The 65000-nt window shown below is 44.6% G+C and overlaps 3 protein-coding genes across 3 annotated transcripts in view; 2 read left to right on the forward strand and 1 right to left on the reverse strand.

The window, feature by feature from the left end:
- The window catches only part of ddx24 (DEAD (Asp-Glu-Ala-Asp) box helicase 24), a 49674-nt gene extending 36938 nt beyond the window's left edge, over positions 1-12736 (forward strand). The window contains exons 8-9 of the mRNA XM_079833847.1: positions 3065-3194; positions 10570-12736. Coding sequence (XP_079689973.1) covers positions 3065-3194; positions 10570-10781 — 342 coding nt within the window. The 3' untranslated portion in view covers positions 10782-12736. The remainder of the gene's footprint in view (positions 1-3064; positions 3195-10569) is intronic.
- A 12389-nt stretch (positions 12737-25125) lies between these two features.
- Positions 25126-54838, reverse strand: ccdc197 (coiled-coil domain containing 197; the record flags this gene model as incomplete). Its single annotated transcript, XM_079832793.1, has 9 exons — positions 25126-25401; positions 25473-25589; positions 26969-27079; positions 29381-29550; positions 30958-31040; positions 31138-31295; positions 39000-39176; positions 54360-54405; positions 54570-54838. The coding sequence occupies 9 exons, from the start codon at positions 54836-54838 to the stop codon at positions 25258-25260; spliced, it is 1275 nt and encodes a 424-aa protein (XP_079688919.1). The 3' UTR covers positions 25126-25257.
- A 4219-nt stretch (positions 54839-59057) lies between these two features.
- Positions 59058-65000, forward strand: part of asb2b (ankyrin repeat and SOCS box containing 2b) — a 14701-nt gene continuing 8758 nt past the window's right edge. Inside the window, exons 1-4 of the mRNA XM_079832822.1 lie at positions 59058-59277; positions 60307-60506; positions 60604-60759; positions 64731-64976. Coding sequence (XP_079688948.1) covers positions 59159-59277; positions 60307-60506; positions 60604-60759; positions 64731-64976 — 721 coding nt within the window. The 5' untranslated portion in view covers positions 59058-59158. The remainder of the gene's footprint in view (positions 59278-60306; positions 60507-60603; positions 60760-64730; positions 64977-65000) is intronic.

Here is a 65000-nt window from a genome sequence, read left to right on the forward strand (position 1 = left end):
GCTCGAGTAACTTCAGCTCGCACAACTTCAGCTCGCTCAACTTCAGCTCGCGTAACTTCAGCTCGCGTAACTTCAGCTCTCTCAACTTCAGCTCTCTCAACTTCAGCTTCAGCTCGCGCAACTTCAGATCGCGCAACTTCAGATCGCGTAACTTCAGCTCGCGCAACTTCAGCTCGCGTAACTTCAGCTCGCGCAACTTCAGCTCGCGTAACTTCAGCTCGCTCAACTTCAGCTCTCTCAACTTCAGCTCTCTCAACTTCAGCTTCAGCTCGCGCAACTTCAGATTGCGTAACTTCAGCTCGCGCAACTTCAGCCTGTCAACTTCAGCTCGCGCAACTTCAGCTCGCGCAACTTCAGCTCGCTCAACTTCAGCTCGCGCAACTTCAGCTCGCGTAACTTCAGCTCGAGTAACTTCAGCTCGCGCAACTTCAGCTCGTGCAACTTCAGCTCGCTCAACTTCAGCTCGCGTAACTTCAGCTCGAGTAACTTCAGCTCGCCCGAACTTCAGCTCGCATAACTTCAGCTCGCGCAACTTCAGCTCGCGCAACTTCAGCTCGCGTAACTTCAGCTCGAGTAACTTCAGCTCGCCCGAACTTCAGCTCGCGCAACTTCAGCTCGCGTAACTTCAGCTCGCCCGACTTCAGCTCCCGCAACTTCAGCTCTCTCAACTTCAGCTCGAGTAACTTCAGCTCGCCCGACTTCAGCTCCCGCAACTTCAGCTCCCGCAACTTCAGCTCGCGTAACTTCAGCTCGAGTAACTTCAGCTCGCGCAACTTCAGCTCGCGCAACTTCAGCTCGCGCAACTTCAGCTCGCGCAACTTCAGCTCGCGCAACTTCAGCTCGCGCAACTTCAGCTCGCGTAACTTCAGCTCGAGTAACTTCAGCTCGCCCGAACTTCAGCTCGCATAACTTCAGCTCGCGCAACTTCAGCTCCCGCAACTTCAGCTCGCGTAACTTCAGCTCGCCCGACTTCAGCTCCCGCAACTTCAGCTCGCGTAACTTCAGCTCGAGTAACTTCAGCTCGCGCAACTTCAGCTCCCGCAACTTCAGCTCCCGCAACTTCAGCTCGCGTAACTTCAGCTCGAGTAACTTCAGCTCGCCCGACTTCAGCTCGCTCGACTTCAGCTCGCGTAACTTCAGCTCGCGCAACTTCAGCTCGCTCAACTTCAGCTCGCGTAACTTCAGCTTGCGCAACTTCAGCTCGCGTAACTTCAGCTCGAGTAACTTCAGCTCGCGCAAATTCAGCTCGCGTAACTTCAGCTCGCGCAACTTCAGCTCGCTCAACTTCAGCTCGCCCGACTTCAGCTCGCTCGACTTCAGCTCGCCCGACTTCAGCTCGCTCAACTTCAGCTCGCGTAACTTCAGCTCGCGTAACTTCAGCTCGCGCAACTTCAGCTCGCGCAACTTCAGCTCGCGTAACTTCAGCTCGAGTAACTTCAGCTCGCGCAACTTCAGCTCGAGTAACTTCAGCTCGCGCAACTTCAGCTCGCTCAACTTCAGCTCGCTCAACTTCAGCTCGCTCAACTTCAGCTCGCTCAACACTTCCGCTCGCGCAACTTCAGCTCGCTCAACTTCAGTTCGCTCAACTTCAGCTCGCTCAACTTAAGCTCGCTCAACTTCAGCTAGCGTAACTTCAGCTCGCTCAACTTCAGCTCGCTCAACACTTCAGCTCGCTCAACTTCAGCTCGCTCAACTTCAGCTCGCTCAACTTCAGCTCGCTCAACTTCAGCTCGCGCATCTTCAGCTCGCTCAACTTCAGCTCGCGCATCTTCAGCTCGCTCAACTTCAGCTCGCTCAACTTCAGCTCGCTCAACTTCAGCTCGCTCAACTTCAGCTCGCGCATCTTCAGCTCGCTCAACTTCAGCTCGCGCATCTTCAGCTCGCTCAACTTCAGCTCGCTCAACTTCAGCTCGCTCAACTTCAGCTCGCTCAACTTCAGCTCGCGCAACTTCAGCTCGCTCAACTTCAGCTCGCGCAACTTCAGCTCGCTCAACTTCAGCTCGCTCAACTTCAGCTCGCTCAACTTCAGCTCGCTCAACTTCAGCTAGCGTAACTTCAGCTCGCTCAACTTCAGCTCACGCAACTTCAGCTCGCTCAACTTCAGCTCGCTCAACTTCAGCTCGCTCAACTTCAGCTAGCGTAACTTCAGCTCGCTCAACTTCAGCTCGCTCAACTTCAGCTAGCGTAACTTCAGCTCGCTCAACTTCAGCTCGCTCAACACTTCAGCTCGCTCAACTTCAGCTCGCTCAACTTCAGCTCGCTCAACTTCAGCTCGCTCAACTTCAGCTCGCTCAACTTCAGCTCGCTCAACTTCAGCTCGCTCAACTTCAGCTCGCGCATCTTCAGCTCGCTCAACTTCAGCTCGCGCATCTTCAGCTCGCTCAACTTCAGCTCGCGCAACTTCAGCTCGCTCAACTTCAGCTCGCGCAACTTCAGCTCGCTCAACTTCAGCTCGCGTAACTTCAGCTCACGCAGGAAAGCGACTCTTCATTCCTCGTCTCTTCCCTCAGTTCTCCAGTTTACATTTGTAACACACAAGTGACATGTTCGCGAATGATTGCAATATAGGCGTATGTGCGCGCGGGCGCACTTCCGGATAATCGGCAGAAAAATACAAAGAAAAAAGTTTTTGGCCGGTCAACCGGTGCATCCCTACCTTTAAGTGTGTGTTTTATAGTTGTTCTCTAGTTTTTCTTTGGGATTAAGCCATCTGAAGAACATGGGATGATGCGAATGATCCCGGCCCACACACACTTCCTGCCTCCACCACTGCACAAACCTCATCATGTGCCCGTTTGCCCACACACACACACACACACACACACACACACACACACACACACACGTCCATGACACAGCTCTACTGAAGAGGAGAACGTGTGGGCACTACAGAGGAAGTCCAGCTAGTGTCTCCTCCTCTAGTGTGCTGTATATCGAGTGAATTGCTTCACAAACAAGAACAAATGTAGCGCTTCATGAGCTGGTGTTTCTCCACAGGAGCGAGCGAGTGTGTGTGTGTGTGTGTTGTTGTGTGTTGCTTCATGAGCTGGTGTTTCTCCCACAGGAGCGAGTGACTCTGGCATGGAAGATAGAGAAGCTGGAGTTCTTCCACAGCCGGGAGAGGCAGCACAACTCCTGGGTCAGACAGGCCTCAGAGGCCATGGACATCGATGTGGACGACGACCTGCTGATGGGTATGAGCTAATGCTAATGCTAATGGGTATGAGCTAATGCTGATGGGTATGAGCTAATGCTGATGGGTATGAGCTAATCAGGGATTAAAGTTCTCCGTCGCTACGACGGATTTCCGTTAATTGCAGCGAGTCTATGACGGATTTCCGTCAATTACAGGGTTCCCGTCTGTCCTTAATGTCTTAAAATCACTTTTCATAATTTTAAGGTCGTAAATAGGCTTTCATTTCTCAAATAGTGTAATAAATGTCTTAATTTTAGTTTGAATAGGTCTTAAATTAAGGAAAGACGAGGTGTATTCATCCTGCTGAGGGGGATGTGATCAAAGCCTGGAGTGGAGCGAAAGCACGTTCCTCTCTCCACTCTAAGCATTCTGTAATCACTTCGCTCATGATCCACTCCGGGTTTTCAATTCCCGCTCACGGAAAAACTGCTCCATGTTCACTCAATTAATCTTAGTTTTGGAAAGTGCATGTCAGGTACAACTGAGCGCTGAGGTAACGTTATAATTATATGTCAGTTACCATGGACACACTTGTAATGCAGGAAGGCTCCGATGTGTCGGAGATTGATAAAAGTGTAAAAAATAAATGGAGATGGGCTTGGCTTAGCGAAATGGGGGAGAATGGCAAGCCTTTTAGTTCGTGGGCTAAAAAAATCAAACAGCCAGGTACGTGTCTTTGCACGGTGTGTCACAGGAGACTTCAGTATGGCAATAATGGCAAAAAAGTCCTAGCTCGCCATCAATCTGAAGCTAGTCACAATGCTGCCGTTCGTGCTCTTCAATACACAAGCTCCCTGCCTGGTGCACCAAGTACCACAACGGAGGTTCATGCATCTATGACCGACCGCGTGTGCGATCTAAAAGTGCGCATATGTTCTTTCATAGCGGAGCATGACCTGTCGTTCAAAGTCTCACAGCCGCTAGTTGATTTAATGCAATCGGCTGTCAAAGACAAGAGTGCACTTTCAAGATTGTCTGTATCTAATGTACACGCCTCCTACTTGTGCACACATGGCATTGCTGTTCATTGGAAAAACGAATTATCATCGAAGCTGAAAACGAAGATGTTTTCTTTAAATGTAGATGAGTCAACAGATGGAAACATGGACAGGATTCTGAATGTTCTTGTTCGATACTTTGATGAGGATATGGGTAAAGTGGCAACCCAGCATCTGGCCTCAAGGAAAATGAATATTGCAGATGCCTTAACAATCACACACACATTGACAGATATTCTCCAGTCATATAGCCTGAACTGGAACCAGGTTGTTGCTATACTGTTGGATAACTGCAATGTAATGAGAGGGAAAAAGTCTGGAGTAGAGACACTAGTCAGGAGAGAAAATCCATCACTCCTGGACATCAGCGGAGACACTGTCCATATGGTCTCAAATGCAGCCAAGGCCCTTTTAAATCCTTTCCAGGGATTTGTGGAACAATTTTGCTCCGATGTATACTATGACATTGAAAAATCACCTAAACAGAAAGAAGTTTTTTCTGAGTTTCAGTCCTTACTTCATTTGGCGAATAAGAGCCTAATACGTCCCATCAGCAGCAGGTTCCTGCAAATGCTAGATGTGTGCAACAGAATACGGGAGCTTATGGATCCATTGATTGTGCACTTCTACAGCGTCCTGTCTCCTCATGATCAACACAAACACAGGTACATGGCAATAGCATTCTCTTTTTTTTATTATTTAATTTCTGTAAGTAGGCCCAGTTTGCAATATCTCCTTAGCCTTTCAGTGTTAATAAAGAAAAAAAGCAATGGATTTTTTTTCTTTCTTTGGGACGATAATCAAACAAACAATATATATATAGAATATCGTGCAAAAGTTTGTGTATTTTAGTAATTCAAATTAAAATGTGAAACTAATATATTTAGTATATATAACTATATACATATGCATGATTATACTTTGGGGGCCGACATATTTAAAGTCCCTTTTTTTTATCGATTTCATGTAATATTCTAATTTTCTGAGATTTTGAATTTGTGGTTTTCATAAGCTGTAAAATTATAACTTGCACGATATTCTCATTTTTCAAGATTCACGTGTGTGTGTGTGTGTATATATATATATATATATATATATATATATATATATATATATATATATAAACATTTTAAATTATATTTAAAGGTGCAGACATTTAGTGGAATTTTTTAACATAAATCTAACCGAGTGGTGGAGATGGCTCAATGATCAATCAGGTTATATCAAGTTATAGATATACAGTAGTGACTCAAAGGGTTAAATATGTTAGAACAAATATCGAAGCTCAGCTTCATTACAGATGCAATCAAATTATTAAATAACCTTCATACAAGGGATGGAAAGTGCCTTGACCTCTAAACACAAAAATGATATCATGACAAATGAAGTATTGGCAATTAGAAATAGCAATGTCTGTTTTCTCTCCTTAATCCTTGTCTATATGTTTTTTTTTTGTGATGCAGATGGCTCCTAAACCAGCTTCTTGATAAGCATGCAGTTACATCTGATGAGAAGGCCAGGATAATTTTTCTGCAACAGCAAATGGCAAAATCTGCGAAGATCGGAAGTGATGTCAACAAAAATCGGAAGATGCGCATCTGTATGCTTTTTTCAGAGTTTCACAAGCTCACAGCCATGATTGATTTATACCGAGGTATGTTCACTTTTTATTCACTTCATTTGGTAAGAAAAGTACAGAGATTTCTTATGTATTGAAATCCCTTTATTGGTATATTTATTATATGCTTATTTTTCCTCGAATCCTGGAATGAAATCTAAGTTAACCATAAATGCAGTTTTTAGATCACTGTTAATCAGATCACTTTGGTTAATACTACTACTAATAAACTTTGTTTAAACAGCACATTTCAAAACAAAGTAAAATAATACAGATGAAAATAAACAACAAAGCTAAAAAATTATATAAAGGGTTGTAATATTCCAGGAAGAGTATGTTACATTACTATGAATGTAATAATGAATAAATGGATAAAATATTCAGACACATTTCTAATCAGGTTCTATTCTGATTTTCAGGTGTACTTCCAACTTTCCAGGTGTTCCTGAAGAAGTTGCAGCATGAAAAGCCCATGATCCATGTGCTGCATGCTGAAATGCTGCTACTGGTTAGGGAACTTCTCTCCAAATTTATGAAGCCTGAAACTATCCCCTTGAGTGCAAAGGGCTTGTTGAAGCTTAATGTTCACAATAGTGACCTGCAGTACACTGACAAAAGGTTGTCTGTGGGGAAGTTCAGCTTCTTTGCCTTAAACAAGGCTAGAGTGGAAAAGAAGCCCTGGGTGCAGAAGGTCTACAGCTCTCTCAGAGAAGGCTACATAAAGGCAGCAACATTCCTCCTGAAAAACCTTCCCCTCAACAACAAAATCATCACCTCTTTATCTGTGCTGACGCCATCATTGATTCTCCACGAATCAGTTCAAGGTGCATTCAACACCTTGGCCAAGGCCTTGCCAAATGCTGTGAAGTCTGAGGAGTTGGGTCAACTGGATGAAGAGGTGCGAGCCTACCAGATTGATACAGATCTAGGAGCACTGGCCAAATGTTTTGAGGAGAACATTGCACGAATCGATGTTGACTGGTGGAGTAAGATCTTTGCCATGAAGATGCCAGGAGGAGGAATGAGATTCCCCATCTTAGGGAAGTTGGTAAAGGCTCTTCTGTCATTGTTCACTGGCCCTCTTGTCGAAGGATCGTTTAACATCATGGATGACATAATTGAGAAAGACAGGGTTAGGCTGAACATTGAGACTTATGAAGGCTTAGCCATTATCAAGTCCCACATGAAGGTAATTGGCAAAACTGCCTCCAAAATGCAAATTACCCCTGCATTGAGGAGATCGTGCCTGTCTTCTTATGGGACATACCAAAATCATTTGAAGAAAAAGAAGGACGACCTTGACAAGCAAAAGGAAAGGAAACTGAGGGAAGCTGTGAAGGTCCTCTCAGCAGTTAGGGTTAAAAAAGTAAAGAAAGGTTCCAACTCTTCTGTTTGTGCTACAGCCTCCACCTCCTCCATCCCTGGACTTAAACGCACTGCTGCTACAGCCTCCACCTCCTCCACCCCTGGACTTAAACGCACTGCTGCTACAGCCTCCACCCCCTCCACCCCTGGACTTAAACGCACTGCTGCTACAGCCTCCACCCCCTCCACCCCTGGACTTAAACGCACTGCTGCTACAGCCTCCACCTCCTCCATCCCTGGACTTAAACGCACTGCTGCTACAGCCTCCACCTCCTCCACCCCTGGACTTAAACGCACTGCTGCTACAGCCTCCACCCCCTCCATCCCTGGACTTAAACGCACTGCTGCTACAGCCTCCACCCCCTCCATCCCTGGACTTAAACGCACTGCTGCTACAGCCTCCACCTCCTCCACCCCTGGACTTAAACGCACTGCTGCTACAGCCTCCACCCCCTCCACCCCTGGACTTAAACGCACTGCTGCTACAGCCTCCACCTCCTCCATCCCTGGACTTAAACGCACTGCTGCTACAGCCTCCACCTCCTCCATCCCTGGACTTAAACGCACTGCTGCTACAGCCTCCACCTCCTCCATCCCTGGACTTAAACGCACTGCTGCTACAGCCTCCACCCCCTCCATCCCTGGACTTAAACGCACTGCTGCTACAGCCTCCACCTCCTCCACCCCTGGACTTAAACGCACTGCTGCTACAGCCTCCACCCCCTCCACCCCTGGACTTAAACGCACTGCTGCTACAGCCTCCACCTCCTCCATCCCTGGACTTAAACGCACTGCTGCTACAGCCTCCACCTCCTCCACCCCTGGACTTAAACGCACTGCTGCTACAGCCTCCACCTCCTCCATCCCTGGACTTAAACGCACTGCTGCTACAGCCTCCACCCCCTCCACCCCTGGACTTAAACGCACTGCTGCTACAGCCTCCACCTCCTCCATCCCTGGACTTAAACGCACTGCTGCTACAGCCTCCACCCCCTCCACCCCTGGACTTAAACGCACTGCTGCTACAGCCTCCACCTCCTCCATCCCTGGACTTAAACGCACTGCTGCTACAGCCTCCACCCCCTCCACCCCTGGACTTAAACGCACTGCTGCTACAGCCTCCACCCCCTCCACCCCTGGACTTAAACGCACTGCTGCTACAGCCTCCACCCCCTCCACCCCTGGACTTAAACGCACTGCTGCTACAGCCTCCACCTCCTCCATCCCTGGACTTAAACGCACTGCTGCTACAGCCTCCACCCCCTCCACCCCTGGACTTAAACGCACTGCTGCTACAGCCTCCACCCCCTCCACCCCTGGACTTAAACGCACTGCTGCTACAGCCTCCACCCCCTCCACCCCTGGACTTAAACGCACTGCTGCTACAGCCTCCACCCCCTCCACCCCTGGACTTAAACGCACTGCTGCTACAGCCTCCACCTCCTCCACCCCTGGACTTAAACGCACTGCTGCTACAGCCTCCACCTCCTCCACCCCTGGACTTAAACGCACTGCTGCTACAGCCTCCACCTCCTCCACCCCTGGACTTAAACGCACTGCTGCTACAGCCTCCACCTCCTCCACCCCTGGACTTAAACGCACTGCTGCTACAGCCTCCACCTCCTCCACCCCTGGACTTAAACGCACTGCTGCTACAGCCTCCACCTCCTCCACCCCTGGACTTAAACGCACTGCTGCTACAGCCTCCACCCCCTCCACCCCTGGACTTAAACGCACTGCTGCTACAGCCTCCACCTCCTCCACCCCTGGACTTAAACGCACTGCTGCTACAGCCTCCACCTCCTCCATCCCTGGAGTTAAAGGCAAAACTGCTGCTACAGCCTCCACCTCCTCCACCCCTGGACTTAAACGCACTGCTGCTACAGCCTCCACCTCCTCCATCCCTGGAGTTAAAGGCAAAACTGCTGCTGCTACAGCCTCCACCCCCTCCACCCCTGGACTTAAACGCACTGCTGCTACAGCCTCCACCTCCTCCACCCCTGGACTTAAACGCACTGCTGCTACAGCCTCCACCTCCTCCATCCCTGGAGTTAAAGGCAAAACTGCTGCTACAGCCTCCACCTCCTCCACCCCTGGACTTAAACGCACTGCTGCTACAGCCTCCACCTCCTCCATCCCTGGAGTTAAAGGCAAAACTGCTGCTGCTACAGCCTCCACCTCCTCCACCCCTGGACTTAAACGCACTGCTGCTACAGCCTCCACCTCCTCCACCCCTGGACTTAAAAGCACTGCTGCTACAGCCTCCACCTCCTCCATCCCTGGACTTAAACGCACTGCTGCTACAGCCTCCACCCCCTCCATCCCTGGAGTTAAAGGCAAAACTGCTGCTGCTACAGCCTCCACCTCCTCCACCCCTGGAGTTAAAGGCAAAACTGCTGCTACAGCCTCCACCTCTCCTGGAGCAACTCCTGCACATGTAGCTAGTCAAACACTGAAACGGGTGTCAGGTGTAGCCAAGCTTCAGGAATATGGTTTCACAGCCAAAAGGCAGAAAAAGTGAAAAGCACTCTAGAGACTTTTGCACAAGAATAGCACTTTAATGGTGGTGCTGTTACTTTTTTCTTTTTTTTCTGTTAATTAAGAGTTTTACAAAACATTGTTTGGTCTTATAAGATAAATAAAAACATGCACTGCAAAGTTATGTAGATGGTTGATTATTTGTCAAGCTAAGTATATTTTTTCATAGATTAAAATAGCTTTTAAAATACGCAAACTGGCAATATTAAAGCGGTTTAAAACATCTCCCCTTAAAACGCTATTGGTCTCGACTATTTAAGTAAAGTTAAAATAATATGACTTGGCCTGAAAAAAAATTTCAGTCAGAAGATTTTTTTTCACTTTAATCCCTGGCTAATGCTAATGGGTGTGAGCTAATGCTAATGGGTATGAGCTAATGCTGATGGGTATGAGCTAATGCTGATGGGTGTGAGCTAATGCTAATGGATATGAGCTAATGCTAATGGGTATGAGCTAATGCTGATGGGTATGAGCTAATGCTAATGCTAATGGGTATGAGCTAATGCTGATGGGTATGTGCTAATGCTAATGGGTATGAGCTAATGCTAATGGGTATGAGCTAATGCTGATGGGTATGAGCTAATGCTGATGGGTGTGAGCTAATGCTAATGGATATGAGCTAATGCTAATGGGTATGAGCTAATGCTGATGGGTATGAGCTAATGCTAATGCTAATGGGTATGAGCTAATGCTGATGGGTATGTGCTAATGCTAATGGGTATGAGCTAATGCTAATGGGTATGAGCTAATGCTGATGGGTATGAGCTAATGCTAATGCTGATGGGTATGAGCTTCTGCTGAGCAGAGTTCACAGTGTGACCTTTGACCTGTGACCTTTGCCCTGTGTGTTACAGGCGGCAGTAAAGGCGAGGATGAGGAGCGGGAGCATCAGAGGCTGGTGAAGGTGATGAAGAAGCAGCTCAAGCAGATGATCTCTCAGCCGGTCTTCAGACACCAGATGAAGACCAAGTACCCCACGCAGATGGGCAAGCTGACCCTGCCCCAGATGCCCCAGATGCCCCTCTCCACAGCGGGCACTGCCCTCGCCAGCCTGAGCCGCCGGTGACACGCTGAGGCTCTCTAGAGGAGTGTGTGTGTGTGTGTGTGTGTGTGTGTGTGTGTGTGTGTGTGTGTGTGTGTGTGTGTGTGTGTGTGTGTGTGTGTGTGTGTGTGTGTGTGTGTGTGTGTGTGTGTGAGAGCCGCTCTTAATGTCCATTAAACATGTGTTATTATGACCACACCTGACTGTGTTTGAATAAAGACCCAGAGATCCTGAACACTAGTTGTAAACAGAGAGTGTGTTTATATCATCAGATGGAGTGTGTGGATGCTCTGGGGGAAGATGTTCATTTAATTCTTTTGTTTTATTAAATCACATGTTCTCCATTTGGCCGTTCGGACTTTAATGCTAATAGAGGAAGTGTTTCACCCTAACCCTGATGATGTCATCATGATGTCACTCAGAACCGTGTGCTTCATGCAGTCAGAGCGCTTACACTGCTGGGGTTCTGCTCTCAAACAGGCTCTAACCGTCGCCATTTTGGTCTGTTTACACTGAAATGCAGCTCGAGTTCTCAAACTGAAGCCGAGCACACACTGAGACTGACCCTACAACACTCGCCTGATTCTGATCTATCCGCTGCAGATCTCCGTGTCAGATGATGGGCAGGCTGTGGCGTCTCCTGCGACCACACACTCAAACTGGCCAGAACGAGCACTAGAGATTTCTCTGCAGTCGCCTCAATCCCGTGTGTATCGCAGCTCACGGTCCCCGGACGGGTCATCGATTGATGATATAAAACTGGACGAGTTCTCTTGTGTGTGTCCGTTTATCACGTGCCTCGACTATCGTACAGTCTGACATTAATGACACAGGTCTTCCAGTGTGTCCTGTCTTACAGCGAGATCATGTGTCTGATCAGGACCGGTATAGCACTGTTATAAATCAGTGTGTGCGTCTGGCTTTATGAACGGCTCAGTTTTGGAGCTTCAGAAGTGGCGGCGTGTGTGAGCCGTGTTTCCATTACAGATTTGTGCAAAACATTTGCGATTCTTTTCTAAAAGCCGCTAAAAAAATTGCAAAATGATGGCGTTTCCATTAACTGATGTTATGCGACTAAAACTATTTTTTCCTCTCATAATAAATCATTCCAAAAAATTGAATATAGACGTGTGTGTGTGTGTGTGTGTGTGTGTGTGAGAGAGAGATCCAAGCACTGATGGCAAGGAAAGCACCGTATACTTGAGCAGCACACATGAGGTGTTCTGATAAATTGTGGCATTTTCTACTCTATTGTGTTTTATGAGTTTAATAAAGAGCTCTCTCGTCTTCTGTCCACACACACCATCATCTGTAGAGAATGATCCACTATTGTGTTCATCAGGTTATGGTGACGCTTCGCCACAGAGACGAGCAAAACGTTTGAATTTGAATGTGGGAACTCAAAGGTTTTACCACTTCGTTATTTTGGTTTAGAATTTTGTTTGTTGGAAATATGAACTGAATTTAGAAATGCTTTTGAAATGAAAAAATTTGTGTTTAATAAAAAATATATATTTCTGAAATGAAGGCAGCGTTTGGAGTGGAGTGCAGAATAATAACTGAGTCACGGCCTTTGCTGTTATTGAGTTTACACAAATTAAAGTAGAGTTTATATTATAGTGTATAATGATGTCTGATCTCTATGGCTAGTACTGAGAGTAATTTCCGCTGGAATAAGGAAAATATCCATCAGAAGCGCCGACGCCTTCATCAGACAGAGTTAAAGAAAACTCAGCATATTTAGTTTCTTGTTAGGCTGTGTCTAAATATTATAATCTTTTAATTTCATATGTTGATTATGAAAAGTGAGCAGCATGAGTAAACTTCAGATGCGCATTTATCTGGGGACGTGGATTTGACCACTTCATTGAATTTTGTCTTTCTTTAAAATTAATTTTGTTTTGTATAAATGATATTTTAATTTTGATCAATGTTTAATCCACTATTTGGCTGTATATTTAATAAATAATAAGCAAACTGAAATGGTGGGGAATGGATTGACGTGTGTAGCTGTTTCCTCCGTCTCTGAGTACGGCTGAAACTATAGAGTCTTTCTGTTTTAACATGTCTTGAGTATATGTCTGAATTACAGGAGGCTTATAGATGGTTATGATATGTGTGTCTGCACTGGGGTCAGTCATTACTGGGCTAAACTTACACCACTTATTAGGAGAAAATATATGTCGTTTTAACAACATAAGATCCAGTGCTTTAAGTGGGCCGGTATGCGCCGATACTCAGTACCGCCACTTCCAGATATAGCTCTTGAGCACCGCCACCTCTCCGCGCGCCCAGAACGTGCTTTTAGCGAGCAGAGACTACATTACCCATACACCCTTGAGTTTTACAAGTGAAAAGCGCATGCGTCGCTTTTGCCGCTGTCAGTGTCAACAACTCAAAGTGGTCCGGAGAGGGTGTGTGAAACGCCACGTGAGACTGGGTTGGAAACGCCCAACCAAAGCTGCTCGTTTACAATCTTTGGTTAAAATACAAAGCACTTCTACCGATGACAACAGCCGCATGTTAAAGCTGGGTCGTTCCTGTTATACAGTGACTTTTCTGTCTTTATGATTTACTTACTCATATTTTCTATAAAATGAGTCACATAAGAAATGGCTTAAATTATAAATGTAGGTCTTCTTTGTCACTTAAACAGATATAATAGGTATTAAAAATACTATTTTGTATTTTGCACACCTTTTTATTGATATATGCATTCAATTTTATCATGTCCTCAGTGCAAAGTAATCAACTTCCACAAGAACTATAAACCATGAAATGATGAAAATCTCAAAATATTTTTAGATTATGTTATAGAATAGGCTAAACTACCTCTGGTTATACATATAAATCATGTGAAACTATAGTTATTATTTTACAATTGTCTTCATTTACTGTGTCCCTGAAGTCATCTTCCACCCTGTGTATGTATTTCTCGACTTCCAAAAAAGACCACAGTTTCATTGAGACAATTTTCAGGAAATTACATCATTAGTTTTTCCTGCTGGAATTCAACCGTACAAAATTAGGTAAGCTTCAACTCTCACCTCTACCTTTTTTTTTAGTTTTTGAAATGTTATCCTGCTTGTCCCACTCTTAAAGTTCCTCCTGTTAGGCTCTGTTATGAAGAATGTTTGTCCGGTCAAAAAAATGTTAAAACATATCTGACATAGTTATAAAAGTTCTGTTTATCTGTAAAAGGTTAGCTAGCTAAACGTTGATCCCTCAAAGAGCTACGGCTAACTTATCTTAAAATTTTCCACCCTGTTGATTCCGCCCTGTTAGATCTATAAACCTAACAGGGTGGAAATTCTAATAGAATAAATCGTATTTTGTGTATATTGCAAATTCTATAAACACATATATGCATATATAAATATTATATATTAAACCATGTTATAGGTGCAGTGCCACACATTACTGATGGCAAATCCTGCAGGACAGTGAGGGAAAACTCCTCCACTGTTCTGGTCTTCCACCTGTTAGGCCAGTCATTTTTAAACAATAATTTGACAGCAACGTTAAATGTTTTGCATACTTATGTTTCATTTTGGGAGGTGAGGATCATTAAAAGCATATACAATATATGTTTTTAAACACATTTTTTTATGATTTACCATCCTGTTGGCAAAAATGGGTACAAAAAGTACCTGTTCTTAATAATCAAGAAATTCTATTCATCAATAATAGTTTTGTTATTGTTTCAAGAAATAAAAAATACCATAATGGCATAAGGGACATATACTATCCAAGAAAAACTTGTTATTGTTTAACATGTACATTATTAACATTTTGTGATAAATATGCATTTGTCCCTAACAGGGTGGAACACCTTCACGGCCTGTGTCTGAACAATCAATCTACCGATTATTATTATTTTTTGAGTCCCTGAGCTTGACCAATATGTATTCCGACTAGTTAAACATGTCACCATTTTGGTAGAACACTAAAAACATGAAAATCATGTACTTTTTTTCCCAACATTTATGAAGCCAAAATGTTCCCGCAGACCAGGAATGACCCAGCTATAGTTTCTAACTGTGTTGCTATTTGATTAGAAAAGAGACAGAAGTGAACATTGGCCTGCATGAGCCTCATGAGGAGCCGTCAATGGTCCTGCTTTGTAAATAAACCCTTATTGTAACAAATGATATATTTACACAATTACAAGAACTATATGTAAGTTCTAAGGCTGAGAACAAGTTAGAAAGAGCTTTAAAATACGGACCTTCTTGAATTATTGACTAAGCAATCCCCCATAACCACGCCCACAACAAAGCCCCGCCCCCTCTGGTGAGTACCGGCACTTGATTTTTTCCACTTAAAGCACTGATAAGATCTCGTTATTAGACACACTTGAGTGGCAAAAAAAATATGTGTCAGCAATGCATGACCGTATCAATGCGGAAAAACTTTCCTTTTTTTTGGCGAAAATTTCCTTTTTTGATTTGCCTGAAACATGCCTACCTCCATGAGAGAGTAAACACTTTTTTGAGATATATGGGAGTTTTTGCGAAATTGACGCGTAATTGGGCGTATTTTCAATTCGCAATTTCACTTTGCGCACTTTAAAGGGTAATGGAGACGCGGCGACTGACGGCTGTAACCGTAGGGTTTAAAACTAAAGCCCTCAGATTCTGATGTCCTCAGATGATTACAGTACATCTCCACTTCATCATCATCTCTAATGCACAGTTTGAGTCTCCAGCAAACGATGAGTTTCAGAAGATTGAGGCGTTTCACACAGATTCTGTCAGGCTCGTGTTTCTGCCTCCGAACGAAATCATTTAAAGTCGAGTCTAAAGCCGTTTCCTGCTTTCTGCATGATTGACTCCGTTACAGAGACGATTCTCATCATAAACCAGTGTGACGGAGAGTATATACACCACTGATCTATATAATGAGTGATGGAGTATATACACCACTGATCTATATAATGAGTGATGGAGTATATACACCACTGATCTATATAATGAGTGATGGAGTATATACACCACTGATCTATATAATGAGTGATGGAGTATATACACCACTGATCTATATAATGAGTGATGGAGTATATACACCACTGATCTATATAATGAGTGATGGAGTATATACACCACTGATCTATATAATGAGTGATGGAGTATATACACCACTGATCTATATAATGAGTGACGGAGAGTATATACACCACTGATCTATATAATGAGTGATGGAGTATATACACCACTGATCTATATAATGAGTGACGGAGAGTATATACACCACTGATCTATATAATGAGTGATGGAGTATATACACCACTGATCTATATAATGAGTGATGGAGTATATACACCACTGATCTATATAATGAGTGATGGAGTATATACACCACTGATCTATATAATGAGTGACGGAGAGTATATACACCACTGATCTATATAATGAGTGATGGAGTATATACACCACTGATCTATATAATGAGTGATGGAGTATATACACCACTGATCTATATAATGAGTGATGGAGTATATACACCACTGATCTATATAATGAGTGACGGAGTATATACACCACTGATCTATATAATGAGTGATGGAGTATATACACCACTGATCTATATAATGAGTGATGGAGTATATACACCACTGATCTATATAATGAGTGATGGAGTATATACACCACTGATCTATATAATGAGTGACGGAGTATATACACCACTGATCTATATAATGAGTGATGGAGTATATACACCACTGATCTATATAATGAGTGACGGAGTATATACACCACTGATCTATATAATGAGTGACGGAGTATATACACCACTGATCTATATAATGAGTGACGGAGTATATACACCACTGATCTATATAATGAGTGATGGAGTATATACACCACTGATCTATATAATGAGTGATGGAGTATATACACCACTGATCTATATAATGAGTGACGGAGAGTATATACACCACTGATCTATATAATGAGTGACGGAGAGTATATACACCACTGATCTATATAATGAGTGACGGAGAGTATATACACCACTGATCTATATAATGAGTGACGGAGTATATACACCACTGATCTATATAATGAGTGACGGAGAGTATATACACCACTGATCTATATAATGAGTGATGGAGTATATACACCACTGATCTATATAATGAGTGATGGAGTATATACACCACTGATCTATATAATGAGTGACGGAGAGTATATACACCACTGATCTATATAATGAGTGATGGAGAGTATATACACCACTGATCTATATAATGAGTGACGGAGAGTATATTCACCACTGATCTATATAATGAGTGATGGAGTATATACACCACTGATCTATATAATGAGTGATGGAGTATATACACCACTGATCTATATAATGAGTGATGGAGTATATACACCACTGATCTATATAATGAGTGATGGAGAGTATATACACCACTGATCTATATAATGAGTGATGGAGTATATACACCACTGATCTATATAATGAGTGATGGAGTATATACACCACTGATCTATATAATGAGTGATGGAGTATATACACCACTGATCTATATAATGAGTGATGGAGTATATACACCACTGATCTATATAATGAGTGATGGAGTATATACACCACTGATCTATATAATGAGTGATGGAGTATATACACCACTGATCTATATAATGAGTGATGGAGTATATACACCACTGATCTATATAATGAGTGATGGAGTATATACACCACTGATCTATATAATGAGTGATGGAGTATATACACCACTGATCTATATAATGAGTGACGGAGAGTATATACACCACTGATCTATATAATGAGTGATGGAGTATATACACCACTGATCTATATAATGAGTGACGGAGTATATACACCACTGATCTATATAATGAGTGATGGAGTATATACACCACTGATCTATATAATGAGTGATGGAGTATATACACCACTGATCTATATAATGAGTGATGGAGTATATACACCACTGATCTATATAATGAGTGACGGAGTATATACACCACTGATCTATATGGAGTATATACACCACTGATCTATATAATGAGTGACGGAGTATATACACCACTGATCTATATAATGAGTGATGGAGTATATACACCACTGATCTATATAATGAGTGATGGAGTATATACACCACTGATCTATATAATGAGTGATGGAGTATATACACCACTGATCTATATAATGAGTGATGGAGTATATACACCACTGATCTATATAATGAGTGATGGAGTATATACACCACTGATCTATATAATGAGTGATGGAGTATATACACCACTGATCTATATAATGAGTGATGGAGTATATACACCACTGATCTATATAATGAGTGACGGAGAGTATATACACCACTGATCTATATAATGAGTGATGGAGTATATACACCACTGATCTATATAATGAGTGATGGAGTATATACACCACTGATCTATATAATGAGTGATGGAGAGTATATACACCACTGATCTATATAATGAGTGATGGAGTATATACACCACTGATCTATATAATGAGTGATGGAGTATATACACCACTGATCTATATAATGAGTGATGGAGTATATACACCACTGATCTATATAATGAGTGATGGAGTATATACACCACTGATCTATATAATGAGTGATGGAGTATATACACCACTGATCTATATAATGAGTGATGGAGTATATACACCACTGATCTATATAATGAGTGACGGAGTATATACACCACTGATCTATATAATGAGTGATGGAGTATATACACCACTGATCTATATAATGAGTGATGGAGAGTATATACACCACTGATCTATATAATGAGTGATGGAGAGTATATACACCACTGATCTATATAATGAGTGATGGAGAGTATATACACCACTGATCTATATAATGAGTGATGGAGAGTATATACACCACTGATCTATATAATGAGTGATGGAGAGTATATACACCACTGATCTATATAATGAGTGATGGAGTATATACACCACTGATCTATATAATGAGTGATGGAGTATATACACCACTGATCTATATAATGAGTGATGGAGTATATACACCACTGATCTATATAATGAGTGATGGAGTATATACACCACTGATCTATATAATGAGTGATGGAGTATATACACCACTGATCTATATAATGAGTGATGGAGTATATACACCACTGATCTATATAATGAGTGATGGAGAGTATATACACCACTGATCTATATAATGAGTGATGGAGTATATACACCACTGATCTATATAATGAGTGATGGAGTATATACACCACTGATCTATATAATGAGTGATGGAGTATATACACCACTGATCTATATAATGAGTGACGGAGTATATACACCACTGATCTATATAATGAGTGACGGAGTATATACACCACTGATCTATATAATGAGTGATGGAGTATATACACCACTGATCTATATAATGAGTGACGGAGAGTATATACACCACTGATCTATATAATGAGTGATGGAGTATATACACCACTGATCTATATAATGAGTGATGGAGTATATACACCACTGATCTATATAATGAGTGATGGAGTATATACACCACTGATCTATATAATGAGTGATGGAGAGTATATACACCACTGATCTATATAATGAGTGATGGAGTATATACACCACTGATCTATATAATGAGTGATGGAGTATATACACCACTGATCTATATAATGAGTGATGGAGTATATACACCACTGATCTATATAATGAGTGACGGAGTATATACACCACTGATCTATATAATGAGTGATGGAGTATATACACCACTGATCTATATAATGAGTGATGGAGTATATACACCACTGATCTATATAATGAGTGACGGAGTATATACACCACTGATCTATATAATGAGTGATGGAGTATATACACCACTGATCTATATAATGAGTGATGGAGTATATACACCACTGATCTATATAATGAGTGATGGAGTATATACACCACTGATCTATATAATGAGTGACGGAGAGTATATACACCACTGATCTATATAATGAGTGATGGAGTATATACACCACTGATCTATATAATGAGTGATGGAGTATATACACCACTGATCTATATAATGAGTGATGGAGTATATACACCACTGATCTATATAATGAGTGATGGAGTATATACACCACTGATCTATATAATGAGTGATGGAGTATATACACCACTGATCTATATAATGAGTGACGGAGAGTATATACACCACTGATCTATATAATGAGTGATGGAGTATATACACCACTGATCTATATAATGAGTGATGGAGTATATACACCACTGATCTATATAATGAGTGATGGAGTATATACACCACTGATCTATATAATGAGTGACGGAGTATATACACCACTGATCTATATAATGAGTGACGGAGTATATACACCACTGATCTATATAATGAGTGACGGAGTATATACACCACTGATCTATATAATGAGTGATGGAGTATATACACCACTGATCTATATAATGAGTGATGGAGTATATACACCACTGATCTATATAATGAGTGATGGAGTATATACACCACTGATCTATATAATGAGTGATGGAGTATATACACCACTGATCTATATAATGAGTGATGGAGTATATACACCACTGATCTATATAATGAGTGATGGAGTATATACACCACTGATCTATATAATGAGTGATGGAGTATATACACCACTGATCTATATAATGAGTGACGGAGTATATACACCACTGATCTATATAATGAGTGATGGAGTATATACACCACTGATCTATATGGAGTATATACACCACTGATCTATATAATGAGTGATGGAGTATATACACCACTTATCTATATAATGAGTGACGGAGTATATACACCACTGATCTATATAATGAGTGATGGAGTATATACACCACTGATCTATATAATGAGTGATGGAGTATATACACCACTGATCTATATAATGAGTGATGGAGTATATACACCACTGATCTATATGGAGTATATACACCACTGATCTATATAATGAGTGATGGAGTATATACACCACTGATCTATATAATGAGTGACGGAGTATATACACCACTGATCTATATAATGAGTGACGGAGTATATACACCACTGATCTATATAATGAGTGACGGAGAGTATATACACCACTGATCTATATAATGAGTGATGGAGTATATACACCACTGATCTATATAATGAGTGATGGAGAGTATATACACCACTGATCTATATAATGAGTGATGGAGAGTATATACACCACTGATCTATATAATGAGTGACGGAGTATATACACCACTGATCTATATAATGAGTGATGGAGTATATACACCACTGATCTATATAATGAGTGATGGAGTATATACACCACTGATCTATATAATGAGTGACGGAGTATATACACCACTGATCTATATAATGAGTGACGGAGTATATACACCACTGATCTATATAATGAGTGACGGAGAGTATATACACCACTGATCTATATAATGAGTGATGGAGTATATACACCACTGATCTATATAATGAGTGATGGAGAGTATATACACCACTGATCTATATAATGAGTGACGGAGTATATACACCACTGATCTATATAATGAGTGATGGAGTATATACACCACTGATCTATATAATGAGTGATGGAGTATATACACCACTGATCTATATAATGAGTGATGGAGTATATACACCACTGATCTATATAATGAGTGATGGAGTATATACACCACTGATCTATATAATGAGTGATGGAGTATATACACCACTGATCTATATAATGAGTGATGGAGTATATACACCACTGATCTATATAATGAGTGACGGAGTATATACACCACTGATCTATATAATGAGTGATGGAGTATATACACCACTGATCTATATGGAGTATATACACCACTGATCTATATAATGAGTGATGGAGTATATACACCACTTATCTATATAATGAGTGACGGAGTATATACACCACTGATCTATATAATGAGTGATGGAGTATATACACCACTGATCTATATAATGAGTGATGGAGTATATACACCACTGATCTATATAATGAGTGACGGAGTATATACACCACTGATCTATATGGAGTATATACACCACTGATCTATATAATGAGTGATGGAGTATATACACCACTGATCTATATAATGAGTGACGGAGTATATACACCACTGATCTATATAATGAGTGATGGAGTATATACACCACTGATCTATATAATGAGTGATGGAGTATATACACCACTGATCTATATGGAGTATATACACCACTGATCTATATAATGAGTGATGGAGTATATACACCACTTATCTATATAATGAGTGACGGAGTATATACACCACTGATCTATATAATGAGTGATGGAGTATATACACCACTGATCTATATAATGAGTGATGGAGTATATACACCACTGATCTATATAATGAGTGACGGAGTATATACACCACTGATCTATATGGAGTATATACACCACTGATCTATATAATGAGTGATGGAGTATATACACCACTGATCTATATAATGAGTGACGGAGTATATACACCACTGATCTATATAATGAGTGATGGAGTATATACACCACTGATCTATATAATGAGTGACGGAGTATATACACCACTGATCTATATGGAGTATATACACCACTGATCTATATAATGAGTGTTCTAAACTGCATCAGGCGGTGAAGCCACAGGAAGTGCTGGAGCGGCCATCTTGCTCTCCTCTACCAGCAGAGGGCATCACTAACACAGCCACAACACTGAGCTAAAGTCACACAATCTGCAGTCTCAGTCTCACAGGATCAGCTTTACCATATGTGTGTACATCAATAGTTACTTCAGATGATATCTGTAATGTTTATGGTGTTTTCGGAGAGTTTGAGTCATATTGAGATGGTTAATGTGTGTGTGTGTGTGTGTGTGTGTACAGGTAACACAACTCAACTTACACTAACATATTTCTTCATGTATGCAATAGTGGAGGAAATATTCATTTTTAACGTATATCTGTGTTTAACTGCAGAAATTGATTTGAATAGCTTATACAATATTAATACAAGCCTCTATATCGTACTATATTGTGTTACAATTCAAAGTTTGCCATCATCTCGGAAATAAAGCGGTCAGAGTTATGATGTGTGTATTCTATATCCTGACTGAGCAACGTCTATTTCAGACTCTTAAAGACCGTTTACAGTTTCCATATGAGTTTCCATATATTCCAAGTGTTATATGAGTATAAGTTTTTCATATTAGTGTTGTGTATGCCATGTTGTTGAATTACATATTTTTTAATCATCATTTAAATCATTAACTGCTTCAAAATGCATGTGGTTAACGAAATCATTGTTGGAACATTTGCCTACTGTATGAATAACAACAATACTACAGCACAACATAAATACATAAACTCAACAGAAGGTGATTTCAGGTGAATTCACAGTGTGCGGCGTCTCCTCCGCTCGAGCTGATGTTCTACTGTAATGAATATGAACATAACTCTTTAATCAGCTGGAGAAATTCCTGACTCTAAGCGAATAACCTTTCCCTGCTCAGGAGAATGCACAGAGACTTCAGATATAGAAACGCCGTCTCCTGAGGAAATGTTTTCTCAGTCCTTTAAAGCTACACTATGTAACTTTTCCGTCCACTAGAGGTCGCCTGTTCAAAGCAAAGGCGTAGTTTGATGACGCCACGTTTGAGCGCAGAATCTCGGGACATGTGGTCTTCACCTCACAGCCGGTGGGAAACAGTCAGGATAGGACTCGGGCAGAAATCATGTTCATGGATGCGATTATTAACATTACTGTAGTGAAGCAGAGCAGGAGCGAGTGTTGTGGAGCTGAGCAAGGCCGCAGGAGCGATTGAAGAGCGGGACTGTTATTATGGCATAATCGCTGGTGGGACTTTTATTATGACACAGTTGCCGGCGCCACTTCCTCTTCTCCAGTGCTGAGTGTGAGGTAACGCAACTCTGTTTATCGTATTAGATATATCTGAGTGTGTTGAAAAGGAAGTTATGACGTTCGCTCGGCGGCTGCTATGACACTTGTTCACACTGCAGTGAGAGTAAAGTGTTTCACTGAATAAAACCGGAGACCGAGGGTGACGCAGATATGACGCAATCGACAGGCGACTCCCTCACACGCATAGCTCACACGTCCCGGCTCCTTGGTTAAAATAGCAATTTTCTCACGATTTACAAATAGTTGGAAACATTTGGGATATTCTAAGTACTCAACTGAAGAAAATATATAACACTGGCCTAGTGGTTTCTGGATATTTTACTGCAAAAATCCTACATAGTTCACCTTTAATGTGCTGTTCACTCAACAGAACACACGAGCTGACGAGGAAACATCAACATGAGCAATCCAGTCATTTATATAGATCAGGGTATAGACACAAGATTCGGGAGTTTGAGTATGGCCCTGTATGATGTCATAAAGGGAGGAATTCCTTAAATGGGCACACACACACACATCAATGAGCTTCATTCGGGTTATGGGAGCCATCGGTGGCGCTGGCATTGTGTTTTTAGCAGTGTTGGGCACGTATTAGTTACAGTTACTTCTTACAAATAGTAACTGAGTTACATCATTATAAAAGTGACTTAATACCAGGGAAAGTAACTATTGTTTTTTTTTTTTTTCAAATGTTCAAATATGTCAAATAACTTGGATGCCCCCAATATTAGATATGTTAAATTAATGAATTGGAGACTAAATAGAATAAAGTATTATTATAAAACATTGTACATTAATGTACACTATTGTAATGTTGCTGTGGGACAATGTGAGACACCTATCAAATTCAGTACATTATTGTAAATATTATCAGTAGACCTACTATAGTGTAAATATTGTGTAAATATCATCAATACTATACTACTCCTCTGGTAGTGGAGCTCACGTTATCACCTGGGTTTTTAGCCACTGATGTTGTGGCTGTGATGACGTGAGGCGCTTCAGAATCACTTGCCACCGAAGTGGAGAAACTCTTTCCTCCTGGGAATAAGTTGCACGTTACATAAACATTCTGACCTTTTACGCTTATACTTCCAGTCTGCGAAAAGCTACATTTGAAGTCGTTGGACTTGCCATCGCTGACTGTGTGTGTGTGTGTGCGTGTGTGCGTGTGTGTGAGTGTGTGTGTGTGTGTGAGTGTGTGTGTGTGTGTGTGAGTGTGCGTGTGTGTGTGTGTGTGTGTGTGTGTGTGTGTGTGTGTGTGTGTGTGTGTGTGTGTGTGTGTGAGTGTGCGTGCGTGTGTGTGTGCGTGCGTGCGTGCGTGTGAGTGTGTGTGTGTGTGTTATGACACTTTAACATATTACAACTTTTTATCTGAATTCTGACTTCTAAGAATTATGAGATATAAAGTTGCGATTGCAAAGAAAGTCTCAGATTTATTTTTCATTCTGTGGCGTGAACAAGCTCCCACAGTGAAGCAGCGTCCTGTGTAGACCAGAGCGCTGACCTCTCACACACACACACACACACACACACACGCGGATCTACTGCGGCGTCTTCATCCCTGTGGCTCTGCTGCGGCTCTTCAGCTGGACTCCGCCGGACGGGCTCTTCTTCACCATCGCAGCGCTGGTGTCCATGAGTCTCGTGGCTCTTCTCTCCAGGTCTGCTTTGTCCAACATGAACTCCTGTGAAGACAGAGACACGTGTTAGTGATTGAGTGTGTGATTGTGCCGCAGGTTAAGGGTCACTGAAGCACCTTTATCATGTCCATCACAGAGGGCGTGTCCAGGCTGTCCAGACGGCCGTAGTGGCTCAGGTGACACTGCTCTCCCAGGTTCCTCAGGGCTATCAGGATGTTCCCCAGCTCCTCCGCCTGCATCACACATCAGAGTTTGACTATCACAGACGTCCACACTAAACCAGCCCAGCTGATGCCAGAACCACTCCTTTACATTTCCCTGAGATGTTGATTTATAACAAACAATTTGAAAATTAGGTTTCACTTTATTTTGATGGTCCCTTTAACACATTCTGTTGACTATAATTAGCATTGCACCTACATGTCTACTAACTAGAGTGTTAGTAGAGTATTAGTAGACTGGTAGGGTTAGGATAAGTTGACATGTACTTGCAAGGTTACTTATAGTCAGTGTAATGTCTGTTGATGGACCATCACAATAAAGAGTTAGCCGATATTAAACAGACAGTTTACTAATACTCTAATGAGAGTTAGTTGACATGTATTTGCAAAGTTACTTATAGTCAACATAATGTTCAAAAGGGACCATCAAAATAAAGTGTTACCGTAAAATTAATCCGATGTGAATTATAATTACAAAATATTATATTTCCATAAGAGTGCTAAACATTAATGTCAGCCATTTTAAAGACCAAGGAGAAGTTGATGTCTCTGCAAAGCCCCAGATGTGCCAGATGTGCTCTTCACAGGACATGTGACATGTATGATGTCAGAGACCTTCAGACGTCCTGGGTCCCACGAGGATATGGAGCGGATGAGCATTCATACACACAAACACATAATACAAATATTGCTTTTTTGGTGAAATATAGTTTCGATTTTGCTCATTTTTTAGGTTTTTCTATGTATGTTTCTGAAGCCTCATTCACACGGTCAGTCCAGTCCCATGAGAGCGGTCAGGCTGAAACAGAAATGCGGAACCACATATAAATCTAGATCTCAACGGATTGGTAAACATCAGATTTGATGTGATTTGTGGCCAGTGTGAATGAGGCTTCAGTGCTTCTAACCCAGCCCTGTCCTGAGCTGATCTCCAACCCTGATCAAACACACCTGAGCCAGATCGTCTTCAGGATCACAGGTGAGTTTGGGCCGGCTGGAGGAGGTTATCATATCATATCATCATAGATATACATAATAAAGGCCGTCTCACCGGCGGCCATCTTGTCACAGGCCAGCTTTCTGGCGGGCTCCTGATGTAAGGCGAGTGATCTGAACACAAATACTCTCATCTCGCTGGACGGATTTACAAATGGTTTGGTTTCTTACAAACGTTATTAACTAATTAGTATGCAGTGTCATAACTACATCTCCAAGGTTTATAACAAACCAAACCGTTTGAAAATCCAGTTATGGTTATTTATATATACATGCACCACTAAGACACAATGAGTGAGCGAGCGGAGTGTGACAAGATGGCCGCCATTGGCCATCAGCGCGGACGAGGCATCTAGCCGTTATGATGTGCATCTATGGTTATGCTGAGGTGGTACCTGCTCTCTGGACTGGCCCAGGGTCATGTGGAGCATCATCTCCAGCTGCTTGTTCTTCTCCCTGGTCTGGTCCAGCTGTGTCTGGAGCTCGGACAGCTCCTGATTGGCCATCTGCCTCAGGACAAACACAGGTCAGGGGGTCACGCGTGTACTCTGTGATGCGTGTACTCTGTGATGCGTGTGCTCTGTGATGCGTGACACGTGTGCTCTGTGATGCGTGTCGCGTGTGCTCTGTGATGCGTGTGCTCTGTGATGCGTGTGCTCTGTGATGCGTGACGCGTGTGCTCTGTGACGCGTGTGCTCTGTGACGCGTGTGCTCTGTGATGCGTGTGCTCTGTGATGCGTGTGCTCTGTGACGCGTGTGCTCTGTGACGCGTGTGCTCTGTGATGCGTGTGCTCTGTGACGCGTGTGCTCTGTGACGCGTGTGCTCTGTGACGCGTGTGCTCTGTGATGCGTGTGCTCTGTGACGCGTGTGCTCTGTGACGCGTGTGCTCTGTGATGCGTGTGCTCTGTGACGCGTGTGCTCTGTGACGCGTGTGCTCTGTGATGCGTGTGCTCTGTGACGCGTGTGCTCTGTGATGCGTGATGCGTGTGCTCTGTGATGCGTGACGCGTGTGCTCTGTGATGCATGTGCTCTGTGATGCGTGTGCTCTGTGATGCGTGATGCGTGTGCTCTGTGATGCGTGTGCTCTGTGATGCGTGACGCGTGTGCTCTGTGATGCGTGTGCTCTGTGATGCGTGTGCTCTGTGATGCGTGTGCTCTGTGATGCGTGTGCTCTGTGATGCGTGTGCTCTGTGATGCGTGTGCTCTGTGATGTGTGACGCGTGTGCTCTGTGATGCATGTGCTCTGTGATGCGTGCTCTGTGATGCGTGTGCTCTGTGATGCGTGTGCTCTGTGATGCGTGTGCTCTGTGATGCGTGTGCTCTGTGATGCGTGATGCGTGTGCTCTGTGATGTGTGTGCTCTGTGATGCGTGTGCTCTGTGATGCGTGTGCTCTGTGATGTGTGTGCTCTGTGATGCGTGTGCTCTGTGATGCGTGTGCTCTGTGATGCGTGATGCGTGTGCTCTGTGATGCGTGTGCTCTGTGATGCGTGTGCTCTGTGATGCGTGTGCTCTGTGATGCGTGATGCGTGTGCTCTGTGATGTGTGTGCTCTGTGATGTGTGTGCTCTGTGATGCGTGTGCTCTGTGATGCGTGTGCTCTGTGATGCGTGATGCGTGTGCTCTGTGATGCGTGTGCTCTGTGATGCGTGTGCTCTGTGATGCGTGTGCTCTGTGATGCGTGATGCGTGTACTCTGTGATGCGTGTGCTCTGTGATGCGTGTGCTCTGTGATGCGTGTGCTCTGTGATGCGTGTGCTCTGTGATGTGTGTGCTCTGTGATGCGTGTGCTCTGTGATGCGTGTGCTCTGTGATGCGTGTGCTCTGTGATGCGTGTGCTCTGTGATGCGTGATGCGTGTACTCTGTGATGCGTGTGCTCTGTGATGCGTGTGCTCTGTGATGCGTGTACTCTGTGATGCGTGTGCTCTGTGATGCGTGACACGTGTGCTCTGTGATGCGTGTGCTCTGTGATGCGTGACACGTGTGCTCTGTGATGCGTGTGCTCTGTGATGCGTGACACGTGTGCTCTGTGATGCGTGTGCTCTGTGACGCGTGTGCTCTGTCATGCGTGATGCGTGTGCTCTGTGATGCGTGTGCTCTGTGATGCGTGTGCTCTGTGATGCGTGACGCGTGTGCTCTGTGATGCATGTGCTCTGTGATGCGTGTGCTCTGTGATGCGTGTGCTCTGTGATGCGTGTGCTCTGTGATGCGTGACGCGTGTGCTCTGTGATGCATGTGCTCTGTGATGCGTGTGCTCTGTGATGCGTGTGCTCTGTGATGCGTGATGCGTGTGCTCTGTGATGCGTGTGCTCTGTGATGCGTGACGCGTGTGCTCTGTGATGCGTGTGCTCTGTGATGCGTGATGCGTGTGCTCTGTGATGCGTGATGCGTGTGCTCTGTGATGCGTGTGCTCTGTGATGCGTGTGCTCTGTGATGCGTGATGCGTGTGCTCTGTGATGCGTGTGCTCTGTGATGCGTGACGCGTGTGCTCTGTGATGCGTGTGCTCTGTGATGCGTGATGCGTGTGCTCTGTGATGCGTGTGCTCTGTGATGCGTGTGCTCTGTGATGCGTGATGCGTGTGCTCTGTGATGCGTGTGCTCTGTGATGCGTGTGCTCTGTGATGCGTGTGCTCTGTGATGCGTGATGCGTGTGCTCTGTGATGCGTGTGCTCTGTGATGCGTGTGCTCTGTGATGCGTGATGCGTGTTCTCTGTGATGCGTGTGCTCTGTGATGCGTGTGCTCTGTGATGCGTGTGCTCTGTGATGCGTGTGCTCTGTGATGCGTGTGCTCTGTGATGCGTGACCGTACCAGCTTGCGTGTGCTGTGCTGCTGTCTGAGCGCCTCCAGCTGGCTCTGGCCCGTCTTCATCTGCTCCGCCCGGCTGCTGAGCTGCTGCAGGAGATCCTCTCGGCTCAGGCTCAGCGTCTCGAAGCGCCTGAGGATCGCCATCACCTGCTCCGCCCTGTACCCTAGATAGTCTGCACAGAGGGAGCACACTAAAGGCCCATCCACACCACAGCAATAACTACTGCAACCCCGTCCACATTCTCAGGGTGTAGTATTAGAGGATCTCCTGGCAGAAGTGCAGTATACCACACACCGCAGGGGCCTTACAGTGAAGCCATTTTGATTGAAGCCGCCATTTTGTGCCGGCGTGTTTCTACAGAGGCCCTAAAGGGACAAACTTCTATTCTTTTATATCTAGATCTGTATCGTTATAGTTATGGCTCCTGTGGATGAGAGTGCATCCATCCGTCCATCCATCCATCCATCCATCCACTCACCCATTCATCCACCCATCCATCCATCGACCCCCCCATCCATCCGTCCATCCACCCATCCATCCATCGACCCCCCCATCCATCCATCCATCCACTCACCCATTCATCCACCCATCCATTCATCCACCCATCCATCCATCATCCACTCAACCATCCATCCACCCATCCACCCCCCATCCACCCATCCACTCACCCACCCATCCATTCATCCACCCATCCCTCCATCCATCCATCCACTCACCCACCCATCCACCCATCCATTCATCCACCCACCCACCCATCCATCCATCCACCCATCCCCCATCCATCCATCCATCCACTCACCCATCCATCCACCCATCCATCCACTCACCCATCCATCCACCCATCCATTCATCCACCCATCCATCCATCCATCCATCCAGCCATCCCCCCATCCATCCATCCATCCACTCACCCGTCCACTCACCCATCCATCCATCCATCCACCCATCCATTCATCCACCCATCCATCATCCATCCACTCACCCATCCACTCACCCATCCATCCATCCACCCATCCCCCCACCCATCCATCCACTCACCCATCATCCATCCCTCCATCCATCCACCCATCAATACATCCATTATCCATCCATCCATCATCCATCCATCCACCCATCCATCCATCCACCCATCCATCATCCACCCATCCATCATCCATCCATCCACCCATCCGTCATCCATCCATCCATCCACCCACCAACCCACCCATCCATCATCCATCCACCCATCCACCCATCCATCATCCATCCATCCACCCAACCATCCATCCACTCACCCATCCATCCATCCACCCATCCATCATCCATCCATCAATCCACCCATCCATCATCCATCCATCCACCCACCAATCCATCCATCCATCCATCCACCCATCCACCCATCCATCATCCGTCCACCCACCCACCCATCCATCCATCCATCCCACCATCCATTCATTTCTTATCTATCTATCTATCTATCTATCTATCTATCTATCTATCTATCTATCTATCTATCTATCTATCTATCTATCTATCTATCTATCTATCTATCTATCTATAGTTATGGCTCCTGTGGATGAGAGTGATTTATTGTTCTTACTGTCTGGAAGTAACTCGAGCGTCTTCCTCAGAAACTCCTCGAAGATCTTGTGTTTGTTGACCCGCTCTTTTAAACACAGCCGCCTGTTGACCAGAGAGATCATGACTACTGTCCTCAGGTCAGTGGTGGTGTTTCAGGGTCAGTGGTGGTGTTTCAGGGTTTCCTCTGACCGCTCCTCACCTGTGCTGGAGCTCCTGGAGCTGGGTGGAGAGCTGGGCCTTCTCCTGCTCCTTCAGCTCCTTCTGCTGCCGCTCCATCAGGAACTTCTTCAGCGCGCGCCTCCGCTTCACCTCGTTCTCCTCCACAAATCTCTCAAATGTTGCTGCCTTGAGTCTAGTCTGAGGAGACATGAGGTCACACACACATCATCATCAGCCCAGAGCCAACCTCCTGACCCCTAATACCCTCCTGACCCCTAATACCCTCCTGACCCCTAATAACCTCCTGACCCCTAATAACCTCCTGACCCCTAATACCCTCCTGACCCCTAATAACCTCCTGACCCCTAATACCCTCCTGACCCCTAATAACCTCCTGACCCCTAATACCCTCCTGACCCCTAATAACCTCCTGACCCCTAATACCCTCCTGACCCCTAATAACCTCCTGACCCCTAATACCCTCCTGACCCCTAATAACCTCCTGACCCCTAATAACCTCCTGACCCCTAATACCCTCCTGACCCCTAATAACCTCCTGACCCCTAATACCCTCCTGACCCCTAATACCCTCCTGACCCCTAATAACCTCCTGACCCCTAATACCCTCCTGACCCCTAATACCCTCCTGACCCCTAATAACCACCTGACCCCTAATACCCTCCTGACCCCTAATAACCACCTGACCCCTAATAACCACCTGACCCCTAATACCCTCCTGACCCCTAATACCCTCCTGACCCCTAATAACCACCTGACCCCTAATACCCTCCTGACCCCTAATAACCACCTGACCCCTAATACCCTCCTGACCCCTAATACCCTCCTGACCCCTAATAACCACCTGACCCCTAATACCCTCCTGACCCCTAATACCCTCCTGACCCCTAATACCCTCCTGACCCCTAATAACCACCTGACCCCTAATACCCTCCTGACCCCTAATACCCTCCTGACCCCTAATAACCACCTGACCCCTAATACCCTCCTGACCCCTAATACCCTCCTGACCCCTAGAGCTTTAGCTCCTCCAGACTGGGCTCAGACCTTGAGACGGGTCGGACTCTGAGTGCTGAGTCTTCTCTAGCAGATCTGACTGAAGAATAACAATCAAATCTCTGAAGAACTCCCATAGCCTTACAATGAATCAGATCTGAACACTGAAGCCTATCCATTCATCCATCCATCCATCCATCCATCCATCCCTTATCCATCCATCCATCCATCCCTTCTCCATCCATCCATCCCTTATCCATCCATCCATCCATCCATCCCTTATCCATCCATCCATCCATCCTTTATCCATCCATCCATCCCTTATCCATCCATCCATCCCTTCTCCATCCATCCATCCTAATTTCTTATAGACTGTATTGACTTCACACCTTCAAACTTTTTAAAATGTTAAAATTAACTCAGGCGTTGTTCTCCGGCTTCCTCCAGTCGGCTCTCTTTAGTGTAGCTCTGTGTGGAGTTCCTGACCTCCGTCTGTCTGTGGTGTGTGATGTGGGCGGGCCTGCAGACGGTGCAGTACAGGACACGCGTGACCTAAACATGTGTGTGTGGAGTTCCTGACCTCCGTCTGTCTGTGGTGTGTGATGTGGGCGGGCCTGCAGACGGTGCTGTACAGGACACGCGTGACCTAAACATGTGTGTGTGGAGTTCCTGACCTCCGTCTGTCTGTGGTGCGTGATGTGAGCGGGCCTGCAGACGGTGCTGTACAGGACACGCGTGACCTAAACATGTGTGTGTGGAGTTCCTGACCTCCGTCTGTCTGTGGTGCGTGATGTGAGCGGGCCTGCAGACGGTGCAGTACAGGACACGCGTGATCTAAACATGTGTGTGTGGAGTTCCTGACCTCCGTCTGTCTGTGGTGTGTGATGTGGGCGGGCCTGCAGACGGTGCTGTACAGGACACGCTTGACCTAAACATGTGTGTGTGGAGTTCCTGACCTCCGTCTGTCTGTGGTGCGTGATGTGAGCGGGCCTGCAGACGGTGCTGTACAGGACACGCGTGACCTAAACATGTGTGTGTGGAGTTCCTGACCTCCGTCTGTCTGTGGTGCGTGATGTGAGCGGGCCTGCAGACGGTGCAGTACAGGACACGCGTGACCTAAACATGTGTGTGTGGAGTTCCTGACCTCCGTCTGTCTGTGGTGTGTGATGTGAGCGGGCCTGCAGACGGTGCAGTACAGGACACGCGTGACCTAAACATGTGTGTGTGGAGTTCCTGACCTCCGTCTGTCTGTGGTGTGTGATGTGAGCGGGCCTGCAGACGGTGCAGTACAGGACACGCGTGACCTAAACATGTGTGTGTGGAGTTCCTGACCTCCGTCTGTCTGTGGTGTGTGATGTGAGCGGGCCTGCAGACGGTGCAGTACAGGACACGCGTGACCTAAACATGTGTGTGTGGAGTTCCTGACCTCCGTCTGTCTGTGGTGTGTGATGTGAGCGGGCCTGCAGACGGTGCAGTACAGGACACGCGTGACCTAAACATGTGTGTGTGGAGTTCCTGACCTCCGTCTGTCTGTGGTGCGTGATGTGAGCGGGCCTGCAGACGGTGCAGTACAGGACACGCGTGACCTAAACATGTGTGTGTGGAGTTCCTGACCTCCGTCTGTCTGTGGTGTGTGATGTGGGCGGGTCTGCAGACGGTGCTGTACAGGACACGCGTGACCTAAACATGTGTGTGTGGAGTTCCTGACCTCCGTCTGTCTGTGGTGTGTGATGTGAGCGGGCCTGCAGACGGTGCTGTACAGGACACGCGTGACCTAAACATGTGTGTGTGGAGTTCCTGACCTCCGTCTGTCTGTGGTGCGTGATGTGAGCGGGCCTGCAGACGGTGCAGTACAGGACACGCGTGACCTAAACGTGTGTGTGGAGTTCCTGACCTCTGTCTGTCTGTGGTGTGTGATGTGAGCGGGTCTGCAGACGGTGCTGTACAGGACACGCGTGACCTAAACATGTGTGTGGAGTTCCTGACCTCCATCTGTCTGTGGTGTGTGATGTGAGCGGGCCTGCAGACGGTGCTGTACAGGACACGCGTGATCTAAACATGTGTGTGTGGAGTTCCTGACCTCCGTCTGTCTGTGGTGTGTGATGTGAGCGGGCCTGCAGACGGTGCTGTACAGGACACGCGTGACCTAAACATGTGTGTGTGGAGTTCCTGACCTCCGTCTGTCTGTGGTGTGTGATGTGAGCGGGCCTGCAGACGGTGCAGTACAGGACACGCGTGATCTAAACATGTGTGTGTGGAGTTCCTGACCTCCATCTGTCTGTGGTGTGTGATGTGAGCGGGCCTGCAGACGGTGCTGTACAGGACACGCGTGATCTAAACATGTGTGTCTGGAGTTCCTGACCTCCGTCTGTCTGTGGTGTGTGATGTGAGCGGGCCTGCAGACGGTGCTGTACAGGACACGCGTGACCTAAACGTGTGTGTGGAGTTCCTGACCTCCGTCTGTCTGTGGTGTGTGATGTGAGCGGGCCTGCAGACGGTGCTGTACAGGACACGCGTGACCTAAACGTGTGTGTGGAGTTCCTGACCTCCGTCTGTCTGTGGTGCGTGATGTGAGCGGGCCTGCAGACGGTGCTGTACAGGACACGCGTGACCTAAACATGTGTGTGTGGAGTTCCTGACCTCCGTCTGTCTGTGGTGCGTGATGTGAGCGGGCCTGCAGACGGTGCAGTACAGGACACGCGTGACCTAAACATGTGTGTGTGGAGTTCCTGACCTCCGTCTGTCTGTGGTGTGTGATGTGAGCGGGCCTGCAGACGGTGCAGTACAGGACACGCGTGATCTAAACATGTGTGTGTGGAGTTCCTGACCTCCTTCTGTCTGTGGTGTGTGATGTAGGCGGGCCTGCAGACGGTGCAGTACAGGACACGCGTGACCTAAACATGTGTGTGTGGAGTTCCTGACCTCCGTCTGTCTGTGGTGTGTGATGTGAGCAGGCCTGCAGACGGTGCTGTACAGGACACGCGTGACCTAAACATGTGTGTGTGGAGTTCCTGACCTCCGTCTGTCTGTGGTGCGTGATGTGAGCGGGCCTGCAGACGGTGCTGTACAGGACACGCGTGACCTAAACATCTGTGTGTGGAGTTCCTGACCTCCGTCTGTCTGTGGTGTGTGATGTGAGCGGGCCTGCAGACGGTGCTGTACAGGACACGCGTGACTTAAACATGTGTGTGTGGAGTTCCTGACCTCCGTCTGTCTGTGGTGCGTGATGTGAGCGGGCCTGCAGACGGTGCAGTACAGGACACGCGTGACCTAAACATGTGTGTGTGGAGTTCCTGACCTCCGTCTGTCTGTGGTGTGTGATGTGGGCGGGCCTGCAGACGGTGCAGTACAGGACATGCGTGACCTAAACATGTGTGTGTGGAGTTCCTGACCTCCGTCTGTCTGTGGTGCGTGATGTGAGCGGGCCTGCAGACGGTGCTGTACAGGACACGCGTGACCTAAACATGTGTGTGTGGAGTTCCTGACCTCCGTCTGTCTGTGGTGCGTGATGTGAGCGGGCCTGCAGACGGTGCAGTACAGGACACGCGTGATCTAAACATGTGTGTGTGGAGTTCCTGACCTCCGTCTGTCTGTGGTGCGTGATGTGAGTGGGTCTGCAGACGGTGCAGTACAGGACACGCGTGACCTAAACATGTGTGTGTGGAGTTCCTGACCTCCGTCTGTCTGTGGTGTGTGATGTGAGCGGGGCTGCAGACGGTGCAGTACAGGACACGCGTGACCTAAACATGTGTGTGTGGAGTTCCTGACCTCCGTCTGTCTGTGGTGCGTGATGTGAGCGGGCCTGCAGACGGTGCTGTACAGGACACGCGTGACCTAAACATGTGTGTGTGGAGTTCCTGACCTCCATCTGTCTGTGGTGTGTGATGTGAGCGGGCCTGCAGACGGTGCTGTACAGGACACGCGTGACCTAAACATGTGTGTGTGGAGTTCCTGACCTCCGTCTGTCTGTGGTGCGTGATGTGAGCGGGTCTGCAGACGGTGCAGTACAGGACACGCGTGACCTAAACATGTGTGTGTGGAGTTCCTGACCTCCGTCTGTCTGTGGTGCGTGATGTGAGCGGGCCTGCAGACGGTGCAGTACAGGACACGCGTGACCTAAACATGTGTGTGTGGAGTTCCTGACCTCCGTCTGTCTGTGGTGCGTGATGTGAGCGGGCCTGCAGACGGTGCTGTACAGGACACGCGTGACCTAAACATGTGTGTGTGGAGTTCCTGACCTCCGTCTGTCTGTGGTGTGTGATGTGAGCGGGTCTGCAGACGGTGCAGTACAGGACACGCGTGACCTAAACATGTGTGTGTGTGGAGTTCCTGACCTCCGTCTGTCTGTGGTGCGTGATGTGGGCAGGCCTGCAGACGGTGCTGTAAAGGACACGCGTGACCTAAACATGTGTGTGTGTGTGGAGTTCCTGACCTCCATCTGTCTGTGGTGTGTGATGTGAGCGGGTCTGCAGACGGTGCAGTACAGGACACGCGTGACCTAAACATGTGTGTGTGGAGTTCCTGACCTCCGTCTGTCTGTGGTGTTTGATGTGAGCGGGTCTGCAGACGGTGCAGTACAGGACACGCGTGACCTAAACATGTGTGTGTGTGGAGTTCCTGACCTCCGTCTGTCTGTGGTGTGTGATGTGAGCGGGTCTGCAGACGGTGCAGTACAGGACACGCGTGACCTAAACATGTGTGTGTGGAGTTCCTGACCTCCGTCTGTCTGTGGTGTGTGATGTGAGCGGGTCTGCAGACGGTGCTGTACAGGACACGCGTGACCTAAACATGTGTGTGTGTGGAGTTCCTGACCTCCGTCTGTCTGTGGTTTGTGATGTGAGCGGGTCTCCAGACGGTGCAGTCCAGGACACGCGTGACCTAAACATGTGTGTGTGGAGTTCCTGACCTCCGTCTGTCTGTGGTGTGTGATGTGAGCGGGCCTGCAGACGGTGCTGTAAAGGACACGCGTGACCTAAACATGTGTGTGTGTGGAGTTCCTGAACTCCATCTGTCTGTGGTGTGTGATGTGAGCGGGTCTGCAGACGGTGCAGTACAGGACACGCGTGACCTAAACATGTGTGTGTGGAGTTCCTGACCTCCGTCTGTCTGTGGTGCGTGATGTGAGCGGGCCTGCAGACGGTGCAGTACAGGACACGCGTGACCTAAACATGTGTGTGTGGAGTTCCTGACCTCCGTCTGTCTGTGGTGTGTGATGTGGGCGGGCCTGCAGACGGTGCAGTACAGGACACGCGTGATCTAAACATGTGTGTGTGGAGTTCCTGACCTCCGTCTGTCTGCGGTGCGTGATGTGAGCGGGCCTGCAGACGGTGCAGTACAGGACACGCGTGACCTAAACATGTGTGTGTGGAGTTCCTGACCTCCGTCTGGCTGTGGTGTGTGATGTGAGCGGGCCTGCAGACGGTGCAGTACAGGACACGCGTGATCTAAACATGTGTGTGTGGAGTTCCTGACCTCCGTCTGTCTGTGGTGTGTGATGTGAGCGGGTCTGCAGACGGTGCTGTACAGGACACGCGTGACCTAAACATGTGTGTGTGGAGTTCCTGACCTCCGTCTGTCTGTGGTGCGTGATGTGAGCGGGCCTGCAGACGGTGCTGTACAGGACACGCGTGACCTAAACATGTGTGTGTGGAGTTCCTGACCTCCGTCTGTCTGTGGTGCGTGATGTGAGCGGGCCTGCAGACGGTGCTGTACAGGACACGCGTGACCTAAACATGTGTATGTGTGGAGTTCCTGACCTCCGTCTGTCTGTGGTGTGTGATGTGAGCGGGTCTGCAGACGGTGCAGTACAGGACACGCGTGACCTAAACATGTGTGTGTGGAGTTCCTGACCTCCGTCTGTCTGTGGTGCGTGATGTGAGCGGGCCTGCAGACGGTGCTGTACAGGACACGCGTGACCTAAACTTGTGTATGTGTGGAGTTCCTGACCTCCGTCTGTCTGTGGTGTGTGATGTGAGCGGGCCTGCAGACGGTGCTGTACAGGACACGCGTGACCTAAACATGTGTGTGTGGAGTTCCTGACCTCCGTCTGTCTGTGGTGTGTGATGTGAGCGGGCCTGCAGACGGTGCAGTACAGGACACGCGTGACCTAAACGTGTGTGTGGAGTTCCTGACCTCCGTCTGTCTGTGGTGTGTGATGTGAGCGGGCCTGCAGACGGTGCTGTACAGGACACGCGTGACCTAAACATGTGTGTGTGGAGTTCCTGACCTCCGTCTGTCTGTGGTGCGTGATGTGAGCGGGCCTGCAGACGGTGCTGTACAGGACACGCTTGACCTAAACATGTGTGTGTGGAGTTCCTGACCTCCGTCTGTCTGTGGTGCGTGATGTGAGCAGGCCTGCAGACGGTGCAGTACAGGACACGCGTGACCTAAACATGTGTGTGTGGAGTTCCTGACCTCCGTCTGTCTGTGGTGCGTGATGTGAGCGGGCCTGCAGACGGTGCTGTACAGGACACGCGTGACCTAAACATGTGTGTGTGGAGTTCCTGACCTCCGTCTGTCTGTGGTGTGTGATGTGAGCGGGCCTGCAGACGGTGCTGTACAGGACACGCGTGACCTAAACATGTGTGTGTGGAGTTCCTGACCTCCGTCTGTCTGTGGTGTGTGATGTGAGCGGGCCTGCAGACGGTGCTGTACAGGACACGCGTGACCTAAACATGTGTGTGTGTGGAGTTCCTGACCTCCGTCTGTCTGTGGTGTGTGATGTGAGCGGGTCTGCAGACGGTGCTGTACAGGACACGCGTGACCTAAACATGTGTGTGTGTGGAGTTCCTGACCTCCGTCTGTCTGTGGTGTGTGATGTGAGCGGGTCTGCAGACGGTGCTTTAGAGGACACGCGTGATCTAAACATGTGTGTGTGGAGTTCCTGACCTCCGTCTGTCTGTGCTGCAGCTGAGCTCGTCTCTCCCGCAGGATCTCCATCCAGCCGTGGACCTGCTGCCGTTTGTCCCTCAGCTGCTCGCTCAGCTCATCCACCTCCACCCGCTTCCTCAGGACCAGTGTGGACTGTAGCGTGTTGACCCCCGTCTCCAGGAGCCGGCTGGAGCCCTGCAGCACACGCCAGGAGTTAAACATGTGGAGTTAAACATGTGGAGTTAAGCATGTGGAGTTAAACATGTGGAGTTAAACATGTGGAGTTAAACATGTGGAGTTAAACATGTGCTGTGTTAGTGTGTGGAAACACAGAGAATCCTCCTCACAGTTCTTTGGGGGAATGAGGGATGACTGACACACGGTGACGCATTGCTGCCACATATTATTATTTCCACTCAATTATGTCGTAATAACGAGATGTTATGTCATTAAAACCACATATATTTTCTCCTAATAAGGACGTGTTGTATAGTGAAGTGAACAAAATATGCCTGTATCCACATTAGAGAATTGATATAGCCCATGTCACACTTCCATGTCTGAAAGCAGAGCTCAGTGTAAAACAGGCTGTATCAGTGAGTTCTCATAGCTATTTTGGAGCAGGAAAATCTTCTTCAGAAAGAAGTTAAGAACATTCCTAAGATAAATTATACGTTTGTAAGAATGTTCCTAAGGGCAATTCTTGAAAAATTCTTGAGAAGTGCTCAAATATTTTCTTAAGAACATCTTAATGTTTTACTTAAGAAGAAAATGAAAGGTGTTAGTGAATGAAAAACACCTCAGAGCCTGTGTTTCTGCGCTTCCTAAAGATTACTGTAGATATCATCATAATATGCAGATTACTGTAGATATTCTCATAATATGCAGATTACTGTAGATATCATCATAATATGCAGATTACTGTAGATATCATCATAATATGCTCTGCTTTCGTCAGGACTGGCTTGACGGGAGTAAATCACTCAGTGTCGTGTTTCTCAAACTTGTGACTTGTGTCCTTGGTAAAATTTGCCAAGTTCGACTTATAAAGCTCAAAATATGGTCATTAAGAGCCGCCCACTGGCCTCTGCTCGTGTTGTGGGTCCTCAGGGTTGTGTGTTTGACACACCAGAATGCATTATGGTCCAGAATGGGCACTGATGTCTGTTGTCCAGGAATCACATTAGAGAAATCGCACTTTGCAGACTAAAGTCTTTCTGTCATAAAATGAAAACATCAGTACAGTTATGCCCATTTGAAATACTTTTATTCATATTTGTTTAATTTTTGTCATATTTTTGTATTCAGATTTGACCCTGGAATGACATTTTGGGGCTTGTGAGCTCCTGAAGATGAATGATTGATGGTGAATCCTGTAGATCACTAACACTCACACTAACACTAACACTAACACTCACACTAACACTATCACTCACACTAACACTGATACTAACACTGACACTAACACTCACACTAACACTAACACTAACACTCACACTAACACTAACACTCACACTAACACTCACACTAACACTAACACTAACACTAACACTAACACTAACACTAACACTCACACTAACACTAACACTAACACTCACACTAACACTAACACTCACACTCACACTAACACTAACACTAACACTCACACTAACACTAACACTAACACTCACACTAACACTAACACTAACACTCACACTAACACTAACACTCACACTCACACTAACACTAACACTAACACTAACACTCACACTAACACTAACACTCACACTAACACTCACACTAACACTAACACTAACACTAACACTAACACTAACACTAACACTCACACTAACACTAACACTAACACTAACACTAACACTCACACTCACACTAACACTCACACTAACACTAACACTAACACTCACACTAACACTCACACTCACACTAACACTAACACTAACACTCACACTAACACTGATACTAACACTCACACTGATACTAACACTCACACTAACACTAACACTCACACTCACACTAACACTAACACTCACACTAACACTAACACTAACACTCACACTAACACTCACACTAACACTAACACTCACACTCACACTAACACTAACACTAACACTAACACTCACACTAACACTAACACTAACACTAACACTCACACTAACACTAACACTCACACTAACACTAACACTCACACTCACACTAACACTAACACTCACACTAACACTAACACTCACACTAACACTAACACTAACACTAACACTAACACTAACACTCACACTAACACTAACACTCACACTCACACTAACACTAACACTCACACTAACACTAACACTAACACTAACACTAACACTCACACTCACACTCACACTAACACTAACACTAACACTAACACTAACACTCACACTAACACTAACACTAACACTCACACTAACACTAACACTCACACTCACACTAACACTAACACTAACACTAACACTAACACTCACACTAACACTCACACTAACACTGATACTAACACTCACACTAACACTAACACTAACACTAACACTAACACTCACACTCACACTCACACTAACACTAACACTAACACTCACACTAACACTAACACTAACACTCACACTAACACTAACACTCACACTCACACTAACACTAACACTAACACTCACACTAACACTAACACTCACACTCACACTAACACTAACACTAACACTCACACTAACACTAACACTAACACTAACACTCACACTCACACTCACACTAACACTAACACTAACACTAACACTAACACTCACACTAACACTAACACTCACACTAACACTAACACTCACACTCACACTAACACTAACACTAACACTAACACTAACACTCACACTAACACTAACACTCACACTCACACTAACACTAACACTGATACTAACACTCACACTAAGGGCCCTATCTTGCACCCAGCGCAATTGACTTTGTACACCGACGCATGTGTCATTCCTATTTTGCACCCGCGCAAAGCACGCTTTTCCCTCCACAGAAGCACGTCGCTAAACTAGTGAATGAACTTGCGCTCCCTGGGCGGTTCAGCGCAAAAAAGGAGGCGTGTTCCGGCGCAAACAATCCCTGGTGCTATTTTGCTGTTCCATTAAACAATTGCGCCAATGACCAGAAAAAACCTAGTCTAAAGTCAGTGGCGCGTTGCGCGTTGTTCATTATGCTATTTTAAGGGCGCATGCTTGACCATAATGTATAGCGTGCACAACGCGCATACACTTTGCTCATGTAATCTACACAGATGCAACAGTTATTTTTGCAAATCATAAATTGTTACACTAAAAAAATATTAACACATGAGATGACGGAAATCATTGTGGTGTGCCACGAAGATGTGAAAAAATAGGCATAAATCTAGCTTACAAATGATTCAGGCTAATTGTAATAATTAAGGATAAGAACTGTTTGCCCAATAGTGGCAAGACATATATGTATATAAGGACATCTGACAAATTGGTTTGTCCGTCAAGAACCAGGAAAAAAAATCGACTGAAAAACTGAAAAAACTGAAAGACTGAAAAAAAAAAGACTGTGAAATCACCTTTACCATAATGTACAACATTACAACTTCACTTCTCTGTCTTTCACTGCTCTAACAAGCACATCAGTCTCCTCGGCTGTGAACCGCTCCTGGCGTGCGCCTGATAAATACGCCATAATAATAGCAATCCATAATGGAACTTGCGCACCTGCTTTTAAAGGGAATGTTGGATGACGCTCGGATTGGTTTATTCACGTTACGCCCAAACCACACCTATGAATAATGAAGCTACTTCAGACCAACCCATTTTAGATTTGCGCTGGGCGCAAGAGCCATTTATCCCGCCGAGAAAATAGCAACAGCGCCGAGACCCGCCCACAAAGTTACTTGCGCTTCGCGTTTTGACACTTGCGTTTCAGATCGTTAAAATAGGGCCCTAACACTCACACTAACACTAACACTGATACTAACACTCACACTAACACTCACACTAACACTAACACTAACACTAACACTAACACTAACACTAACACTCACACTCACACTAACACTCACACTCACACTCACACTAACACTCACACTCACACTAACACTAACACTAACACTCACACTAACACTCACACTAACACTAACACTAACACTCACACTCACACTAACACTAACACTAACACTCACACTAACACTGATACTAACACTCACACTAACACTAACACTCACACTAACAGTAACACTAACACTCACACTAACACTAACACTAACACTCACACTAACACTCACACTAACACTAACACTCACACTAACACTAACACTAACACTAACACTAACACTAACACTAACACTCACACTAACACTAACACTAACACTCACACTAACACTAACACTAACACTCACACTAACACTAACACTGATACTAACACTCACACTAACACTCACACTAACACTCACACTAACACTGATACTAACACTCACACTAACACTAACACTCACACTAACACTAACACTCACACTCACACTAACACTAACACTAACACTCACACTAACACTAACACTAACACTAACACTGACACTAACACTAACACTAACACTAACACTAACACTAACACTAACACTAACACTAACACTCACACTCACACTCACACTCACACTAACACTAACACTAACACTCACACTAACACTGATACTAACACTCACACTAACACTAACACTCACACTCACACTAACACTCACACTAACACTAACACTCACACTCACACTAACACTAACACTAACACTCACACTAACACTCACACTAACACTAACACTAACACTAACACTAACACTAACACTCACACTAACACTAACACTAACACTAACACTAACACTCACACTAACACTAACACTGATACTAACACTCACACTAACACTCACACTAACACTGATACTAACACTCACACTAACACTAACACTCACACTAACACTCACACTAACACTAACACTAACACTCACACTCACACTAACACTCACACTAACACTCACACTAACACTCACACTAACACTAACACTAACACTCACACTAACACTAACACTCACACTAACACTAACACTCACACTCACACTAACACTAACACTAACACTGATACTAACACTAACACTAACACTGATACTAACACTCACACTAACACTCACACTAACACTAACACTAACACTCACACTAACACTAACACTCACACTAACACTAACACTAACACTCACACTCACACTAACACTAACACTCACACTAACACTCACACTAACACTCACACTAACACTAACACTAACACTAACACTAACACTAACACTCACACTAACACTAACACTAACACTCACACTAACACTAACACTAACACTCACACTAACACTAACACTAACACTGATACTAACACTCACACTAACACTCACACTAACACTGATACTAACACTCACACTAACACTAACACTCACACTCACACTAACACTCACACTAACACTAACACTCACACTAACACTAACACTAACACTCACACTAACACTAACACTAACACTGATACTAACACTCACACTAACACTCACACTAACACTGATACTAACACTCACACTAACACTAACACTCACACTCACACTAACACTCACACTAACACTAACACTCACACTAACACTCACACTAACACTAACACTAACACTCACACTAACACTAACACTCACACTAACACTAACACTCACACTAACACTAACACTAACACTAACACTCACACTAACACTCACACTAACACTAACACTAACACTCACACTCACACTCACACTAACACTCACACTAACACTAACACTAACACTAACACTCACACTCACACTCACACTAACACTAACACTAACACTAACACTAACACTCACACTAACACTAACACTAACACTGATACTAACACTAACACTAACACTAACACTAACACTAACACTGATACTAACACTAACACTGATACTAACACTGACACTAACACTAACACTGATACTAACACTAACACTAACACTCACACTAACACTCACACTAACACTAACACTAACACTAACACTAACACTATCACTAACACTAACACTGACACTAACACTGATACTATCACTAACACTAACACTAACACTAACACTATCACTAACACTAACACTAACACTGACACTAACACTGATACTAACACTAACACTAACACTGACACTAACACTGATACTAACACTAACACTAACACTAACACTGATACTAACACTCACACTAACACTAACACTAACACTAACACTAACACTATCACTAACACTAACACTGACACTAACACTGATACTATCACTAACACTAACACTAACACTAACACTATCACTAACACTAACACTAACACTGACACTAACACTGATACTAACACTAACACTAACACTGACACTAACACTGATACTAACACTAACACTAACACTAACACTATCACTAACACTAACACTGACACTAACACTGATACTATCACTAACACTAACACTAACACTAACATTATCACTAACACTAACACTAACACTGACACTAACACTGATACTAACACTAACACTAACACTGACACTAACACTAACACTGACACTAACACTGATACTAACACTAACACTAACACTAACACTGATACTAACACTAACACTAACACTAACACTGATACTAACACTAACACTAACACTCACACTAACACTCACACTAACACTAACACTAACACTAACACTAACACTATCACTAACACTAACACTGACACTAACACTGATACTATCACTAACACTAACACTAACACTAACACTATCACTAACACTAACACTAACACTGACACTAACACTGATACTAACACTAACACTAACACTGACACTAACACTGATACTAACACTAACACTAACACTAACACTGACACTAACACTAACACTAACACTGATACTCACACTAACACTCACACTAACACTAACACTGATACTAACACTAACACTGATACTAACACTGACACTAACACTAACACTAACACTGACACTAACACTGATACTAACACTAACACTAACACTGACACTAACACTAACACTAACACTAACACTGATACTCACACTAACACTCACACTAACACTAACACTCACACTAACACTGACACTAACACTAACACTGACACTAACACTGATACTAACACTAACACTAACACTAACACTGATACTCACACTAACACTCACACTAACACTAACACTAACACTGACACTAACACTAACACTAACACTATCACTGATACTAACACTAACACTAACACTGACACTAACACTGATACTAACACTGACACTAACACTAACACTAACACTATCACTGATACTAACACTAACACTAACACTGACACTAACACTGATACTAACACTAACACTAACACTAACACTGACACTAACACTGATACTAACACTGACACTAACACTCACACTAACACTAACACTCACACTAACACTAACACTGATACTAACACTAACACTAACACTCACACTAACACTAACACTAACACTAACACTAACACTCACACTAACACTGATACTAACACTCACACTAACACTGATACTAACACTAACACTAACAATGATACTAACACTAACACTGATACTAACACTAACACTAACACTAACACTAACACTAACACTAACACTGATACTAACACTAACACTGATACTAACACTGACACTAACACTAACACTAACACTAACACTAACACTGATACTAACACTAACACTAACACTAACACTGATACTAACACTAACACTAACACTAACACTGATACTAACACTAACACTAACACTAACACTGATACTAACACTAACACTAACACTCACACTAACACTCACACTAACACTAACACTAACACTATCACTAACACTAACACTGACACTAACACTGATACTATCACTAACACTAACACTAACACTAACACTGATACTATCACTAACAGTAACACTAACACTAACACTATCACTAACACTAACACTGACACTAACACTGATACTAACACTAACACTAACACTGACACTAACACTGATACTAACACTAACACTAACACTAACACTGACACTAACACTAACACTAACACTAACACTAACACTGATACTCACACTAACACTCACACTAACACTAACACTGATACTAACACTAACACTGATACTAACACTGACACTAACACTAACACTAACACTGACACTAACACTGATACTAACACTAACACTAACACTAACACTAACACTGATACTAACACTGATACTATCACTAACACTAACACTAACACTAACACTGATACTATCACTAACAGTAACACTAACACTAACACTAACACTAACACTAACACTAACACTGATACTAACACTAACACTAACACTGACACTAACACTGATACTAACACTAACACTAACACTAACACTGACACTAACACTAACACTAACACTAACACTAACACTGATACTCACACTAACACTCACACTAACACTAACACTGATACTAACACTAACACTGATACTAACACTGACACTAACACTAACACTGACACTAACACTAACACTGACACTAACACTAACACTAACACTAACACTGATACTCACACTAACACTCACACTAACACTAACACTAACACTAACACTGATACTAACACTAACACTAACACTGACACTAACACTGATACTAACACTAACACTAACACTAACACTGATACTCACACTAACACTCACACTAACACTAACACTAACACTGACACTAACACTAACACTAACACTATCACTGATACTAACACTAACACTAACACTAACACTGATACTAACACTGATACTAACACTGACACTAACACTAACACTAACACTATCACTGATACTAACACTAACACTAACACTAACACTAACACTAACACTATCACTGATACTAACACTAACACTAACACTGATACTCACACTAACACTCACACTAACACTAACACTAACACTAACACTGATACTAACACTAACACTAACACTGACACTAACACTGATACTAACACTAACACTAACACTAACACTGATACTCACACTAACACTCACACTAACACTAACACTAACACTGACACTAACACTAACACTATCACTGATACTAACACTAACACTAACACTAACACTGACACTAACACTGATACTAACACTGACACTAACACTAACACTAACACTATCACTGATACTAACACTAACACTAACACTAACACTGATACTAACACTAACACTAACACTGACACTAACACTGATACTAACACTGACACTAACACTCACACTAACACTAACACTCACACTAACACTAACACTGATACTAACACTGACACTAACACTCACACTAACACTAACACTCACACTAACACTAACACTGACACTCACACTAACACTAACACTAACACTCACACTAACACTCACACTAACACTAACACTAACACTAACACTCACACTAACACTGATACTAACACTCACACTAACACTGATACTAACACTAACACTAACAATGATACTAACACTAACACTGATACTAACACTAACACTAACACTAACACTAACACTAACACTGATACTAACACTAACACTGATACTAACACTGACACTAACACTAACACTAACACTAACACTAACACTGATACTAACACTAACACTAACACTAACACTGATACTAACACTAACACTAACACTAACACTGATACTAACACTAACACTAACACTAACACTGATACTAACACTAACACTAACACTCACACTAACACTCACACTAACACTAACACTAACACTATCACTAACACTAACACTGACACTAACACTGATACTATCACTAACACTAACACTAACACTAACACTGATACTATCACTAACAGTAACACTAACACTAACACTATCACTAACACTAACACTGACACTAACACTGATACTAACACTAACACTAACACTGACACTAACACTGATACTAACACTAACACTAACACTAACACTGACACTAACACTAACACTAACACTAACACTAACACTGATACTCACACTAACACTCACACTAACACTAACACTGATACTAACACTAACACTGATACTAACACTGACACTAACACTAACACTAACACTGACACTAACACTGATACTAACACTAACACTAACACTAACACTAACACTGATACTAACACTGATACTATCACTAACACTAACACTAACACTAACACTGATACTATCACTAACAGTAACACTAACACTAACACTAACACTAACACTAACACTAACACTGATACTAACACTAACACTAACACTGACACTAACACTGATACTAACACTAACACTAACACTAACACTGACACTAACACTAACACTAACACTAACACTAACACTGATACTCACACTAACACTCACACTAACACTAACACTGATACTAACACTAACACTGATACTAACACTGACACTAACACTAACACTAACACTGACACTAACACTAACACTGACACTAACACTAACACTAACACTAACACTGATACTCACACTAACACTAACACTAACACTAACACTGATACTAACACTAACACTAACACTGACACTAACACTGATACTAACACTAACACTAACACTAACACTGATACTCACACTAACACTCACACTAACACTAACACTAACACTGACACTAACACTAACACTAACACTATCACTGATACTAACACTAACACTAACACTAACACTGATACTAACACTGATACTAACACTGACACTAACACTAACACTAACACTATCACTGATACTAACACTAACACTAACACTAACACTAACACTAACACTATCACTGATACTAACACTAACACTAACACTGATACTCACACTAACACTCACACTAACACTAACACTAACACTAACACTAACACTGATACTAACACTAACACTAACACTGACACTAACACTGATACTAACACTAACACTAACACTAACACTGATACTCACACTAACACTCACACTAACACTAACACTAACACTGACACTAACACTAACACTAACACTATCACTGATACTAACACTAACACTAACACTAACACTGACACTAACACTGATACTAACACTGACACTAACACTAACACTAACACTATCACTGATACTAACACTAACACTAACACTAACACTGATACTAACACTAACACTAACACTGACACTAACACTGATACTAACACTGACACTAACACTCACACTAACACTAACACTCACACTAACACTAACACTGATACTAACACTGACACTAACACTCACACTAACACTAACACTCACACTAACACTAACACTGACACTCACACTAACACTAACACTAACACTCACACTAACACTAACACTAACACTGATACTAACACTGATACTAACACTCACACTAACACTAACACTCACACTAACACTAACACTGATACTAACACTGATACTAACACTCACACTAACACTAACACTCACACTAACACTATCACTGATACTAACACTAACACTAACACTGACACTAACACTGATACTAACACTAACACTAACACTGACACTAACACTGATACTAACACTGACACTAACACTAACACTGACACTAACACTCACACTCACACTAACACTAACACTATCACTGATACTAACACTAACACTAACACTAACACTAACACTGACACTAACACTGATACTAACACTGATACTAACACTCACACTAACACTAACACTCACACTAACACTATCACTGATACTAACACTAACACTAACACTGACACTAACACTGATACTAACACTAACACTAACACTAACACTGACACTAACACTGACACTAACACTGACACTAACACTAACACTGACACTAACACTCACACTCACACTAACACTAACACTAACACTAACACTAACACTGACACTAACACTAACACTAACACTGACACTAACACTAACACTAACACTGATACTAACACTAACACTAACACTAACACTGATACTAACACTAACACTGACACTAACACTAACACTAACACTAACACTGACACTGACACTAACACTAACACTAACACTGACACTAACACTGATACTAACACTAACACTAACACTAACACTGACACTAACACTAACACTGATACTAACACTAACACTGATACTAACACTAACACTGACACTAACACTAACACTAACACTGACACTGACACTAACACTAACACTAACACTGACACTAACACTGACACTAACACTGACACTAACACTAACACTCACACTCACACTCACACTAACACTGACACTAACACTGACACTAACACTAACACTCACACTAACACTCACACTAACACTAACACTGACACTAACACTGACACTAACACTGACACTAACACTCACACTAACACTGACACTAACACTAACACTCACACTAACACTCACACTAACACTAACACTGACACTAACACTAACACTAACACTGACACTAACACTGACACTAACACTGACACTAACACTAACACTAACACTCACACTAACACTCACACTAACACTAACACTGACACTAACACTAACACTAACACTGACACTAACACTGACACTAACACTGACACTAACACTAACACTAACACTGACACTAACACTGACACTAACACTAACACTCACACTAACACTCACACTCACACTAACACTGACACTAACACTAACACTCACACTAACACTCACACTAACACTAACACTGACACTAACACTAACACTCACACTAACACTCACACTAACACTAACACTGACACTAACACTAACACTCACACTAACACTAACACTAACACTCACACTAACACTCACACTAACACTAACACTGACACTAACACTAACACTCACACTAACACTCACACTAACACTAACACTGACACTAACACTAACACTGACACTAACACTAACACTCACACTAACACTCACACTCACACTAACACTGACACTAACACTAACACTCACACTGACACTCACACTAACACTGACACTAACACTAACACTCACACTAACACTAACACTGACACTAACACTGACACTAACACTGACACTAACACTAACACTCACACTAACACTCACACTAACACTAACACTGACACTAACACTAACACTAACACTGACACTAACACTGACACTAACACTAACACTCACACTAACACTCACACTCACACTAACACTGACACTAACACTGACACTAACACTAACACTCACACTAACACTCACACTAACACTAACACTAACACTAACACTAACACTGACACTAACACTAACACTAACACTGACACTGACACTAACACTAACACTCACACTAACACTAACACTGACACTAACACTGACACTAACACTAACACTCACACTAACACTCACACTAACACTAACACTAACACTAACACTAACACTAACACTGACACTAACACTAACACTGATACTAACACTAACACTAACACTAACACTAACACTAACACTAACACTAACACTGACACTAACACTAACACTAACACTAACACTAACACTAACACTGACACTAACACTAACACTAACACTGACACTAACACTAACACTAACACTGACACTAACACTGATACTAACACTAACACTGACACTAACACTAACACTAACACTAACACTAACACTAACACTAACACTGACACTGACACTAACACTAACACTCACACTAACACTAACACTAACACTAACACTAACACTGACACTGACACTAACACTAACACTAACACTAACACTAACACTAACACTAACACTGACACTAACACTAACACTCACACTAACACTAACACTAACACTAACACTGACACTGACACTAACACTCACACTAACACTAACACTAACACTAACACTGACACTCACACTAACACTCACACTAACACTAACACTAACACTAACACTGACACTGACACTAACACTAACACTAACACTAACACTGACACTAACACTGATACTAACACTAACACTAACACTGACACTAACACTAACACTGATACTAACACTAACACTAACACTAACACTAACACTAACACTAACACTGACACTAACACTAACACTAACACTGACACTAACACTAACACTGACACTAACACTAACACTAACACTCACACTAACACTCACACTAACACTAACACTAACACTCACACTAACACTCACACTGATACTCACACTAACACTAACACTCACACTGATACTAACACTAACACTAACACTGACACTAACACTAACACTGATACTAACACTAACACTAACACTAACACTAACACTAACACTAACACTGACACTAACACTAACACTAACACTAACACTAACACTAACACTGACACTAACACTAACACTAACACTGACACTAACACTAACACTAACACTGACACTAACACTGATACTAACACTAACACTGACACTAACACTAACACTGATACTAACACTGACACTAACACTAACACTAACACTAACACTCACACTAACACTCACACTCACACTAACACTAACACTAACACTAACACTAACACTGACACTAACACTAACACTAACACTAACACTAACACTGACACTAACACTGATACTAACACTAACACTAACACTGACACTAACACTAACACTGATACTAACACTAACACTAACACTAACACTAACACTGACACTAACACTAACACTAACACTGATACTAACACTAACACTGACACTAACACTAACACTAACACTAACACTGACACTGACACTAACACTAACACTCACACTAACACTAACACTGACACTAACACTGACACTAACACTAACACTAACACTAACACTGACACTAACACTAACACTAACACTAACACTGATGTTTTTTGAAAATGTAAAAATGCAGAATGTCTCCTGTGATGGGTAGGTTTAGGGGCAGTGTGTGTGTGTGTGTGTGTGTGTGTGTGTGTGTGTGTGTGTGTGTGTGTGTGTGTGTGTGTGTGTGTGTGTGTGTGTGTGTGTGTGTCTGTGTGTGTGTGTGTGTGTGTGTGTGTGTGTGTGTGTGTGTGTGTGTGTGTGTGTGTGTGGGGACTGGTAATCCCTACGTTATGGGGACAAAATGTCCCCACAAAGATGGCAATATCCGAAATCCTCATCCTTGTGGGGACATTTTTGGTCCCCATGAAGGAAACATCTTATAAATCAGACTAAGTGATGTTTTTTGAAAATATAAAAATGCAGAATGTCTCCTGTGATGGGTAGGTTTAGGGGCAGGGGCAGTGTGTGTGTGTGTGTGTGTGTGTGTGTGTGTGTGTGTGTGTGTGTGTGTGTGTGTGTGTGTGTGTGTGTGTGTGTGTGTGTGTGTGTGTGTGTGTGTGTGTGTGTGTGTGTGTGTTTGTGTTTTAACACACCTGTGTTATTACAGGGATGAGCTTTATGTTGTCATCCTTCTGCTCTCTGTCATGACACAAACAACACACACACCATTATCAGACAAACCCCAGCAGTGCACAAGTTCTATTACACTTTATTACACACACACACACACACACACACACACACACACACACACACACACACACACACACACACACACACACACACACACACAGTGACTGTACCTGTGCTCCCCTAACTGCGTTACAAACACGTTTCTCTTCCTGTGTTGCACTCTCAGCGCCGGCAGGGCCACGGCGGCGGAATCCATGAGTCCCGGGGACACACCGGCGAGCGGAGAGACGGGATGAGCCGGAGAGAGGAGCGGAGAGACGGGATGAGCCGGAGAGAGGAGCGGAGAGACGGGTTCTCTAATAGTTTTGTTCCGCTGAACTCGCTTTTCCTGTTGCTCGGAAACACACTGGCATGAGCGAGGACGCGCCGCTGTTGTCATGGTAACTGAGCGGAAGTGCTCGCTCTCGGTGTAGTTTCAGAACCTGCCGCGCTACTGAGACTCATGATCACTGAGAGTCATATCAGCACTTCCTTGACAGTTTATTAATTTATTTATTGAACAATATCAATTTACAAACTCAAATGGGGAACAATAATATGCATATGAAATATAGAAAATAACATGTAATTAAATAATTTACACGTAAGAGAAGGTTCTCTCAAAGTTATCAAACATGTTCTTGCAGTAACGCTAGTAAAACGTTTTCTCAATGTTGTCATTTGTAAACATTCTAAAAACATTAGCATAGAAACGTTATTTTTGCATTGTTAGTGGAACGGTTTAAAAACTTTATTAAAAATGTCTTGACAAAATTAGTCATACTTTTCTCTTGTGCTGAGCTAATGAGAGGAGGAATAAACATCTCACACACAGCATCGCCAGCTGCACACATCACTGACAGGCTGACTTTACTTCTGCTTTATGTGTGTTTGAGGTCACCATGATGGAGATCAGTGTTTGAGTCGGGCTCTTGACATTACTGTTTCTCTGGCGGCTGGGTTTCCATCCAAACGTGAAGCGAATCTCTTCAAAGTTCACAATAAAATAAACAAATGTGAATCAGGTGCGTTTCTATCGAGATGTTCGAGCTGTAGTATCCATCAGTAAATAAAACCCCATGAGCGGAAACAGTGGTGTGAGTGAGCGATGAGGGTCGGTTCCCGTCGGAGGGACATTTTCGGGTCAGTTTTCGAGTAACATTGAATCATTTAAGTGAAATTTGTGCATAAATATCAATCATAAGCCAAACATTACTGAATTTAAAGAGCCAGAAGTGGGGAATGAAGAGCTGGTTGGGAGCTGAGCCCAATGATCCAGTTCTAAAAGAGCCCTCCCATGGGTTTAATGTTCGCTACGGCAGATACGTTTCCATCTCCCATTATTCGCATTAACTCTTTTTCGCACAACTCAAAAACCACCTCAAGCGCGCGTAAAAACATTTTAGCGAATTAATCAAAATTTGCCGTTTTCATCTCTCATTTCTGATGCAATACTTCAAAATGAGCATAAAAACAGAGTGATGGAACCCAGCTCAAGTGTTTATGAAGCACATTTGTTATCGCTTCAAGTCACCATGATGGAGATCAGTGTTTGAAAGCAGAGAGAGAATATGATCGGATGATGTTGGCTATTTATTGATGACATCATCATGTCATCATCACGAGTCACTGATCGCTTTCAGAGTCTAATGCTATGATTATATAGTAGGTTATGTGTTATTAATTCAGCATTATTCAACACAGTGGCCATGTGATTCTACAGCATGAGATCCAGTTGTGGTAATCAAATAAAATGCAGGATTTTAAAAACATTTCGTACACATCAAGTTTGCATCTACAGCATTTCTCAGACACACACAGACATCAAGAATCAGCGTATGAATCTCAACAATGGTGACATCAGTGAAAACCTTCATGCTGCAATGCATGCTGGGACCCATGGATGAGTTTTGATTGGTGGCTGGATCTCATGCTGTAGAATCACAAGGCCACTGTGATGAATAATGCAGAATTAATAACACATAACTTATATAATCATAGCATTAGACTCTGAAAGAGATCAGTGACTCGTGATGATGACATGATGATGTCATCAATAAATAACTATTATTTCATTAAATCAGTAATAAAGTCTGGACAGTGATGCTGTGTGTGAGAGAGTTCATGTCTTCTTTTATCTTCAGTTGATTTCATCTCAGGTTGTGTCTGAAGTCAGCTGTAGTTGTTGTGTTTCTCTGTCCTTCAGTGATTCTGCTCATTATCGTCAGGTGTTCATCATTCATACTATATCATCAATTAATTATCTCATTAACTTCTACTTTAACTCAGTAGTGGGCACACACATGAACACTAGGCAGTGTTGATTCTGTTAAAAACATTAAGAGATAATTAATACAATGAAAATGGAACGTTCTAATAATGTTTCAAATAATGTTCTTTTAACCAAATAAGAACGTTAATACAACGTCTAAAATGGAAACGTCCCAGAAATAACGCTTTAATAACTTAATGGGAATGTTCCGGAAACGTTCTGGTAGTCAGAAGCATCACTCATGGGATTGGCATCTGTTCCTGCAGGACTCATGAAGAATAAAACATGATTAACTGTGAACACACAGGAGCTCAGCACACACACACACACACACACACACGATTCTCTGCCGCTGCTCGTGCTGTTTCAGCTGCTCATGGTGCTCCACAGCTGTCTTTGACTAGGTCAAAGGTCGGACTGAAGTCAGGTGACTCTTGGCCAGGAACCTCTTTCTTCTTCTTCTTCTTCTTCAGAAACTGTGGTGTGGTTTCAGCCGTTGCTGGAAGACTCCTCTTGGACACTGAGGTCATCTGGTCAGCCATTACTGTGGTAGAGCCACAGGCATTCATAGATCGAAAGTCAGTGGATGATTTGTTTTCTTCTTTAAAGCACTCAGTGCACAAACATGGCCATACTTAAAAGTTAAAATTCAGAAGAGCAGATGTAGATACGTCTAAAAGTGTGTGACACAGAAAGCTGCCTCTCAGACCACAAGAACTGAATTTTAGTCTATTGAATCTACTAAAATCTTATAATAGTCAAATAAAACTAGACTAAAACTAAAACAATTCAGATGCCTAAAATGTTATAGTCAAAAGACTGACTAAAACTAAATCAAAATTTGCTGTCAAAATTAACACTGGTATGAAGTATGGTTGGTCAAATTATTTTTATAGATTTACCCGCCAAGTTGCCATAGCCTTGAGGATAGAGCGCTAACGCACATAGCTAACGCTCCACAATGATGTTAGTTAGCATGCAGTTGGGCTAATAATATTAACTGAAGTCATTTCAGAAATGTTTTTTTTTCCATAATCCTGTCAAATAAACACAATGTAGAAACCTTTCTTTTCTAGTATGATTTTGACTTTGATAAGAGCTGTGTAGCTTTTAAACAAATATGTAAATGAGTTGAAGGTCTGCTAGCATGACAGATGGAGCTTAAACCACCATGATGGAACAGTGCATTCATACAACAATAATAAAATAATGCGTTTACTTTTGATACTTAAGTACTTTTAAAAGCAAGTACTTCTGTACTTTAACTTAAGTAAAAATCTATCTTTACAACTTTCACTTGTAATGGAGTAATATTTAACCAATAGCACTTTTACTCAAGTAATGGAGTTGTGTACTTTGTCCACCTCTGTACATTTTAACATAAAAACAACATTTTGTCTTTAATATAATACTTAGATTTGTACTAAAATAGATGTAGATTCTGGGCAAACAAATTATAAGGTTGTTGATTTTCAGTTCTGATTGTAACATGAGGCCAGAAAAAGTGACAGGTGAAGAAGAGACAGGTTCGAGAAAAATACACACATACATATATTATGCATTATCATTATTATTATTATTATGTTATGTAGACCGTGGTGGAAACACAGACAGTAGCAGGTCTGGGGAAAACAAGTTCCTGGTACAGATTGTTCCGGGTAATTTCGGTGGAAACGAGGCTATACACAGCTAGGATGGCTTAGGGGGAGTGAATTATGGGATGCTTCTCATCTTTGTCTGAGCTACTCGACCTCTGACCTGCTCAGTGTTTGCATGAGAAGCTGATGGCAGAGACAGAGCAGTGCTGAGTCCTGTGTGTGTGTGTGTGGGAACTGATGAGAAATGGCCCTTAATAAACACCGCTGTGATGAGTGTGTGTGTGTGTGTGTGTGTGTGTGTGTGTGTGTGTGTGTGTGTGTGTGTGTGTGTGTGTGTGTGTGTGTGTGTGTGTGTGTGTGTGTGTGTGTGTGTGAAGCTGAACTGAGCCGAGCTTGTCCATAAAAGGCATCAGATCTGCAGATCTGAACATCACACACACACACACACACACACACGAGATGCTGAAGTCAAAACCAGTGCTTGATTTTAAACAGTCCACAATATCCCCGAGCACAGGTCCTGGGTCTGATCACACCTCAGTTCTTGTGTAGTGTTTCCCTTTCTAAGTGTTTTTCTGAGGAATCTGAACAAAGCACGCGCGCGTTATTCCCCCGCAGGCCCGCGCGCGCTTCCTCATTCTCGCGGCTCCATTATCTGAGATCTGAGCGACCAGACTAATAAGGCAAACTCCAGCCCTCACGTGTCAAGAGGAGCCTAAAATTAACCCAGAGAACGAACAGCTGAGCGCTGGAGTGTGTGTGTGTGTGTGTGTGTGTTCACTGGCGTCCACACACTCTCACACGCGTGCGCGCCTTTGTCTGTCCATGCGCGCTGTGTGACAATAACACGATGACACGCTTCTCTTATGCCGAATATATCGCTTTATTTCGAACAAGTGACACAAAGCGAACCTCGCCGCGGAAAACCTCCTCAGCTGAGCGAGACACCGAGCCGACAGCGCCGTCAGAGTGAGTCCGTGTGTGTGTGAACAGAACCAGCTCAAACGGTTCCGTTCATATGTGTTTGTGTGTGTGTGTGTGTGTGTGTGTGTGTGTGTGTGTGTGTGTGTGTGTGTCATCTGAATATGACAGGAGAGCCGGTGATCTCCAGCGGGCGCGTTAGACCGGGTGTGTTCCGCGTTCTGGGCGTTTGGAGAGCACGGGGCTAGTGGTCACTCGGGCCGGTCAGTGTGTGTGTGTGTGTGTGTGTGTGTTGAAATGTGGAGAGTCATGTGTCACAACGGAACCTGCTATTAAAATCCATAATTCGGGCTTTTTGACCGAGTCTGAACAGCAAAACGACCAAGAAATACTGAAAAATGCATTAAGGAAAAATATTCATACCTTTTGGCATCAGAAATATAAAATGAATATGAAATCACCAACAAGAGTCACACAAGAGGTGACTCTTTCTATAGCTTAAATTATTACTCGTCGTAAATGTATACTAATAAAAAATGTATTAACATTTTATTTTAGTGTCCTTGTTACGTGTACTTTACCATAGTAATAACTGTAAATAATGCATAATTACATCCCTAATCCTATAATAAGTACATGTAGTTCATTATTATTACACTGTAACAATGACACCCTAAAATAACGTGTCAATATGACAACTCTACAATTCTCACCACTGAGGATTATTAATACAGAGCTCAATAATTCAATTATTACTAGTACAGCTGGAACATTTGAAGCTGAAGCGGCTTGTTCACCCCGATCTGAAGACACACACCTAGCCTTCATTACACAGTCACTTTGTCTGAATGTGTGTGTGTGTGTGTGTGTGTGTGTGTGTGTTTGTGTGTGTGTGTGTTTGTTTGTGTGTGTGTATGTGTGTGTGTGTGTGTGTGTGTGTGTTTGTGTGTGTGTGTGTTTGTTTGTGTGTGTGTATGTGTGTGTGTGTGTGTGTGTGTGTTTGTGTTTGTTCACACAGATATGATATGATTACACTGTGAATGTAAGGGATTTGTTAAAGCTGATGTTCTCCTGTAGGGTGATCTGTGCGGTCCGCAGAGGAGATGTGCAGCGTGTGTGTGAGCTGGCCGGGGAGAGAGAGGCGAGCGAGGAGGCCGGGGCGAGCGAGAGTGTGTGTGAGGACGAGGCGAGCGAGAGTGTGTGTGAGGACGGCTGGACGGCTCTACATGAGGCCGCTCACTGCGGTCAGACGCTCTGCCTGCGGGCGCTGCTGAAAGGTCAGAGCAGGTCATGAAGAGTCTCAGAGGAATCCCCAGAGCAGGCTGAGCAGGTCCAGTCAGTCTGATGTGTTTGTGTGTGTGTGTGTGTGTGCAGCTCGAGGCGTGTGTGTGGACAAGCGCACGCTCCAGGAACAGACGGCTCTGATGCTGGCGGTTCAGGGGCGGCACCTGGACTGTGTGACGGCTCTTCTGGAAGCAGGAGCCGACCCGGATATCAGCAACAAGGACAAGGAGACGCCGCTCTATAAAGGTCATCCAGGGGTCAATCTGGACCACGCTCTTCATCACTTCCTCACTTCCTTTCCTCACTTCATTTCCTCACTTCTCTTCCTTTCCTCTCTTCATTTCCTCTCTTCCTTTCCTCTCTTCATTTCCTCACTTAATTTCCTTTCCTCTCTTCATTTCCTCACTTCCTTTCCTTACTTCTCTTCCTTTCCTCTCTTCCTTTCCTCACTTCCTTTCCTCTCTTCATTTCCTCACTTCTCTTCCTTTCCTCTCTTCATTTCCTCTCTTCCTTTCCTCTCTTCCTTTCCTCACTTCCTTTCCTCTCTTCATTTCCTCACTTCCTTTCCTCATTTCCTTTCCTCACTTCTCTTCCTCCATCCATCCATCCATCCATCCATCCATCTTCTTCCGCTTTATCCAGGGGCGGGTCGCGGGGGCAGCAGTCTAAGCAGAGATGCCCAGACTTCCCTCTCCCTAGCCACTTCCTCTAGCTCTTCCGGGGGTAAACCGAGGCGTTCCCAGGCCAGCCGGGAGACATAGTCCCTCCAGCGTGTCTTTGGTCTTCCCCGGGGCCTCCTCCCGGTGGGACATGCCCGAAACACCTTCCCGGGAAGGCATCCAGGAGGCATCCGGAACAGATGCCCGAGCCACCTCAGCTGTCCCCTCTCGATGTGGAGGAGCAACGGCTCTACTCCGAGTTCCTCCCGAGTGACTGAGCTCCTCACCCTATCTCTAAGGGAGCGCCCAGCCACCCTGCGGAGAAAGCTCATTTCGGCCGCCTGTATCCGGGATCTTGTCCTTTCGGTCATGACCCAAAGCTCATGGCCATAGGTGAGAGTAGGAACGTAGATTGACCGGTAAATCGAGAGCTTCGTCTTACGGCTTAGCTCTTTCTTCACCACGACAGACCGGTACATCGACTGCATTACTGCAGAAGCTGCACCGATCCGTCTGTCAATCTCCCGTTCCATCCTCCCCTCACTCGTGAACAAGACCCTAAGATACCTGAACTCCTCCACTTGAGGCAGGAACTCTCCACCCACCTGAAGTGAGCAAACCACCCTTTTCCGACTGAGGACCATGGCCTCGGATTTGGAGGTGCTGATCCTCATCCCAGCCGCTTCACACTCGGCCGCAAACCGTCCCAGTGCACGCCGAAGGTCCTGGTCTGAGGAGGCCAACACGACAACGTCATCCACAAAGAGCAGAGACGAAATCGTGTGGTCCCCAAACCTGACACCCTCCGGCCCTTGGCTGCGCCTAGAAATTCTGTCCATGAAAATTATGAACAGAACCGGCGACAAAGGGCAGCCCTGCCGGAGTCCAACATGCAACAAGTCTGACTTACTGCCGGCAATGCGGACCAAACTCCTGCTTCGGTCGTACAGGGACCGGACAGCCCTCAGCAAAGGACCCCGGACCCCATACTCCCCCAGCACCCTCCACAGGATGCCGCGAGGGACACAGTCGAATGCCTTCTCCAAATCCACAAAACACATGTGGACTGGTTGGGCAAACTCCCATGAACCCTCCAGCACCCTGTAGAGGGTATAGAGCTGGTCCAGTGTACCACGGCCCGGACGAAAACCACACTGTTCCTCCTGAATCCGAGGTTCCACTATCGGCCGAATTCTCCTCTCCAGTACCCTGGCATAGACTTTCCCGGGGAGGCTGAGAAGTGTGATCCCCCTATAGTTGGAACACACCCTCCGGTCCCCCTTCTTAAAAAGAGGGACCACCACCCCGGTCTGCCATCCCAGAGGTACTGTTCCCGACCGCCATGCGATGTTGTAGAGGCGTGTCAGCCAAGACAGCCCCACAACATCCAGAGACTTGAGGTACTCAGGGCGGATCTCATCCACCCCCGGTGCCTTGCCACCGAGGAGTTTCTTGACCACCTCGGTGACTTCAGCCCCCAGCCACTGCTTCCTCAATGGAAGACGTGATGGCGGGATTGAGGAGATCCTCGAAGTATTCCTTCCACCGCCCAACGATATCCCCAGTTGAGGTCAACAGCCGCCCATCGCCACTGTAAACAGCGTTGGTAGGGCACTGCTTCCCCCTCCTGAGGCGCTGGACGGTTTGCCAGAATCTCTTCGAGGCCAGCCGATAGTCCTTTTCCATGGCCTCACCGAACTCCTCCCAGGCCCGAGTTTTTGCCTCCACAACCACCCGGGCTTCAGTCCGCTTAGCCTGCCGGTACATGTCAGCTGCCTCAGGAGTCCCACAAGCCAAACAGGCCCGATAGGACTCCTTCTTCAGCTTGACGGCATCCCTTACTTCCGGTGTCCACCACCGGGTTCGGGGATTGCCGCCTCGACATGCACCGGAGACCTTACGGCCACAGCTCCGAGCAGCCGTAGCGACAATGGAGGTGGAGAACATGGTCCATTCGGACTCAATATCTCCAGCCTCCCTCGGGATCCGGTCGAAGTTCTGCCGGAGGTGGGAGTTGAAGATCTCTCTGACAGGAGACTCGGCCAAACGTTCCCAGCAGACCCTCACAGTACGCTTGGGTCTACCGAGTCTGTCCAGCTTCCTCCCCCGCCATCGGATCCAACTCACCACCAGGTGGTGATCAGTTGACAGCTCCGCCCCTCTCTTCACCCGAGTGTCCAAGACATACGGCCGCAGGTCAGATGAAACGACCACAAAGTCGATCATTGACCTACGACCTAGAGTGTCCTGGTGCCATGTGCACTGATGGACAACCTTATGCTTGAACATGGTGTTCGTTATGGACAAACCGTAACTAGCACAGAAGTCCAATAACTGAACACCACTCGGGTTCAGATCAGGGGGGCCGTTCCTCCCAATCACGCCCCTCCAGGTGTCACTGTCATTGCCCACGTGGGCGTTGAAGTGCCCCAGTAGAACGACGGAGTCCCCAGTCGGAGCACTCTCCAGCACCCCTCCCAGGGACACCAAGAAGGTCGGGTACTCTGCACTGCCGTTCGGCCCGTAGGCACACACAACAGTGAGAGACCTATCCCCGAGCCGAAGCCGCAGGGAAGCGACCCTCTCGTTCACCGGGGTGAACTCCAACACATGGCGGCAGAGCTGGGGGGCTATAAGCAAACCCACACCAGCCCGCCGCCTCTCACCATGGGCAACTCCAGAGTGGTGAAGAGTCCATCCCCTCTCGAGGAGTGTGGTTCCAGAGCCCAAGCTGTGCGTAGAGGTGATTCCGACTATCTCTAGTCGGAACCTCTCAACCTCACGCACAATCTCAGGCTCCTTCCCCGCCAGTGAGGTGACATTCCATGTCCCAAGAGCCAGTTTCCGTGTCCAGGGATCGGGTTGTCTAGGCTCCTGCTTTCGACTGCTGCCCGATGTTCTCCGCACCGGCCCCTTACGGTCCCTCCTGTGAGTGGTGGGCCCACGGGAAGGTGTCCTCACCTCGCTCCTTTGGGCTGAGCCCGGCCGGACCCCGTGGGGGAAGGTCCAGCCACCAGGCGCTCGCATACGAGCCCCAACCCCAGGCCTGGCTCCAGGGTGGGGCCCCGGCTGCGCCGTACCGGGCGACGTCACGGTCCCGCTTTTTTTTTGTCATCATAAGGCGTTTTTTAACTGCTCTTAGTCTGACCCGTCACCTAGGACCTGTTTGCCTTGGGAGACCCTACCAGGGGCATATAGCCCCGGACAACATAGCTCCTAGGTTCATTTGGGTACTCAAACCCCTCCACCACGTTAAGGTGGCAGTTCAAGGAGGAGTAGTATCACCTGTATATCACCAGTAGTATATCCTGTATCACACTTCTCTTCCTTTCCTCACTTCATTTCCTCACTTCATTTTCTCAAATAATTTCCTCACTTCCTTTCCTCACTTCTCTTCCTTTCCTCACTTCATTTTCTCAAATCATTTCCTCGCTTCCTGCATGAGCATGAGAGTGTCACTGGTGTAAGTGTGTGTGTGTGTGTGTGTGTGTGTGTGTTTGTGTGAGTGTGTATGTGCAGCGTGTCCAGAGTCTCACTGGTGTGTGTGTGTGTGTGTAGCGTGTGCGCAGGAGAGTGTGTGTGTGCTGAAGGCTCTGCTGGCGTGTGGAGCGGGGGTGAATCAGCGCTGTGGGCGGGGCTGGTCTGCTCTTCATGAGGCTGTGCGGAGGAACAACCTCTCGCTCTGCCAGATGCTCCTGCAGGCCGGAGCCACGGTCGACGCCCGCAACGCCGATGACATCACACCCGCCATCGAGGCGGCGCGGCTGGGCCGGACGGAGGCTCTGGAGCTGCTCATCCACAGCGGTACTGACACACATCTGCTTCACA

This window comes from Gobio gobio (genome assembly GCF_949357685.1).
Source record: "Gobio gobio genome assembly, chromosome: 13".
Taxonomy (NCBI): Eukaryota; Metazoa; Chordata; class Actinopteri; order Cypriniformes; family Gobionidae; genus Gobio; species Gobio gobio.